General features: G+C 35.1%; 2 protein-coding genes across 3 annotated transcripts; one reads left to right on the top strand and one right to left on the bottom strand.

The window, feature by feature from the left end:
- Window positions 1-25,632: 25,632 nt before the first annotated feature.
- LOC134687339 (glutathione S-transferase 3, mitochondrial-like) lies at window positions 25,633-32,314 on the bottom strand. Of its 2 annotated transcripts, none has more exons than XM_063547553.1 (5): window positions 32,133-32,314; window positions 30,029-30,090; window positions 28,859-28,916; window positions 27,740-27,812; window positions 25,633-26,611 (listed from the first exon to the last, which is right to left on the bottom strand). In XM_063547553.1, the coding sequence occupies exons 1-5, from the start codon at window positions 32,250-32,252 to the stop codon at window positions 26,502-26,504; spliced, it is 423 nt and encodes a 140-aa protein (XP_063403623.1). In that variant the 5' UTR covers window positions 32,253-32,314; the 3' UTR covers window positions 25,633-26,501. The 2 variants fall into 2 exon arrangements, with proteins under 2 accessions (XP_063403623.1, XP_063403622.1); XM_063547552.1 differs by lacking the exon at window positions 32,133-32,314 and adding an exon at window positions 31,902-32,119.
- A 5,781-nt stretch (window positions 32,315-38,095) lies between these two features.
- On the top strand, window positions 38,096-52,456 carry LOC134687338 (protein downstream neighbor of son homolog). Its single transcript, XM_063547550.1, has 10 exons — window positions 38,096-38,472; window positions 40,767-40,904; window positions 41,693-41,881; window positions 43,302-43,411; window positions 43,763-43,819; window positions 44,819-44,997; window positions 46,051-46,147; window positions 47,654-47,797; window positions 49,634-49,829; window positions 50,746-52,456. The coding sequence occupies exons 1-10, from the start codon at window positions 38,188-38,190 to the stop codon at window positions 51,094-51,096; spliced, it is 1,746 nt and encodes a 581-aa protein (XP_063403620.1). The 5' UTR covers window positions 38,096-38,187; the 3' UTR covers window positions 51,097-52,456.
- Window positions 52,457-54,957: the final 2,501 nt, after the last annotated feature.

Genomic DNA, 54,957 nt, shown 5'->3' with positions numbered 1-54,957 from the left:
GGTCAATGATACCAGAGGAAGAAGAACTTATTGCCTTTGAAATGGCCCATAGCACTTGTACCCTAGACCCGTACGAGTTTGTCAGTAGAGGGTTAAAAGGGGGGATAAGGTATTCCGGTATACAACGAATTCGAACTGAACTATTGCCGGCTGGCCAAACTAAGAGATTCTCCACATCAAACATCATACCAGAGTTAAAGGTTGGTATTGCCTATAAAATGGTTCAGAGCACTTATGCCCTCGACCTGTACGAGTTAGTCAGGAAAGGATAAGGGGGGTACCCTGGTATATCACAAATTCGAAAAAGAACTATTGCCGGCTGGCCAAACGAAGAGATTCTCCACGTGGGCAATGATACCAGAGGAAGAGGTACTTATTGCCTTTAAAATGGCACATAGCAATTGTACCCTACACCCGTACGAGTTTGTCAGTAGAAGGTTAAAAGGGGGGATATGGTATTCTGGTTTACAACGAATTCGAACTGAACTATTGCCGGCTGGCCAAACTAAGAGATTCTCCACATTGAACATCATGCCAGAGGAAGAGGTTGGTATTGCCTATAAAATGGCACAGAGCACTTATGCCCTATACCCGTACGAGATAGTCTAGAAAGGATAAAGGGGGTACCCTGGTATATCACAAATTCTAAAATGAACTATTGCCGGCTGACCAAACTAAGATATTCTCCACATCGACCATCATACCAGAGGTAGAAGTTGGTATTGCCTATAAAATGGCTCAGAGCACTTATGCCCTAGACCCGTACGAGTAAGTCTGGAAAGAATAAGGGGGGTACCCTGGTATATCACAAATTCTAAAATGAACTATTGCCGGCTGGCCAAACGAAGTGATTCTCCACGTGGGCAATGATACCAGAGGAAGAGGTACTTATTGCCTTTAAAATGGCCCATAGCACTTGTACCCTAGACCCGTACGAGTTTGTCAGTAGAGGGTTAAAAGGGAGGATATGGTATTCCGGTTTACAACGAATTCGAACTGAACTGTTGCCGGCTGGCCAAACTAAGAGATTCTCCACATCAAACATCATACCAGAGGTAGAGGTTGGTATTGCCTATAAAATGGCTGATAGCACTTATGCCCTAGACCCGTACGAGTTAGTCAGATAATGATAAGGGGGGAACCATGGTATATCACAAATTCGAAAATGAACTATTACCGGCTGGCCAAACTAAGAGATTCTCCACGTGGGCAATGATACCAGAGGAAGAGGTACTTATTGCCTTTAAAATGGCACATAGCACTTATACCCTAGACCCGTACGAGTTTTTCAGTAGAGGGTTAAAAGGTGGGATATGGTATTCCGGTTTACAACGAATTCGAACTGAACTATTGCCGGCTGGCCAAACTAAGAGATTCTCCAAATCGACCATCATACTAGAGGTAGGGGTTGGTATTGCCTATAAAATGGCCCATAGCACTTATGCCCTAGACCCGTACGAGTAAAATAAGTAGAGGGTTAAAAGTGGGGATATGGGATACCGGTTTACAACAAATTCGAACTGAACTATTGCCGGCTGGCCAAACGAAGAGATTCTCCACGAGGGCAATGATACCAGAGGAAGAGGTACTTATTGCCTTTAAAATGGCCCATAGCACTTGTACCCTAGACCCGTACGAGTTAGTCAGGAAAGGATAAGGAGGGGGTACCCAAGTATATCACAAATTCGAAATGAATTATTGCCGGCTGGCCAAACGAAGAGATTGTCCCCGTAGGCAAAGATACCAGAGGAAGAGGTACGTATTGACTTTAAAATGACCCATAGCACTTATACCCTAGACCCGTATGAGTAAGTAAGTAGAGGGTTAAAAGTGGGGATATGGGATACCGGTTTACAACAAATTCGAACTGAACTATTGCCGGCTGGCCAAGCTAAGAGATTCTCCACATCGACAATTATACCAGAGGTAGAAGTTGATATTGACTCTAAAATGACCCATAACACTTATGCCCTAGACCCGTACGAGTCAGTCAGCAAAGGGAAAGGGTTTTATTGAACTGTTGCCGACTAGCAAAACTAAAAGATTCTCAATTAGGGCCACGATAACAGGGACAAAGGTAGTTATTACCTTTAAAATGGATAACAGCACTGATGCCTTAGACCCGTAAGATTTTTCAGATGAGGGTTAAAATGGAAATTAACTATTGTTGACTGGCCATACTAAGAGATTCTCCACATTAGCCATTATTGGTTAACCTATCGCGGGAGCATAACGTCCGATTTATTGTACTTGTCCATTGTCGACGTCGTACTGTCAGTGACTTCGCCTTGGAATACGAATATGTATATTTAATGTACTGGCTGAACAGTTGTTGTAGTACATATTGCCTTAACTATCATCTTTATTTATGATACCGTGACCCGGATCTCGAAAAAATGAAATCAGTCAGATCGGAGAACAGAAGACAGAAGCGCTGTTACCAGACTATTCCGAAATAGAATTACCGGAGAAATTATATCTCGGAAATACGTTGTGTGTCGCTTTCTCAAAGTCGCTTGCTCCAGTAATCCTTAGAGTTTTCCGAAACGTGTTTATCCCAATTCAATCCACTTTTCCATAGATCCTGTATGAGCTTCTTTGTTCGTATTGTGACGGGCTAAGTATTCTAAGTGGATCGTATTTTTTCGAAGAATTTTCAAAATCTCACTTTTTGTTACAATGTCTAGTATTGAAATATCACATTTAGTCCGGCGGCCACAAGTATATTTCAGACGAGTTGTGCACATCCTGATATAAGCATGAACATTGGCATAGACCTTCCTGAAATATTACTCTTTTATTTCAGATAAGAAGGCATTTGAAAAAAATGTCTCACTGCCGGTTAAATAAAAATGGCGGACATCATACTTTAATCGGCCCAATATAGAAGGCTAGTACTGTGAATTCATTTATTTTCGTGGGTACCAATTTTCGTGGATTCAGGGAAACTTACATAGTCGTGGATATTTAATTTCGTGGTTTTACCGAAGTCTGCATACTAGTACAAGCCTTTGTAAAATTTGTCATTCGTTGAACATCAAATTTCGTGGTTTGCCTGTACCAACGAAATCCACGAAAAATTGGTATCCCACGAATAATAATGAATCCACAGTATGTGAAAAGGATCTATCAGCATGCTGCTATAATAATATTTGGTACAAACCTTTGTTATGTAATGCATTTGGATATATTATATAGATAAAATGTCTCTAAAAACCCTACTTTCGGTAGAATCCAATATGGCGGATATTGACTAAAATAAGCTTATTTTTTAGGGAGGGGGATTGAAATGTGTTTTAACGTATTGTTACTATCATTAAATTGTACAGGAACATTTCTTTGATGCTTCCAAGGGATAAAATGTATAAGATATATCTCTTAAAAATCCTTTCTTCCGGTAATATTCAAAATGGAGGACATAAACATGTACAAATTTTTTTATTTTGATATTTATCTTTTTTTCAAAATGTGAAGAAAGTGTTTTTTTTGTGGTGGTCATCAACTTTAGGCTTTAATTTATCCTCTAAACCACTTATCATATTCTGTAGTTAATATTTAAATACAAAGTTAACACTTCCGGTAAAAAAAAACAATATGGCGTAAATGTCAAAGATGAGTCCTCACTCCATATGTTCGATGTAGAGCTTTGGATAGATTGATTTAATCAAAATAAAATCACTTAAGTACTAAACCTTTTAAAAATTACCACTATTTGGCAAAAAAACCTTGTAAATTCCCAGTTACCACCACATGCACACGACGCAGGGCACAGGAGACTTGATTTTCCTCATAAAAACAACCGCGACAACCTTTCTTACATCCACAATGTGCAAGCTTCTGACAACATGATGAGCCCTCAGAAAGAGTTTTTTAAAAGTGATCCTCTTTGTCCCGTCGTCATCCATTAGCGCCTGGACTTGGTAGCATACGAGCCAATTTCAGGCTCGTCCCCTAAACACGTGTCTTAGTATATTGCACATTTTGCATGCTGGAAAAGACTAGACTAAGTTGATAACCTCAATTAACCTACCCTTTTGCGTAAATAGATATTTCTTGCTTTGTTAACCATGCTTACCCCATATGATTAATGTTTGCTATCTTACAGTAAACACCGGTGATTAAGGCGGATCAATTATCATTCTTTAAGTTAAAGTCACATCTTCAAATGCTATCAATGTCTCCCAAACAGTCTTTTCCCCCCTTTTCAAGAAAACAGAGAACCGTATCACAACCGGAAAATGGATCACAATATTTGTGTGTGATCCCTAATCGCGAGTGCATTTGGAAAGTCATTTATATATATTTATCCAAAGCTTTTCCTCCTCTTAAACACAATCCATAGTTCGTCTACCCCTATGTCACGGAATAGCGAAACAGTAATGACAGCATCATCAGTAACGACTGTTCGAATAATGACTTGTTTAATTTCGTGTTTCACTGCATCAGAAACATGCACCATGATTCTAGTTTCAGCCTTTTAATACATATGTATTAATATGGTGTTTAACTTGAAGCGCATCACGGCGGTAAAGCTAAAATATCCTGAACATGTGTTGCTACAACTGTCATATGCATCCAAGACTTTATCATAATAGTTTCATGCTTTTAAAGATAAGGGCATAATACCCTATCAGCATACTCGTTATGAAACAACTTGAAACTGTAACAGTGGATGAATGCATATATAAACAATACCGGTAGTTTGAATGCTGCCAAAAGAAAAAAGAAATACACTTAGGGGTAAGAGAATACAAAGAAGATTCCAGAGTCGAAACAAATCTCAAAATTGGTAAAGTGTTCTGAGAGATGACGACATTAAGAAAGAACTTTTTAGTTTTTATTCAAAGGCGCTTGCTCAATAGATTTTGAGGAAGAGTCAGTTGTAGCAACAAATGCTCAGGGTGTTTTGTGTTATTCACCACATGATGGTGTTTCAAGTTTAGCCCCATGTTAAAATGAATAGGCTTATACTATAGAATCAATATACAAAAAAAAATGTGTCTGATGCAGTGATTCACAGACTTAACTGACTCATGACTTGAACAGTCGATACTGATGTTGCTGTCATTGCTGTGTCATTATTCCGTGACATGGGGGCAGATGAACTTTGGCTTGTATTTGGAAGTGGAAAAAGCCTTAGATATAATATATCCGTGACCTTTCAAGTGCACGTTTACTTGAAAGGGAACTTCGTTGTTGACATGGATGGCGTTTGAAGATGTGACTTAATGATTTAGAATGATGATTGATCAGCCAACATCACCAGATATGGATTTGATAACGCCATTGATAAAACGATACGTGGTTTTGTAGTAAGATCGAACAAACTTATCAGATGGGGTTTACGAAGCAAGAAAACATGTTTTTGAAAGTGGAAAGACTTATTGATGATATTTGAACTACTCGGTCTAATGTTTTTCATCATGTAAAACGTGCAATATACCATGGCGGGTGTGGATGAGTAACAAGCTTGAGATTTGTTTTCTATGCTTACTATTCCAGACGCTTATAATGGCGGGGAAAATATGAAACATTGGAACCCCTTTGGACAACTCTTTGTGAGGCCTCTTCACCTTATCAGGAGCTTGTACATTATTGATGTAAAAACCAATACCGCCGCTGTCTTAGTAAATGAGGAAAATCAGCTTTCCGATTGTGAATATTTGCGGCCATAAATGATCTGTACTTTTAAAGATGTTTTAGTACTACAGTGATTTTATCTTATTTTCATCACTCTATCCAAATAAAAGCTCTATTTCGAAGATATGGACTGAGGACTCATCTTTGAAATTTACTCCAAATTGGTTTTATATACCGGAAGTGTTAGCTTTGTATGTAATCATTATCTATAGAATGCAATAGGTGGTTTAGAAGATAACTTAAAGCCAAAACCAAATGGTAACTGACCAGCACAAAAAAAACCCAGTTTCTTTACATTTGGAAATAAAGTTGAATATTAAAGTAAAATAATGATGTTTCATGTCCGCCAGTTTGACTATAACCGGAAGTAATGCTCTTAAAGACATATGTCTTATGTTTTGTATCCATTAGCAGCATCAAAGAAAGGTTCCTTAACAATGTAATGAAAGTAGCAATACCCTCCTTTAAAAATAAGCTTATTTTAGTACAATGTCCGCCATGTCGGTTTTTACCGAAAGTAGGGTTTTAAAAGACATCTAATCTATATAAAATATCCAAAAGTAGTACATAACAAAGGTTTGTTCCAAATATTATTATATCAGCATGATAAAAAACGCTTTTCACACACTTACACTAGCCTCTGATATTTGGATGATTTAAGTATGATGTCGGCCATTTAAGATTTTTACCGGATGTGAGACATTTTTTTCAAATGCCTCCTTATCTTGAATAAAAGAGTAACAGCTGAGCTGAGTCTATGCCAAATTTTATTCCTGTAGCATGATTTGCACAATTTTTCACAAAGCGGCCGTATTAATTTCTGGTACATCAGATCATCGAATCAGCTATTCCATAACATACCAAGTACTTTTGTGTTTTGTCCGCATATAGTACTAATAGTACTTTTTCCGTTTTAGCTAGCTTACGTATATCCACACGGTTTGACGTCCAGGATCGTAGATAGAATCCAGTTTCCTCCATCATTGATCTCCCTTCCTGATAGTCAGCCCACCCTCGTTCTGTAAACTTAACAGAATGTTGTCCACATACAAATCAGTCATTCAAACTGTGCGAATTATGCGACGTCGACAAATGCAGTCGTAAACAATTTTGATAGACATAGTGCTTGATTCCTTCTGTACATGATGATAAGGAATGTAGTGATACTTTTCTCAAGTTCATCTGTTTCATCTACCTTCTCTATGAATTCTCTTCGTTCCAGTTCTTGTATAATGTTCCCGTACTTCTTTAACATATCTGAGTTTTGAGTAAGTCTTTGAAGGACGTTTTCTGTCCTTCTGTTCGTGACTGCTTAATTTATAGGCAATTCATCACGTTTTCAAGGTAACATAGCGGAATATTTGTTTTCTCAGAACTCAATTGATCTGTCCTGATAGACTTAAATATATGCATTGTCGTCTTCGTCTACCTCCCTACTATTTATTCCTATTGAATCTAAATTCCAAAATCTCTCCAGATTGAATTCTTTAACTTTGTGTGATACTAGAACATTACACATACTAGTCTTCGACGTGTTTGTTTTCTTACCGTATGTAAGTACTGAAAGCATTTATCCGATATTGGATTTCACGGCGGTCGGATCGTTTACACGGACTATATAATCTTTAACAATGTCCCCGTAGTGATATGCGCATACCAGCAAAGATATCTGGAATGAATCGTGCTTTGTCACCGTGTGCGCTATCTTTAAACCACGCAAATAACCCTTCTGTGTATCAATATTACGTATGTGATTCTGTATAGGCATGCCGATCATCTGTACTATCAGTACTTTGATTGACAATACGTATCCTATATCGGTTTTCAGATAGATTGTTGACTTTTCTATGTGTCTCACGTTTTTCTCTGCACCTCCAAATGCCGATTAATATATTATTTATGTTCCCGCTATCTGTAAATTTAGTTAAGTTTTGCGTTTCAAAAGATGATTGCCCACCTTCGTCAAAAAGAATATCCGTATCGATAAAGAACTGATTTGAGCCTACTTGTGCCACGGCAGTTTTCAAAAGTACATTCGATTGCAATTCTGTCCGTTGAGAATACAAAATAGTAGTATTATGTTCCGTATCATCAATGTCATTCACGAGTTGAACGTTGGGCGAATTCGAAGATAGTGGGTTTAACGTGCATTACATTAGTTTGTGTGGTGTTTCTCATTACAATGTGCGTTTAGATTTACATTCGTTTAGTCTGTGTATACCAAGGTAGTTAAAGATAACAAATTTGTTCATACGGCATTATGTGTCGGCTGTTTTACTGCAATGAGTTGGTGGATGTATTTCGTACATTAAACGCTAGGTCTAGTCTCAATATTCTTGTAAGATTTAGATTTCACCAATTTCGGATGTCGACTCTTTTGTCCTGTATAACGATATCGTCTAATATGCTTTCAGGGAGGTCCGTTATACCAACGTTTTTGTTCTATGTTCTCGCGCGAGATATTTTCTGACTTCAACGGGTAATTTGTTGACAATAATGGGAAGAAGTAGTGTGCCGTATGTTTCATGTGTCTTACCCAAAATTTCTAGACCTTGGCGCTACCTTCAATTTGATCGTAAAAAACTTCGTAAGCTTGTTTACTGATTTATAGGCGAAGGAATTTCTAAATCTAGTGCTTCGTGTTCTACTTCATGAGCTTTCAAGCAGTTACACTTTTGTATATTTGTAAGTAACTAGTTAAGATGTACGGACGACTCACATGAGTTTAGAAGGTTTGCCATTCTGAAATCGTGCCTTCGAAAGTTGGAAGCGTAAGTTTTGGTACGTAACTCTGATTAAAAGTTGCAATAAATGTACTTTATTGCGTGTTGATTGTGAGAATGGCTTGGGCAAACTGGTTTTCAAACGACAGTGCGTTGTGTAGGTTTGCTATGTTTTGCGTTGAAACAAACGGTATAGTTTTTGGATTTAAAGTGTGCGTTCTAGTACTTTAGTATTTGATTCAATGTGACGGGACTTTGGACATTTGTATGAACTTACGTACGTGTCAAATCAAGGTTATCATATTAACCGAAAATTCATCTGAATGAAATAATCTTATTTACCACATCGTCCGGTTCCGTTAACTTTAGAATTTGTTCATTCAAGTCCTAAAACAATGTTTGTGTTTTCACAAGTTTTCCTAGTGTTGTAATGACTTCTACTTTATCGAATTTTGTAGTCTCCTTTGTTTCATCTAATCTTCAGTATACCTTGAACTTCACGTATTTTGCGACTGACTATCTGAACAACGGAACCGAAATTACGTTAGTGATTGCGAAAAGCAGATTAGCGCAAGTGAAAACCCTTACATAACCGCAACTAGAACTTATGGCCGCAGTTATTGGAACTAGACTAGCTTTTCATGTAAAATCGACCTTCTAATGTAAAAACGTGGCTTTCTGGTCGGATAGCTGTATAGTACTGCACTGGTTAAATCATCGAAACTGTTTAAACGATTTATTGTGAATCGAGCACGAGGAATAACAAAATCTACAAAATCAACATTAATGGAGATATTGCCCAAAAGAATGCAACCCAACCAATCTCTTAACACGAGGAATTGACGTCGATCAATACATCGATAGTGTCCTTTAAAAAAAGACAGAATTAGTTAACGGTATTGACAATTACAGAAAAAAACGAAGAGTAATTTCTAAACAATGAAGTTCATACTGATCACTATGATATCAGTAACGTTATAGACAATTGGAAATATTGAAATTTTCAGGAAAGTGATTTGAGTAACTGCTTACGTTCAGCGGTTCATATTTAACTACCAATATACCGATATACCAAACATCTGAGATAAAAACACAAGGCAATATCCTAGCACTAGACAATTGTGACTCTTCATAGATGACGGTAGCTTTTTGAGATGCAATGGAAGGATTCACAGCGGAATCATTTTAGAGAATACCAAATTTCCGTATTTATTACCTGCGAATCATTTACTTACCAAACTGATAGTGACAGACGCACACGAGCGTTCACTTAATTCGGACTCAATGCTACGTTTACTTACGTATTACAATCGTATTGGGTACCGATACTTAGACAATATGTTAAGGAGTAATTGATCAAGTTTTCGCTGTTGTTAATCATTGTAATGTTACGTAAGTGTCACGTGTTGACATTAGGGTCAAAATAGATATACATACATTCTATTCGCTTTTGTTATTGTTAGCTATATAGTTGTCCGATGTAACCTCTTAACGATATTGGTGTCAAGTGAACTTTTAACGATATGGTGTCAAGTGACCAGGATGAATTTACAGCTGAAATCGATACTAGCAGGACATAGTAGTGCCGTCTCCGGAATATTCCAGAAATTCGACGAAAAATGGGGAGAGCGGCACAAAACTGCATAATGAATGCATAATTTTACACACCTTCATACAAGAGCTTACGTTATTTTTTATGACAAAATTGAAACATATGTACGTGGTTTAGAATCCCTTGGTCAGACAGAGAATACATATGACCCATTATTGGTCCCTATCATATTGAAAAAGTTACCGGGGACGTACGCATAAATCTTACAAGACACCATGAATCAAATATATATAGTTGGCAATTAAATGAACTACTACATATACTATCTCAAGAACTCAACATTATGGAGAGAGGCAATTCCTCTGATCATACGTAAACTTAAACCACTACAGCAGCATTTCACACCAATGCAAAGGTACGTACAAAATAAATCAACACAAATAAACGTAAAATCATGTGTACTTTTGTAACGAATCACATGTTCCCGTTAATTGCACTAAGATAATTGATCAGACAGCAAATATTTCTGTTGTTAAACAGCATCGTTTATGTTTTAACTGTCTTTGACCCCCAATATAGCTGATTGCAAATCACACAAAAGTTGCAGGACATGTAAAATAAAGCAGCATACTAGTTTATGCAAAGACGAGGTTAAAATGATGAAAAACAGAGTAACACTAATGAATATATTACTAGTAACACAATTCAGTAAACACAACACAACGCGAAGAAAACGGGTACAGTTCTTCACTCACAGACACAGACTAAAAACTGTCGTAGCGCAAGTTAGTACGGGCATTCAATGTACTTACACAAACACATTATTTGAAAAGGGCGCACAGATGCCCTCATCACAGAAAAATAAGCTAAAGAGCTTGATTTGACAATTACCAGACAGAAGACCATAAACTTGTCAGGATTTTGTGACACAAGTGATGGCACAGACAACGGCAAATTACCTATCAATGTTTTGATTGTACCAGAAATAGCTGTACCAATGAAGACTTATGTACGTAATATAACAAATTTAAAGTATTTGTTTGGCTTGAAATTAGACCATCCGGTCTCACATGACCCAATGGTTGAAGATTCTCTATTGAATTATATCTAATTCGATTATTACTGGTCAATTGTCGATGATAGAATAGTATGAGGAACAGGACCTTCTACCTTCAAGTCGGAAATCCGTAACCTTCTGTCCGGCACAATCAATTGAATACCTGCAAATCCAGATCACACACTTACGTCAATGATGAACATATTAGTAGGTCACAAAGTTGAAGAGTAGAACTTTTATAATGGAGAAATTTATGGAAGTTGAAGCTGCTAGTATAAATAATAGTGACAACAAATCTGAAAACAGACAATTCCAAGATATATATAAATCAAATGGTAGAGGTTACCATATGGAAACATAAAGATATGTTGATAAGTTACCTTGTAAGGAGGAACACCACACCTTACTAGACAACAGAAGTATTGAATAACGGAGAACAGAAAATGTCATTAAGCGTCTTAATCGTGAATTTACACTTTTACAGAAAAACGGAAAAATTATTAATGAACAAGAAAAACGTAGATTTATCGAGAGAGTTGATGAACGATCAACCAAAACAATTGTTCATTCCATACCGCACCATCATTTCCGTAAAAAGTCGTCAACCACGCCAATCAGAATTGTATTTGACTGTAGCTGCAAACCTTCACCTATCAATCTAAGCTTAAATGATTGTTTGATGGATCTTTGGCCAAACTTTAATGATTTAACCGGAATTTTTCTCCGATTTAGAATGCACAAATACGCCGTCTCGACAGGTATAGAAAAAAGCCTTACTTATTATGGGCTGGATGAAGAGGATCGTGATGTTACCAGATTCTCTTATGCGTAGTAACCCGGATGACCCAAATAGTCAACTAACCGCAAACAGATTCAAGTCAGTATAATTTGGAGCAACTTTCTCTCCGTTTATCCTACATGCTGTTATACGTAAACATTTGACTGCAATTCAACAGACTGCACAGCAATGTTAAAGAAATACTTTTATGTTGACAATATTATATCGAGCTTTAATTAACAAAGAGCTTTGTTAGACTTCTTCCATGCATCACGTTTAGTATTTGTAAATGATTTGTATGATGCGAGAGCATAAGAAATTGAACATTTATCAAAATCATCATGTAACCGAGAAGCTTAATCCTTATGGAACAATTTTGTTCGGTGGATGGTGGGAGAGATTGAGAGGAGTAACGAAAAACTGCATTAAACGAGCACATATGGACAATAAAACACTCAACACGATAATGACTGAAGTAGAACGTTTACTCAGTGATCGCCCACTTACATACGTTTCATCGAATCAAACGCGGACGACGAACCCCTTACTCCGTCACATTTATTATATTGAAAACGGACCAAGACGCTACCGTATAACGGCCTTAAAGACTGTAGTTTACAACCAGGAACCAAAGACACAACGCATGAACCAGTAACTGGCTAGACAATCGAAGTTTCTTTCATTAATTCTTAAAAACTACATAAAAAGATGGAAGCAGGAATACATAAATTCGCTTAGGAAATATTACCGATACACAGATCGAAACACATAGAACATTAACGTCGGAAATATGTAGTTCAGATTCAGGACTATGTATCTAGAGTAAATTGGACTTTGTTGATCATTGACAAATTATTTTACGGCAAAGATGGACTTACACGATCAGCCATAATTCGAACAAAAACTGGTTTGATATCTAGACCAATCATCAAACTTGAATTCTTTGGAACTTGAAAATATAGCAGCTCAGAGTGAGGAAAAAACGAAAATAAAAACATAGACTAACATGTGTTAAATATAAATCGTGAAAAGTAAAATGATAACGTGTGATTAGCATATGGACATTAAAATGAATTTAAACCGTGGGCTGTTAAATATTTTACATATAAACTTTAAAATTTTACTAGTAATTTATTTTATTAGAACTTTAATGATTAATGTTGTGATCACTTTCATTTATTTTAAAGTAATTCATGTGCGGCCCAAGTATGTTAAGAGCAAAATCACAAACGCAACGTTCTCGCTGCCCATATTCATTGTAACATGTGTGACATGTTGACATTAGAGCTTGAATAGAAGGAATATTTCACACGAGTCATTATATCAGAGGGAGAGGTATCCATTGCCTCAAAAATTACAAAAATCTTTAATGCCCTAGACTCGTCCGACTTAGCCAGGAAAGGATAAGGTTGGTACCTTTATATATCACAAAGTCGAAATGAACTATTGCCAGCTGGCCAAACCAAGACATTTTCCACATGGGTCATGACACAAGAGGTATATGTAGTAGTTGTATAATGGCCCATAGTACTTATGTCCTAGACCCGTACGAGTTTGTCAGGAGGGGATAACAAGGGTTGTGGTACTCCGATTCATCACGAAGTCGAAAAAAACTATTGCCGGATGGCCAAATTAAGAAATTCTCCACGTGGGTCATTATATCAGAGGAAGAAATAGGAATTGCCTCTGAAATGACCTATACTACTATACCCTAGACCGTACGACCTAGTCAGCAAAGAGAAAGATGGGCACCTTTATATATCTCAAAGTCGAATTGAACTATTGACGACTTGTCAAACTAAAAGATTCTCCTCGTGGACCATGATACAGAGGTTAAGGTACTAATTACCTTTAAAATGACAAGCAAGTAAAAGTATGTTTGAATATTTTGATATACAAGAGTACTTCCCTTACCCTTTTCCTACCAATACGTACGGATCTATGATATACGATACATGGGCCTTTTTAGAGAAAACACCTACGCTAATCTTTTTGTAAGCCCACAAGGAGAAACTCTTAGTTTGGTCTTTGTGATATACAAGAGTACTTCCCTTTGCTGTTCAACAGGTACGGGTCTGGGACATAAGAACCATGGGTAAATTTCGAGGCAACATTATTCCATACATCTGATATGTTTTACGACGCAATCAGGGTTAGTGCTATGGCCCATCTTAAAGGCAATGGCTACCTCTACCTCTACTAATATGGTCCACGTTTAGATTATCTTAGTCGGTCAGCTGGCAATATTTCATTTTGACTTCGTTGTACACTGGGATACTATATCCCCCTTTAAACCGTCTGCTGACAAATTTGCACAGGTCTAGGACATGATTGTTATGGGCCATTTTAGAGGCAATACCAACCTCTACCTCTGGTATAATGGTCGATGTGGAGAATCTCTTAGTTTGGCCAGCCGGCAATAGTTCAGTTCGAATTCGTTGTATCCGGGATACCATATCCCCCCTTTGAACCCTCTACTGACAAACTCGTACGGGTCTAGGGTATAAGTGCTATGGGCCATTTTAAAGGCAATAAGTACCTCTTCCTCTGGTATCATTGCCCACGTGGATAATCTCTTCGTTTGGCCAGCCGGCAATAGTTCATTTTCGAATTTGTGATATACCAGGGTACCCCCTTTATCCTTTTCTGACTAACTCGTACGGGTCTAGGGCATAAGTGCTATGGGCCATTTTAGAGGCAATACCAACCTCTACCTCTGGTATAATGGTCGATGTGGAGAATCTCTTAGTTTGGCCAGCCGGCAATAGTTCAGTTCGAATTCGTTGTATCCGGGATACCATATCCCTCCTTTGAACCCTCTACTGACAAACTCGTACGGGTCTAGGGTATAAGTGCTATAGGCCATTTTAAAGGCAATAAGTACCTCTTCCTCTGGTATCATTGCCCACGTGGAGAATCTCTTCGTTTGGCCAGCCGGCAATAGTTCATTTTCGAATTTGTGATATACCAGGGTACCCCCTTTATCCTTTTCTGACTAACTCGTACGGGTCTAGGGCATAAGTGCTATGGGCCATTTTAGAGGCAATACCAACCTCTACCTCTGGTATAATGGTCGATGTGGAGAATCTCTTAGTTTGGCCAGCCGGCAATAGTTCAGTTCGAATTCGTTGTATCCGGGATACCATATCCCTCCTTTGAACCCTCTACTGACAAACTCGTACGGGTCTAGGGTATAAGTGCTATAGGCCATTTTAAAGGCAATAAGTACCTCTTCCTCTGGTATCATTGCCCACGTGGAGAATCTCTTCGTTTGGCCAGCCGGCAATAGTTCATTTTCGAATTTGTGATATACCAGGGTACCCCCTTTATCCTTTTCTGACTAACTCGTACGGGTCTAGGGCATAAGTGCTATGGGCCATTTTAGAGGCAATACCAACCTCTACCTCTGGTATAATGGTCGATGTGGAGAATCTCTTAGTTTGGCCAGCCGGCAATAGTTCAGTTCGAATTCGTTGTATCCGGGATACCATATCCCTCCTTTGAACCCTCTACTGACAAACTCGTACGGGTCTAGGGTATAAGTGCTATAGGCCATTTTAAAGGCAATAAGTACCTCTTCCTCTGGTATCATTGCCCACGTGGAGAATCTCTTCGTTTGGCCAGCCGGCAATAGTTCATTTTCGAATTTGTGATATACCAGGGTACCCCCTTTATCCTTTTCTGACTAACTCGTACGGGTCTAGGGCATAAGTGCTATGGGCCATTTTAGAGGCAATACCAACCTCTACCTCTGGTATAATGGTCGATGTGGAGAATCTCTTAGTTTGGCCAGCCGGCAATAGTTCAGTTCGAATTCGTTGTATCCGGGATACCATATCCCTCCTTTGAACCCTCTACTGACAAACTCGTACGGGTCTAGGGTATAAGTGCTATAGGCCATTTTAAAGGCAATAAGTACCTCTTCCTCTGGTATCATTGCCCACGTGGAGAATCTCTTCGTTTGGCCAGCCGGCAATAGTTCATTTTCGAATTTGTGATATACCAGGGTACCCCCTTTATCCTTTTCTGACTAACTCGTACGGGTCTAGGGCATAAGTGCTATGGGCCATTTTAGAGGCAATACCAACCTCTACCTCTGGTATAATGGTCGATGTGGAGAATCTCTTAGTTTGGCCAGCCGGCAATAGTTCAGTTCGAATTCGTTGTATCCGGGATACCATATCCCTCCTTTGAACCCTCTACTGACAAACTCGTACGGGTCTAGGGTATAAGTGCTATAGGCCATTTTAAAGGCAATAAGTACCTCTTCCTCTGGTATCATTGCCCACGTGGAGAATCTCTTCGTTTGGCCAGCCGGCAATAGTTCATTTTCGAATTTGTGATATACCAGGGTACCCCCTTTATCCTTTTCTGACTAACTCGTACGGGTCTAGGGCATAAGTGCTATGGGCCATTTTAGAGGCAATACCAACCTCTACCTCTGGTATAATGGTCGATGTGGAGAATCTCTTAGTTTGGCCAGCCGGCAATAGTTCAGTTCGAATTCGTTGTATCCGGGATACCATATCCCTCCTTTGAACCCTCTACTGACAAACTCGTACGGGTCTAGGGTATAAGTGCTATAGGCCATTTTAAAGGCAATAAGTACCTCTTCCTCTGGTATCATTGCCCACGTGGAGAATCTCTTCGTTTGGCCAGCCGGCAATAGTTCATTTTCGAATTTGTGATATACCAGGGTACCCCCTTTATCCTTTTCTGACTAACTCGTACGGGTCTAGGGCATAAGTGCTATGGGCCATTTTAGAGGCAATACCAACCTCTACCTCTGGTATAATGGTCGATGTGGAGAATCTCTTAGTTTGGCCAGCCGGCAATAGTTCAGTTCGAATTCGTTGTATCCGGGATACCATATCCCTCCTTTGAACCCTCTACTGACAAACTCGTACGGGTCTAGGGTATAAGTGCTATAGGCCATTTTAAAGGCAATAAGTACCTCTTCCTCTGGTATCATTGCCCACGTGGAGAATCTCTTCGTTTGGCCAGCCGGCAATAGTTCATTTTCGAATTTGTGATATACCAGGGTACCCCCTTTATCCTTTTCTGACTAACTCGTACGGGTCTAGGGCATAAGTGCTATGGGCCATTTTAGAGGCAATACCAACCTCTACCTCTGGTATAATGGTCGATGTGGAGAATCTCTTAGTTTGGCCAGCCGGCAATAGTTCAGTTCGAATTCGTTGTATCCGGGATACCATATCCCTCCTTTGAACCCTCTACTGACAAACTCGTACGGGTCTAGGGTATAAGTGCTATAGGCCATTTTAAAGGCAATAAGTACCTCTTCCTCTGGTATCATTGCCCACGTGGAGAATCTCTTCGTTTGGCCAGCCGGCAATAGTTCATTTTCGAATTTGTGATATACCAGGGTACCCCCTTTATCCTTTTCTGACTAACTCGTACGGGTCTAGGGCATAAGTGCTATGGGCCATTTTAGAGGCAATACCAACCTCTACCTCTGGTATAATGGTCGATGTGGAGAATCTCTTAGTTTGGCCAGCCGGCAATAGTTCAGTTCGAATTCGTTGTATCCGGGATACCATATCCCTCCTTTGAACCCTCTACTGACAAACTCGTACGGGTCTAGGGTATAAGTGCTATAGGCCATTTTAAAGGCAATAAGTACCTCTTCCTCTGGTATCATTGCCCACGTGGAGAATCTCTTCGTTTGGCCAGCCGGCAATAGTTCATTTTCGAATTTGTGATATACCAGGGTACCCCCTTTATCCTTTTCTGACTAACTCGTACGGGTCTAGGGCATAAGTGCTATGGGCCATTTTAGAGGCAATACCAACCTCTACCTCTGGTATAATGGTCGATGTGGAGAATCTCTTAGTTTGGCCAGCCGGCAATAGTTCAGTTCGAATTCGTTGTATCCGGGATACCATATCCCTCCTTTGAACCCTCTACTGACAAACTCGTACGGGTCTAGGGTATAAGTGCTATAGGCCATTTTAAAGGCAATAAGTACCTCTTCCTCTGGTATCATTGCCCACGTGGAGAATCTCTTCGTTTGGCCAGCCGGCAATAGTTCATTTTCGAATTTGTGATATACCAGGGTACCCCCTTTATCCTTTTCTGACTAACTCGTACGGGTCTAGGGCATAAGTGCTATGGGCCATTTTAGAGGCAATACCAACCTCTACCTCTGGTATAATGGTCGATGTGGAGAATCTCTTAGTTTGGCCAGCCGGCAATAGTTCAGTTCGAATTCGTTGTATCCGGGATACCATATCCCTCCTTTGAACCCTCTACTGACAAACTCGTACGGGTCTAGGGTATAAGTGCTATAGGCCATTTTAAAGGCAATAAGTACCTCTTCCTCTGGTATCATTGCCCACGTGGAGAATCTCTTCGTTTGGCCAGCCGGCAATAGTTCATTTTCGAATTTGTGATATACCAGGGTACCCCCTTTATCCTTTTCTGACTAACTCGTACGGGTCTAGGGCATAAGTGCTATGGGCCATTTTAGAGGCAATACCAACCTCTACCTCTGGTATAATGGTCGATGTGGAGAATCTCTTAGTTTGGCCAGCCGGCAATAGTTCAGTTCGAATTCGTTGTATCCGGGATACCATATCCCTCCTTTGAACCCTCTACTGACAAACTCGTACGGGTCTAGGGTATAAGTGCTATAGGCCATTTTAAAGGCAATAAGTACCTCTTCCTCTGGTATCATTGCCCACGTGGAGAATCTCTTCGTTTGGCCAGCCGGCAATAGTTCATTTTCGAATTTGTGATATACCAGGGTACCCCCTTTATCCTTTTCTGACTAACTCGTACGGGTCTAGGGCATAAGTGCTATGGGCCATTTTAGAGGCAATACCAACCTCTACCTCTGGTATAATGGTCGATGTGGAGAATCTCTTAGTTTGGCCAGCCGGCAATAGTTCAGTTCGAATTCGTTGTATCCGGGATACCATATCCCTCCTTTGAACCCTCTACTGACAAACTCGTACGGGTCTAGGGTATAAGTGCTATAGGCCATTTTAAAGGCAATAAGTACCTCTTCCTCTGGTATCATTGCCCACGTGGAGAATCTCTTCGTTTGGCCAGCCGGCAATAGTTCATTTTCGAATTTGTGATATACCAGGGTACCCCCTTTATCCTTTTCTGACTAACTCGTACGGGTCTAGGGCATAAGTGCTATGGGCCATTTTAGAGGCAATACCAACCTCTACCTCTGGTATAATGGTCGATGTGGAGAATCTCTTAGTTTGGCCAGCCGGCAATAGTTCAGTTCGAATTCGTTGTATCCGGGATACCATATCCCTCCTTTGAACCCTCTACTGACAAACTCGTACGGGTCTAGGGTATAAGTGCTATAGGCCATTTTAAAGGCAATAAGTACCTCTTCCTCTGGTATCATTGCCCACGTGGAGAATCTCTTCGTTTGGCCAGCCGGCAATAGTTCATTTTCGAATTTGTGATATACCAGGGTACCCCCTTTATCCTTTTCTGACTAACTCGTACGGGTCTAGGGCATAAGTGCTATGGGCCATTTTAGAGGCAATACCAACCTCTACCTCTGGTATAATGGTCGATGTGGAGAATCTCTTAGTTTGGCCAGCCGGCAATAGTTCAGTTCGAATTCGTTGTATCCGGGATACCATATCCCTCCTTTGAACCCTCTACTGACAAACTCGTACGGGTCTAGGGTATAAGTGCTATAGGCCATTTTAAAGGCAATAAGTACCTCTTCCTCTGGTATCATTGCCCACGTGGAGAATCTCTTCGTTTGGCCAGCCGGCAATAGTTCATTTTCGAATTTGTGATATACCAGGGTACCCCCTTTATCCTTTTCTGACTAACTCGTACGGGTCTAGGGCATAAGTGCTATGGGCCATTTTAGAGGCAATACCAACCTCTACCTCTGGTATAATGGTCGATGTGGAGAATCTCTTAGTTTGGCCAGCCGGCAATAGTTCAGTTCGAATTCGTTGTATCCGGGATACCATATCCCTCCTTTGAACCCTCTACTGACAAACTCGTACGGGTCTAGGGTATAAGTGCTATAGGCCATTTTAAAGGCAATAAGTACCTCTTCCTCTGGTATCATTGCCCACGTGGAGAATCTCTTCGTTTGGCCAGCCGGCAATAGTTCATTTTCGAATTTGTGATATACCAGGGTACCCCCTTTATCCTTTTCTGACTAACTCGTACGGGTCTAGGGCATAAGTGCTATGGGCCATTTTAGAGGCAATACCAACCTCTACCTCTGGTATAATGGTCGATGTGGAGAATCTCTTAGTTTGGCCAGCCGGCAATAGTTCAGTTCGAATTCGTTGTATCCGGGATACCATATCCCTCCTTTGAACCCTCTACTGACAAACTCGTACGGGTCTAGGGTATAAGTGCTATAGGCCATTTTAAAGGCAATAAGTACCTCTTCCTCTGGTATCATTGCCCACGTGGAGAATCTCTTCGTTTGGCCAGCCGGCAATAGTTCATTTTCGAATTTGTGATATACCAGGGTACCCCCTTTATCCTTTTCTGACTAACTCGTACGGGTCTAGGGCATAAGTGCTATGGGCCATTTTAGAGGCAATACCAACCTCTACCTCTGGTATAATGGTCGATGTGGAGAATCTCTTAGTTTGGCCAGCCGGCAATAGTTCAGTTCGAATTCGTTGTATCCGGGATACCATATCCCTCCTTTGAACCCTCTACTGACAAACTCGTACGGGTCTAGGGTATAAGTGCTATAGGCCATTTTAAAGGCAATAAGTACCTCTTCCTCTGGTATCATTGCCCACGTGGAGAATCTCTTCGTTTGGCCAGCCGGCAATAGTTCATTTTCGAATTTGTGATATACCAGGGTACCCCCTTTATCCTTTTCTGACTAACTCGTACGGGTCTAGGGCATAAGTGCTATGGGCCATTTTAGAGGCAATACCAACCTCTACCTCTGGTATAATGGTCGATGTGGAGAATCTCTTAGTTTGGCCAGCCGGCAATAGTTCAGTTCGAATTCGTTGTATCCGGGATACCATATCCCTCCTTTGAACCCTCTACTGACAAACTCGTACGGGTCTAGGGTATAAGTGCTATAGGCCATTTTAAAGGCAATAAGTACCTCTTCCTCTGGTATCATTGCCCACGTGGAGAATCTCTTCGTTTGGCCAGCCGGCAATAGTTCATTTTCGAATTTGTGATATACCAGGGTACCCCCTTTATCCTTTTCTGACTAACTCGTACGGGTCTAGGGCATAAGTGCTATGGGCCATTTTAGAGGCAATACCAACCTCTACCTCTGGTATAATGGTCGATGTGGAGAATCTCTTAGTTTGGCCAGCCGGCAATAGTTCAGTTCGAATTCGTTGTATCCGGGATACCATATCCCTCCTTTGAACCCTCTACTGACAAACTCGTACGGGTCTAGGGTATAAGTGCTATAGGCCATTTTAAAGGCAATAAGTACCTCTTCCTCTGGTATCATTGCCCACGTGGAGAATCTCTTCGTTTGGCCAGCCGGCAATAGTTCATTTTCGAATTTGTGATATACCAGGGTACCCCCTTTATCCTTTTCTGACTAACTCGTACGGGTCTAGGGCATAAGTGCTATGGGCCATTTTAGAGGCAATACCAACCTCTACCTCTGGTATAATGGTCGATGTGGAGAATCTCTTAGTTTGGCCAGCCGGCAATAGTTCAGTTCGAATTCGTTGTATCCGGGATACCATATCCCTCCTTTGAACCCTCTACTGACAAACTCGTACGGGTCTAGGGTATAAGTGCTATAGGCCATTTTAAAGGCAATAAGTACCTCTTCCTCTGGTATCATTGCCCACGTGGAGAATCTCTTCGTTTGGCCAGCCGGCAATAGTTCATTTTCGAATTTGTGATATACCAGGGTACCCCCTTTATCCTTTTCTGACTAACTCGTACGGGTCTAGGGCATAAGTGCTATGGGCCATTTTAGAGGCAATACCAACCTCTACCTCTGGTATAATGGTCGATGTGGAGAATCTCTTAGTTTGGCCAGCCGGCAATAGTTCAGTTCGAATTCGTTGTATCCGGGATACCATATCCCTCCTTTGAACCCTCTACTGACAAACTCGTACGGGTCTAGGGTATAAGTGCTATAGGCCATTTTAAAGGCAATAAGTACCTCTTCCTCTGGTATCATTGCCCACGTGGAGAATCTCTTCGTTTGGCCAGCCGGCAATAGTTCATTTTCGAATTTGTGATATACCAGGGTACCCCCTTTATCCTTTTCTGACTAACTCGTACGGGTCTAGGGCATAAGTGCTATGGGCCATTTTAGAGGCAATACCAACCTCTAGCTACCTCTGGTATAATGGTCGATGTGGAGAATCTCTTAGTTTGGCCAGCCGGCAATAGTTCAGTTCGAATTCGTTGTATCCGGGATACCATATCCCTCCTTTGAACCCTCTACTGACAAACTCGTACGGGTCTAGGGTATAAGTGCTATAGGCCATTTTAAAGGCAATAAGTACCTCTTCCTCTGGTATCATTGCCCACGTGGAGAATCTCTTCGTTTGGCCAGCCGGCAATAGTTCATTTTCGAATTTGTGATATACCAGGGTACCCCCTTTATCCTTTTCTGACTAACTCGTACGGGTCTAGGGCATAAGTGCTATGGGCCATTTTAGAGGCAATACCAACCTCTACCTCTGGTATAATGGTCGATGTGGAGAATCTCTTAGTTTGGCCAGCCGGCAATAGTTCAGTTCGAATTCGTTGTATCCGGGATACCATATCCCTCCTTTGAACCCTCTACTGACAAACTCGTACGGGTCTAGGGTATAAGTGCTATAGGCCATTTTAAAGGCAATAAGTACCTCTTCCTCTGGTATCATTGCCCACGTGGAGAATCTCTTCGTTTGGCCAGCCGGCAATAGTTCATTTTCGAATTTGTGATATACCAGGGTACCCCCTTTATCCTTTTCTGACTAACTCGTACGGGTCTAGGGCATAAGTGCTATGGGCCATTTTAGAGGCAATACCAACCTCTACCTCTGGTATAATGGTCGATGTGGAGAATCTCTTAGTTTGGCCAGCCGGCAATAGTTCAGTTCGAATTCGTTGTATCCGGGATACCATATCCCTCCTTTGAACCCTCTACTGACAAACTCGTACGGGTCTAGGGTATAAGTGCTATAGGCCATTTTAAAGGCAATAAGTACCTCTTCCTCTGGTATCATTGCCCACGTGGAGAATCTCTTCGTTTGGCCAGCCGGCAATAGTTCATTTTCGAATTTGTGATATACCAGGGTACCCCCTTTATCCTTTTCTGACTAACTCGTACGGGTCTAGGGCATAAGTGCTATGGGCCATTTTAGAGGCAATTAAATGGACTGGTAATGTTGAGATTAAAGACTCTTATTGATCTCCGTAATTTTGAAGAATTATGTCATTGAAATAGTAATTGACAGTTTCTATTTTTCTGTTTATTATATTCCTTCAATAAACTATGTTTCTTGTTTTTCTGATCTTTTTAATTTTAATTTACATCGTATGTATTGTATATTTTAGTTTTAAAATTGGACAGATTATGGAATGCCCATATGACAATTAATTCCATTTAATAACCCTATATTTAATCATCTTGTTTACTATAGTTTACATTGATTCAATAATAACAACATTTTAATGTTCATAATTTTTTTGTGTTGTGTGAGGCAATGCAATTAAACTTTTCATTTACTTTCATTTTAAATGACGCGGACCTTGCAGAAGACACCTATTGGCTTACTATTTCCTAATTACTTTATATTGCTATAAATAGCATAACCATAATGGATTTTAACAGCAAAAGTTATTTTATTGTCACAATCTAATAACTACCCAAAACATTTCATCGAACGCGGTTTTGATCTCATGAATATTATTGACGGCTAGCCTCATGAATATTAACGCCGGCTAGATCCACACTAGTGAATTTTTCTAACAGTTTTGACGTATATATGGACAATTGATAGAGTTCATTATTATCAACGTATATTTTTATAATTTTCAAGATAATTACCAAAAATGTTAATTTTCCTTAACATTACCAATTCTGAGACAGCAACCCATCAACGAGTTGTATGATGCGTCTGAAAACTTCAGGGTGGATAGATCTTGACCTGATGAATAATTTTATCCCTGGTCAGATTTAAATGCGTTAATTTCAAAGCTATAAGCCAAAAATCTGCATTTTACCCCAATGCTCTACTTTTTTTTTTTTTAATCAGATCCCCTTTTTAGCTTACCTGGCCCGAAGGGCCAAGTGAGCTTTTCTCATCACTTGGTGTCCGTCGTCCGTCGTCGTCCGTCGTCGTTAACTTTTACAAAAATCTTCTCCTCTGAAACTACTGGGCCAAATCAAACCAAACTTGGCCACAATCATCATTGGGGTATCTAGTTTAAAAAAATGTGTGGCGTGACCCGGTCAACCATCCAAGATGGCCGCCACGGCTAAAAATAGAACATAGGGGTAAAATGCAGTTTTTGGCTTATAACTCAAAAACCAAAGCATTTAGAGCAAATCTGACATGGGTAAAAATGTTTATCAGGTCAAGATCTATCTGCCCTGAAATTTTCAGATGAATCGGTCAATCGGTTGTTGGGTTGCTGCCCCTGAATTGGTAATTTTGAAGACATTTTGCTGTTTTTGGTTATTATCTTGAATATTATTATAGTTAGAGATAAACTGTAAACAGCAATAATGTTCAGCAAAGTAAGATCTACAAATAAGTCAACTTGACCAAAATGGTCAGTTGACCCGTTTAGGAGTTATTGCCCTTTATAGTCAATTTTTAACCATTTTTCGTAAATTAAAGTAATCGTTTACAAAAATCTTCTCCTCTGAAACTACTTGGCCAAATTAATCCAAACTTGGCCACAATCATCTTTGGGGTATCTAGTTTAAAAGGCTTATAACTCAAAAACCAAAGCATTTTGAGGAAATCTGACATGGGATAAAAATGTTTATCAGGTCAAGAACTATCTGCCCTGAAATTTTCAGATGAATCGGTCAATTGGTTGTTGGGTTGCTGCCCCTGCATTGGTAATTTTGAGGAAATTTTGCTGTTTTTGGTTATTATCTTGAATATTATTATAGATAGAGATAAATTGTAAACAGCAATAATGTTCAGCAAAGTAAGATCTACAAATAAATCAACATGACCAAAATGGTCAGTTGACCCCTTTAGGAGTTATTGCCCTTTATAGTCAATCTTTAACCATTTTTCATAAATCTAAGTAATCTTTTACAAAATCTCCACTGAAACTACTAGGCCACAATCATTTTTGGGGTATCTATTTTGAAAAATGTGTCCGATGACCTGGCCATTCAACCAAGATGGCCGCCACGGCTAAAAATAGAACATAGGGGTAAAATGCAGTTTTTTGCTTATAACTAAGAAACCAAAGCATCTAGAGCAAATCTGACAAGAAGTTAAATTGTTAATCAAGTCAATATCTATCTGCCCTGAATTTTTCAGATGAATTGGACAACTGGTTGTTGGGTTGCTGCCCTCCAATTGGTAATTTTTAAAGAAATTTTGCCGTTTTTGGTTATCTTGAATACTATTATAGATAGCGATAAACTGTAAACAGCAATAATGTTCAGCAAAGTAAGATCTACAAATAAGTCAACATGACCTAAATGGTCAATTGACCCCTTAAGGAGTTATTGCCCTTTATAGTCAATTTTTAACAATTTTCATTAATTTGGTAAATTTATGGGAGGTTTGGCAGGCTGCTAAAATGTTTAACTCTACCATATTCTGTATGTGCCTGTCCCAGGTCAGGAGCCTTTAATTCAGTTGTTGTTGATTTTTGCTGTGTATCATACATGTATTTGTTTTTCATTTGTTATTTGTTTTCATTAATCAGGTCTTTCAATCAAAGCAACTTTTTAAATATATTAATTATTTTTTTATTGTTTAAAATGTTAGACATACATATATATATATATACATATTCACAACAAATGTATATTTAAAAACACATAAATTGTAAACATGAAAATTTATTACTTTTATAAAAAAAAAGTTACATCACTTTGTGCTGTCATGATACATAAAAAGTAAATAAGTCTAAATTGTTTCTTAGTAATGTTACACATATATAAATCATGGCCTCTTTAAGTGTACTGTAATATGTATGGGACTTATGTTTATAAATGTATCGAATTAAATGTATAACATATGCATAGAATTTAATGTATTACAAATGTACAGGATTCAATGGATTACAAATGTATAGAAATGTAATGAATTCAATGTCTTACAAATGTATAACAAATGTATAGAATTCAATGTATTGCAGATGTATTACAAATGTATAGAATTAAATGCATTGCAAATGTATAGAATTCAATGTATAACAAATGTATGGAATTAAATGTATTACAAATGTATAGAATTTAAATGTATTACAAATGTATAGAATTCAATGTATTACAAATGTATAGAATTCAATGTACAATAGTATTACAAATGAATAGAATTCAATGTATTACAAATGTATAGAATTCAATGTATTACAAATGTATAGAATTCAATGTACAATAGTATTACAAATGAATAGAATTCAATGTATTACAAATGTATAGAATTCAAAGTAATACAAATGTAAAGAAGTCAAAGTACATGTATTACAAATGTATAGAATTCAATGTTTATAAATGTATAGGATTCATAGTATTATAAAATGTATAACAAATATCAGTCTATAGTATTCAATGTATAACAAAATCAGAGTACTCTTTGTTCATGTTGTTTAAACAAAATTAACATATCCGAGCATTTTCAATGCTGTAATGATGGAACAGACCAGGAGAGTCAGGAGACCTATATATGCAAAAACTCCTCTCATCCTTTTTTTGGGATCTGAAAATAAACCCAAGAAAATCAATAAAATATTAACATTTATGTACATGTATACATGTCTATACACCACTGTGAGTTCATGAAAATTTGTCGTTTAAGTTCAACAAGTAGGAAACACAACTAAATTCTTATATGACATGCTTTTTTCACCTTGTAAATAAACCCATGCTTGAAATCCAATAAAAAATTTTGCACATGCTTATGTTGAATAATGCAGATTTTTTTTATCGAATTGACACGCATTTGATATATTTCATTATCTTAAAACACTTTCGAACTCTTAAATGTTGCACATATTGTTACAAATACTCATATAATGACTACAATGTGTTACAATTTCAAATTCACATATTTGACCTAAATATAAAGGTGTCTTCCCATTTATCCAACTTTTTGAAATAAGGTATTTTCATTTAGCCAACTTTTAATTTTTTATTAATTATTGGGTTGTTTGTTTAGTAATAATAAGGTGTCTTTTTAAAATTTGACAGTAAATTTGTTCCTGCATGTTTTTATATCTTTTAAAAATATATATAAAATAGGAGATAGTAAACTTTTTACATTTACGACAACATTCATGCTGGCCATTTAAAACCCCTCCCTCTAAAAAAAACACATTGCCAGTCCTATGCTTGTTTACAAACCAAAGATGGGAGGTTCATGGAAGAGCCTACACAAACACTCCACACATCAGACATAAAAATTATCTTAATTGTCCGAAACAGAATCAAAATTATTGATGCAAGCTGTACTTTTATTGTAGTTTTTTCATGAGTAGGCATTATATTCATGTTATTTTAGCCCTCACTATCACTCGGACAAAAAACATCACGAAGATAATGTCTACCTATATTAATAGTACAATAAAGTATTGCTTGCATGATGCATCAATTATTTCTTAAATGAAAACATGGTTGTCCAGTTGCTATGCCAAAAGAAAATGAGGAGAAAATACAAAGGGCTATAAAGATCACATCTTCATGATCTTAGAGAAAGACATGGTACAACAAATTATATCATATCTGCTGTTTACTTTGTTCAAGGTTACTCTGACACAAATTTTCAAAAGAACTTAAAACACATAAAATGATAAAAGTAATAGTGGACTTAATTATGTCATTTTGTTACCTCCGCTGTAATATCCCAATGCGTAGAAAACACGTCCAACAATCCAAACCATTCCTGCTGCAGCTGATAATTTCTGAAAGTATATATTAATCATTGTAAATTGTGAATTTAGCAAATATTAAACAAGAACATTTATTTTTAGAATCTAAAATACACTTAGTCAAATGTCATTTTGGCACAGTTTCCATGGTTTACATCCACTGTTTTGCATAGATTTCCCTTATCCAAAATTAATAGTTATGATATCTTGAAAGGCTATTTCCTTTTTTTACTACCTGGGGAGGTGTCACTGAGAAGTAGTGAGAAGGCTCCCAGAAAAATATTGAAATAGCCTTTAAAGACGTCATAATTATTTAATCCAAGTTTTTTCTTGAATATCCGAAGAAATAGACAATGTAGAAGAAACCCTATGATCTCTGATCTAGCTTACCTGTACAGATATAATTGTTTGGGTAGAATACTAGTCCTATAATATATGCCTTCGCATTATATATTCACTATTTAACGTTTTCATGCTGATATTTTCATTTTTTATTTTTTGGCACATTGATAGTAAAAAAAAAATATCAGAACAGCAAATGTAAATAGTGAATAAAGCCTCCGAGGTCATATGTTATAGGACTAGGTAGAATACCATTTGGGTAAAACCTGACACTGCTGTAGAATTGCAATAGAAAAGGGGAGACAACTCAAATTTAAAAAATTGTTGCATGTAAACCAAATTTCATAAATTAATATCAAAGGTTTTATTTATTCATTCAGATCTTCAAAAGTCAAATGAAATTAAACAATTAAAAAGAGATATATATAAACAACTTCCAACTTTTAAAGCTTTGAGAAATCTTTGGACAATCACTTAACCAAGAAATAATATATGATTATCTTAAAAGATAAGTACAGAATGTACAAATAGTCGTGTATATTATTATGTCTTTGCAGCAACTTCCATAGTATTCTTAAGATGGAAAGCATGACAAAACCATTGGATAATAAGTTTGAAGAATTTCAATTAAATATCTTGTATAATTTAATAATCAGAATTAATTTATTGCATGGCAATTAACTTTTATTGTCAAAACTTTTAATATTTTGTAGCAATTTGTGATCTATTTTACTTACTGGAAATGTCAAACCAGCAAACACCAACAAGATCAGAAACTGTGGATAGTTTTCAAGCCTGTAATGAAAAGAATTCTTTTAGAAGTGAATGAAACACAAATTAGTAAACAAAATGTACCTTTACAAATAAAACTTTGAATAACAATTTACACAGTTGGTATTTAAAGGTTTAAATGTTGTGTATAGCAAACTTTAGCAAATTTTACAATATGAATATGGTTCTTCACAAAAACACTTAAGTTCAATAAAAACAGGCAGTAGATTCAACATATTTTACACCAGGGCTGTTTTATAAAAGTTTCTACAACTCCACTTTGATCTTCAGAAAAATTATAAAAAATAAAAAATAAAATTATGTTAGAATATATTATTTAAATTCTTTGCACATGTTGATAATTCGTATCCAAGTGGATTTAAAAAACTCTATTACAATATATTTTGCTTTGCTATTTCAACTGATCTGTGATGAGTTAGACAAATACTTCAGAAATGGCCACTTACCTCATTGACAGTGACTGCCTGGTTTATACTAAACTATAGAGCAGTATATTTACAATATTAATATTTAAGGGGGTTCGCGGGTCTAAATCATTTATATAGGATTTCTCTATATTTTTCTATAAATGAACTTTATCTTAAAATTAATAGAAATATAAAAGAGTGGGGTCACCGTTCTTTTGCGCTCACAATCTGCCTTCGAAAGAAGCATACATTTTTGTAAAAGTGTTTTTTTTCTGTTGAAGTAATAGGAGAAATAAAGTTAATATCGAAATAAAAAAAGAAATTTATTACAGAAATCGCTAAAATTTTACAATAATTTAGTTTAAGTACAGCTTATATGGAAATTATATTAAAAAATATAGGTCACCAACGAGTTGAAAAGATATTTTAATTTTAAAGCCTAAAAATGGCATTTTTCCACCAAAGGGAGATAATTTGGAACTTTTTCAATGATGTATACATTTTAAAAGTCATCTGGGGCCAACACGAATTGATTGTTTTGAATGATTTTTGTACCATATGATAAAGTAACAACTATAAATGGTGCAAATAAAATATGTAAAGAAAAACAAATGTTCAATTTTTTTCTGAAATTTTTATACCCTCAAAGGCTTAAAGTACTGATATTATCAAAATGTACTGATTTTTTTTAAATTTTTGCTGACTTACGTATTTTGATGAGCTCTCTGTACACAGTTAAATCTATCATCATCGCTGTACATCTTTGGATACTGTAAAATAAATTATTTCAATTTGAAAAACAAGATATCTTACATAAACATATGCAATATTATGAAGGATGTGATGTTATTACTTCAGTGGGAAAGCAAAATGTAATAATGTATGATATTCAACATAGACAAATATGAATATATATATTATAAATTCACGACATTGGTGTATGCTTCTTTACCCTTAGTAAATACTTTGTAAGCTTTTCCATCCTAATTCATTTCATAAAATATCACTGATTGATTGACTGATTATTGGTTGCTTTTCGTCCAGGGTGAGGTCTGGAATCCCCGCTTTTTTTATGACAATTTAAAAATGCTTTTGAATGGGGACATACATGACATATGGTTAGAAGTTCAACTTGGAACTGTCCCTTTATCCGGGGTTGGAACCCCTTTTTGAAATGACTAAATATGTCCCTGTTTACATGTACCATGTTGCTGACACTAAATGCACATGTGTATTTCTGTAATTACTTTTTTTACTAAGTTGCATGTTACTGTAGTCCTATAACATATGACCTCGGGGGCATTATTTATCATTTCTATTTACTGTTCTGATTATTTTTTTTTACTATCAATGTGCCACCCGAGCGCATTCAAAAAAAATAACAAATGAAAATATCAGTATAAAAACGTTAAAAATTGAATAAAAATGCGAAGTCATATGTTATAGGACTACATGTTACTGTACATGTGTACAAATGAACTGAAGCCAAATTATCATGATTATATGTATGTTTCATGTATGACATAATATCTTGGACTATACTACTTAATTAATAATAATATTAGTATAACAGTTCCAGATGATATGTTTAATTTATAATTCGTACTTTACAGCAGATGCATGTTTCCATCAAATAAATCAATAATTTGTTCATTCATGTTTTTGTTTATATATTATCAATTAAGGACAATGAAAACAATGCAAACCGGTTTTTTACCTGAGGGAGCATCTCATAGTTGTTCCACAACTTAGTCAATTTTCACACCTTTTGCATGAAGGAAAAAAAATGCCCATCAAAATCCAAAAGAGATTTTAACTTTCTGTAACACAAAATGCATTTAACTTTATTATATCTAGTGAATGCTAGGCATTAAAACTTTTCCACCTTTACAGGTAAGTCTGTACTCAGAGTAATTTTTGGCATGTAAATACAGCCATATTTAAACGTTTGTTATGATGAACCTTAACAGTAATAACTTTGCGTAAAAATAAGCAGAGGCGGATTAAGGTGGAGGACGTATTTTTGATATTGACTAATAGACCACTTTTGAGTTCATCCTTCACCGGAAAAAACTTGTCAATTATACACGCGTTATCGCCGTCATTTGTGCGTTTGCGTTTAGGGCGTTGTCACTTCCCTTCCAATGTTGAGCGAGTGGTTGGAAAACTATAATTCTATATTGTACAAATTATTCGGCAAATTGAATTCTCAAAATTGACAATCAACACTTCTGTTATTAGGGAATTGTCAGTAAGTACCTACAGAGCAACCATTATTTCTAGTTTATCCTGCACAAAGACGATCACTTAGACGCTTGATGAACGTAAATAGTGCAGGGATACAGGCGACCCCCTCTATCTGGTAAATGACGTCATAAAGGCGTGCATAATTGACGAGTTTTTGCCGGTGACGGATGAACTCGTTAGTGGTCTATTGTCTCATTGCAATGCAGCAACATCAGCAAAGCAAGATTATTTATCATATAAAATGAATGGGCGGGTTTCTATAAAGTATTATAAGGAGTATCAGGGATTTGTAAAGTCTTACTATACAAATCCTTATGAGTTTCAATTAACTTACCGGGACTTCATACTTTTTCCTTGCTTCACCGACCTTAAAACCCTTCCACATCAAAACAAAAATAGATGCAATAGATGTAAGGATAACATATCCAAAATCTGCAGGAAGAGCGAACGTAACTGCCATGATTTTCTTGTATCAAGTTATGCTGACTCGACGTTCTAAATCTTGAACGAGGATAGGATTATTGTAAACAACATATAGGTCAAAGTTGAAAGGGCATATACTAACCGGAACTCCATATTCGGAGCGAGCTAAAAGAGTCCTCATTTCTAACCAATTCATTAAAAACCATGTTGATGATGCGACTAAAATAACATATCCAAAATCTGGCGAAATGTCAAATAACATAATTTACCTGTTCAGGTATTAAAAAAACCATTGGCAGAGTATAAGTTTCAGAACAAATAGTCCGCGTAATCATGAAATTTTCCCGGAATTTATACATGAGTGACAAATACAAATAATTTCATATAAAGATGTTTGCTCCTCTACTTTTCAGATTTTTGCCAGATTTTCGAAATCCTCTGGTTTTATCCTTATATTAACATTAAATAAAATTTGCCCACTAACCACAGGCACTTGTCTCAGAAAAAAAAACTTCCTATAGGATATACCTTAATAATTAAGTATATAACTTGCAACTGAGTCCTAGTTATGCCTTTTGGCACATAGGGAAAGGACAAGTTGCCGCCACTCCTCTCTGTTTTCTGCTTTTTTATCAATAGTTCCCCAGGTGTAACCTCTCTCTTTCATCTCTGTTTCTATTGTTCTACATGTCTACGCCATGTCATTTTTGGTCGTCCTCTCTTCCTTTTTCCCTCTGGTGTCCATCTTAATGCAACTTTGGTCATATCTCCTTGTGGTTTTCTTAGGACATGACCAAGCCATATCCATCTTTTCTGTAGCAGAGTGGTTTCAATATCTTGACTTTTTGTTTTCTTATGAAGATCTTCATTAGTTATTTTGTTTGGCCAGTATATCTTCATGATTCTACCATGTCTACGTAGGAAGGTGTTATGAAAGCTGCATAACCTTTTAATGTCTTTTTCGGTCATTCTCCATCATTCAGCTCCATAAAGTAAAACTGAGTGATGTTACACAGCTGTTATAGATTTTCAGTTTGGTCTTTTTTCTGATTGATAGTGTTTTCCAGATGTTTCTTAGTCTGTGAAAGGCTGATCTTGCCTTGCCAATTCTAGTTTTGATGTCTTGTTCAGCTCCAATGTAAACAACGATGCATTTAATTAACGACTCAAACTTGTTTCTTTTACAATTTTTGGGAAAAAATATTTCACTAATTATATTTTTTGTTTGCAACCTATAAAACCTTATGTTTTATGTTCTAATATTGTTGAGATTTTAGTCTGTAAACAAACGAATTCGTTCACCATTGATCGAGGTTTTCAACAGGTAATGATGTACATTTCATCGTGTTGTATATTTCTCCGCCTGTGTGATATGAGGCCTTTTAAAGGGTGATTTTTCCAAATATTTAAATCAAATAAATAACATTAACACACTAAACAACAATTGAAAATGTTTTTTAGATTGCAGTATAAAGACAATAATAGTGCATTGACTTGACATATCAACGATGTCAAGTCAATGCATTCTATGTAAGATGCTTAACGAACTTTTATGCTGCATGTTTATTTAATTATAAGAATTGAATGCTCTTTTTTGTAAATTATTGGGATGTAAAAGCGTTGACCGATGTACATTTTGTATGGAGCGCGGAAGCGCTTCATACTAAAATTGTGCGCACGGTTAACGCTTTTACAACCCTATAAAGTTACAAAAAAAAGCATTCAATACTTATAATTACATTTTTACCCATAGGATCATGAAAACACGCCTTTTATCAAGTTTTTATTTCATATACATGTGCACTTTATTGTGGGACCTCGTGTCATCATGAATGGAACGTTGCATTGTGTAATGCAATTGATTAAGGAATGTCACGAGATTGCTAGTTCGCCAATCAGAATAACGTATTACAAGTACTATATATACCATGATTTTTACGAGTTAACATATTTAAACAAACGAATCCGAAGGATGAGTTAGTTTAAATATGTAAATGAGTAAGACACATGGTATATAAAATGTGTAATATAAATAAATTGATTGACAGCTTCAAGACCTTCAACTAATATTGGAAATTGATCACGTTGCAGTTTTATCCAATGAAATAAAAGCTCGCGCAAGTCACTTTTGCACTTCACGTATGATCGTCTGTGTATTTCATGTAATAAAACCCCTGAATTTGCAGAAAGTAAAGAAAATGGGTTTTTTTAATTTTGCGGCCCGTGTATGATTGTATGCGCAGGTAATTTCATAATGTCATAAGACGGAGGTAAACAAAAATGTCGGATTCCAGCGACAAGGATTAAATAGTTATTCTAATGACGGTAAGAATTGTATTTTTTTTTTCAATGTATCATTCAAATTCATCATATTTTACAGAATTTTCATCGAATTGAAAAATGCTTTTCTTCCGTTATTCTATAAATTCGATTATAAGTTTATTTATTAAAACACAATTTTAATGACAAAACAATGTATTTAAACAGTGGCAGACCCAGGGGGCGTAGATAGTGTACGTCCTCCTAATTGATAAAAAAAAAATCATGTTTTTTTTCACAGATATTTGTAGCCGATATTTATTCCTTTTTCTATAGGTACCCCCTTTTTTAAATCGAAATTTAATATTGAATTTTGGTAAAGGAAATGATCACTGGTGATAGGTTTACCTTTTCTATTTTTCAAAATTGAAAGCAGAATCATTTAGTAATTGTTTCCAAAATTAAGGGAATTCGTAACAATCCGATATAGTTTGAACAAGGTTTCTTAAAATGTGGTACACATAATTTATTTCTTTTTCTAATAAAATGAAAACAAATGAAGATCTTGACCTTTTAGTACGTTTTACAGTTCCCTTAATATTTTAGAGGCGGATACCTTTCAAAAAGAAGGTAGAGCTTCAGCCATGGAATAACATGAACATGAATATGTTATACCATGGCTGAAGCTCCGCCTTTTTCCTTAGGATTCTAGTTGAGTTGCATATTTAATTAGCAAAGTATGGTACAACATCAATTTGCATATAATATACCATGGTTTTCCCTCACCACACTTTTTAAGCAAATTGTTTCATAAAAACATCAAAGGAAAAAATGAAACATACATCTAATGTAATTATATACTGATATGAACTCTTGCTTTATACATGTTATATGTTTAATGTTGTGTGCATGACTCGATATGTATGTTTTGTTTTACTTGTTGTTATGATGGTTTGAAAAGTTTTTCGATCAGAGCTTATGTTTGTAAATGCTATGCTTATACCGACTCTAAATAAAGCTTTATGTCTTATGTCTTATAATGTCTTTACTACATGAACTAAGTACATATAAAAAGTTCTCACCACAAAAAAAGTTCATTTTTAGTTTAAATAGATATAGGAAGATGTGGTGTGAGTGCCAATGAGACAACTCTCCATCCAAATAACAATTTAAAAATTAAACCATTATAGGTTAAAGTACGGCCTTCAACACGGAGCCTTAGACTATACGAGGTCAAACACGTGACTGGCAATTCCACGGTGACATTACTGAAACATCCAATTTGATACGTGTAGCCTGAACCAATCAGAAGAGTGGCATGTTTATATTAAATTAAGTCCAACCACTCGAAACCGCAAAGAAACAAAAAGGACAATTATAAATTACCGGTAGCAACTTGAAGATTCTCATAAAATTTGCAAACATTTTAAAAAGTAAATAAGAAATTAATAATTAATCATATAGGTCTATTCAGTTACTTCAACTTAGTGTATTCACATCTTCGCTAGCCAAGGGTTACGATCCACTCCCGTTCTCTTCAACTCCTTGACTAGTGAAGATGGTGTATTTAGTACCGCCTCTGAACATTTGAAGACCCATTCAATTTATTGGTTACACAAGTTACATAACCACCAAAAAAAAAATCAACAACGCAAAATAGCACATGTGGCATTTCAGCCTTTTTTACTAGTTAGACTTAGTGTTAGGTTGCTTAAAAATTGATCAGCTCCCTTACTAGTCATAACACTATATATACATATCACTAAAAAAACTTATTAACTTTTGTAATATATAATTAAGGTATATATGCTATAAAACTTATAGTTTTAAGAAATCTCTATTTATTTTAACAGATTAATAACTTGTGACGATTCTTTCAATTATGTTGTTATACCTTATTTTTTCGACTAACAACACTACACTACCAATCCATGTATAGTAAATTATATTTTGTCTTTTATTGAACGCAAGCTTAACTGGCGGAAGGGAAACATAATGAGGCAAAGTTTTTACGCTATCAATAGCTTTGTCAAACATTCATTACATGTAAAATGTTCAATAAATTTGAAAAACGGATGGTCCACTTCCACTCTCATTTTCATTTTCAGTGGACCGTAAAATTGGGGTAAACATCTAATTTGGCATTAAAATTAGGAGGATCATGATATCATAGAGAACATATGTGTACTAAGTATCAAGTTGATTGGACTGCAACTTCATCAAAAACTATTTGAGTAAATATTTGCCTCTAAGTGGGGTATACAATTTTTTTTCTAATTTTCTTGAATTCTACAAGTTCTTCTTTTACATGGACTAAGTTTAACACGTAAAGTGAAATTCTAGTAATATAGCTAAGGCATAAATTTCATAAATTTATAAGTTCTAAATTTAAGTTTCTGGTGAGTATTTTTATGTTATGAAACTTTGACAAAACCTTTTTACTGTTAAGATATCCTGTAATCAAGGAAATGTCAAAAGCGGTAAAAACAAATACAGTTTTATTTTGACTTCAACGTTGCAAGCAGTATATAGTGCTTTTACAATGCGTACAACTGTGTGTTTGTTAATCGTGTACACGTTTGCACCTGTCACAAGGGAGGAACCTCTCAGTGGCCTTTGTCATTCTCCAGTTGTATGTGGGTTTTTTTAAATTTTGGTTCGTGTATATGGTTTTGTGTTTATTATGCCGTCCATCTTTGCTAAGCTAGTACGCATTTTAGTCATGTTAGGGGTCTGATGAACCCAGTCTCCGTGTGCGGGGTTTTCTCGCTAATTTAAAGAACCATTGAATGCCTTCGTACGGCTGGTTTCTTTGGTCGGGTTGGTGTATGTGTCTCTTTGACAAATTCCCCGTTTCCATTCTCATTTTTTTTTTAAATTTTCTTTGATTTCCTTTCTCTTTATAATTTATCCTTTTCCTTTTCCCAACACTGTTCAGCCTTCACCATATTCATGATATTCCCCCCGTTGCGATGCGAATTTTTTTTTAAAGATATAAGTGTAAAGTAGTTCTCAGAGGGGAGGAAATTCCATAGAAGTAAGTAAAAACAGTCTTTTTAAAAAGCTCATGAAAATCCGATCGGAGTATTCAGACGGGAAATCTCGTAAATTATACACATCATCACCTGCCAACACAGAGGCGAATCAGTTTAGGGGGCTAAGTGTGACCATCCTTCCTCCATTTTTGGGGGATAACTCATATGATTATTTAATGATGAGTGGTCACTAGTGCTCAATGTGAAGCGAACCGCCCCTCTTTAAGCACCCTAAGCCACCACCGATTTTATAAATTTTCTGGATCAGCAACTGTACCATCTACGTACTCAAATAGTTTCTGGTGTCCATAGTTGTTCATTAAAATTATCTTCATATTTTATACATTAAGATCGAAACTGGGACTACTATTCCGAGGGCAGATCAAAATTAGTAAAAATTCTCGGCTCAGTATAGTACATGTATGTGCGATAGTCGCAATTTTATTTAAGTTTTTGGTGAGAAAATAAAATTGATATGGAAATGTGAAAATGAAAATTCTTGTTTAAGTGATCCAGAGACATATATTACATACATATGCTCATTATACTCATACATATGTCTCCTAGTGAACTTGTGACTATAACTGTCTTATTATCAGTGATGAGTTAACTGGTGCATAACATCCAATGCCAATTGATCTACCGACAAAATAATTGTATCTTTAATCAACTGATAGAAATAAAAAGTAGAGTAAAATGAGCATCAGTTTGCAAAAAAATGGGAACAAAAACAAATTTAAGTGCGTGCATATCAACCTGCACACGGAAAATTGCGTAACTTACCCGTCATTGGTTTCAGTTAAAAATTTTATTCAATGTCCGGTTTGAAAGCGCCAAATACAATATTGTTACTGATTTTTTGTTGAATATAGAGCTTTCTTTGTTGCTCTTTTTATTCATAGAATGGCAGAATCTCCACAATGGAAGAAACCTTCAGATATAATGAAAAATATGAGAAAGAAGAAAAGAATTTCCTTGCAAAGAGTTCCATCAAATGATTCATTTTCGAATCCAGTTTTCGGGGACATGACAAACACTTCTTCACAACCAAAAAGACGTAACCCCTTTTCAAAAGACACATCAGATGATACACAACCATCCTCTAAACGGCCAAGGAAGTCAGTCGATGACGATCAACATAATGATTCAGTTGATCAGATTTCTTTCTTTAAAATGTTTAATGAATCGGTATGAACCTCACGCTATGTCATGTAAATCATAATTTACAGGGCACCACGATTTCCTGAGAAATACAAGAACAATGAATATCCGAGAAAACATACTGATATATCCCGTTTAAGGCATTCATAATTAATAAAAAGTACATGTAATCTTCAGAAAATAGATTGGTTTATATTGTATGCAAATTCCTTGTTGATAATAATATAGCGGATGTTATATTTTGTATAGAAGACATACAAATCAAATACTTGAGGTGAAATTGCACTTTTATTGAGTAAACATGATTAATATCTTTAATTAATATTCTTCTTAAAAGTATCATACCTCGAATGACCGAATAACACTGTTATTATTCGAATAACACTTATATTTTTAATATTGGCACACATTGGTGACTTTTAAACTTTGATTATTAATTTATTATATGTTATCTATGTATTCTATAACTTATTTACAGAAAGCAGATAAGTTCATAAAAAACTTTTTAAATTTGTGTGCACATCAAAAATGACGCGAACAGACCTGAAACCGGAAATCACAACAGCTGCCATGTTAGATGTACACACTAAATAATAGATTTAAAATGATCTTTATGAAATGATCTGCTATCTGTAAATCATTTTTAAGTTATAAAATACATCGATTATATATTATTATTAAATAATTAATGTTTTAACAGTCTGCACGGTTAGCCACTAGTCCGATGCCCCAGACTAGTAAAATTTGATTCGGACTAGTGAGTTTTTGCAAAATTTTGTTTGGACCAATAAGAAAAATGTCAGAATATTTGTCTTCGGACTAGTAGTTGAAATTTTTTTTGGTGCAGACTGTTTTAAAGTCATCAACATGATCAATATGTGCTAATAATAAAATTTCAAGTTTTATTTGGTCATTACAAGTGTTATTTGGATAATAACAGTTTTATTTGGTCATTCATGTTACCTGCATAACACTATAAAAAAGTATTATAATACCATAAAAAATGTTGTTATTGGGATATATGTCAGTTTTTTTATGGGATATTATAAAGGTTCTTGTATTTCTTGGGAAATCGTGGTACCGCAATTCACATAATACATTGTATCTCATTGCAATCCCGATAACAGACATACTATTACAACTCCACAGGCAGTCGTAGAACATGCACACTCACACACTAATACCAAATTCCTTCCTGCAGAACACAAACGTGCCAACAATTTGTTTTCCGCAAAAAAAAAACCAATTAAAAACTTGAACAGCCTTCCTATTAGAGTCATTCAAAGCAGCTGTTTCAATATACACCTTACCTATAGTCAGTATATTTATCATGAGTAAATAATTTTATCTTATATATTAATATTAAAATATAAATAATATAAGAATAGGCACTGCCACAACATGCACTATGCATGCTATGTAAACATGTTATAATCAATTTTATTTACATGTATATTATAAAATTGTTAATTTTCACTTTTATATACATGTACAATTCTAAATCGCAATGCACACTGGTACCATGTCTACAGGTGACATAAATTCAAAGTGTTGATGCAATCACTACAAATAGAACATGCATGGAAGAAGTACATGAAGTATGAAATACATTACATTCTTTTAGTTTTACTTTTCAACTAAAATGCAAAGCTTGTTATATAATGGTAAAATGTTTTGTGAGTTCAATTCATATCAGACTATAAGGAGAATCATACAGTAAATTCAGAAATTATTGCAAGGTTTTTATTATTGCGAAAAATGCTACAGAGTTGTAAACGCAATAATTAAAACTCGCATTTTGTAATATTTTAACTGAATTAAGCATGACTTCTCAAAATGGTAAAAATTAAAATCGCTGACAAGTGTAAAATGGTGAAAGATGTGGTTTGAGTGCCAATGAGACAATTCTCCATCCAAGACACGATGTGTAAAAAATGAACAATTAAAAGTCTAAGTGTGGTCTTGGCTCACACCTTACATCAAGCTAAAAAGGACTTTAAAATGAATAGCGTAAAACCCCAAAACCAAGGTTCAATAAATCTATATAAAAAACAAGAAAACACTTATGAACCACATCAACAAACAACAACAACTGAACAACAAATGCAGCAGGTTTAAACATTTTAACAGTCTCTAACATTCACCCTAACCTGAAATAGTAGCTTAACATTACAACATAGAAAGACGCAATATATTAAACATATCAATTGAAATGGCTTTAAAACTCAATCAAAAAGACATATAGCATGTATTGATAAAAACAAGTTTTTAACATTAGTGCATGGCCATGTGAATCAACAAATATATCATTTTATTTCTAGAATAATACGAGCACATTGTCAGCAGAGAAAGGTATTGAAATAGAGAAGACACCAACTCCAGTTTTTCTACGAGAGGAAGAAGACAGTCAGTCTCAGTTTGCCTTCATTGAAAAGATTTTCAGTGCAAACAAAAATAAGGTACCTATAACTGATAGCAGGAATTAGTAATTTTCTTTTGACAAGGTTCATCTTTCAACCTGGACACTATTTTCATTGTTAATTTTAGTCTAACAGGGTTCATTTGACTGTGACCACATAATTTTACATGGATCATTGATAATGTAATTTTATGAAATATTTGAAATACATTAAAATGTCACACCTGCTTTTTTCTTCACCAATTATTTTTCTAAAGTCTTATAAACCCAAAAATAAGGTTTAAGAAAAAAAGTTAAATTCTAGAAATGTTTGGCTCCTCAGAGGTGTACATCCTTAAATACTTATTGATCAATCAGAATGGTATGCAAATGTAGATTGACACAAACTCCTGGAGGTGCTTGAGTCAAGTAGGGTCACCCAAGCCATGAGGTATAACATATGTATATAATTACATACATATATGCCTTTTTGATTGTTAGATACATAAATGTATTACTTTTAAGTATACAAAGACATTTCAAAAAAATAGATTCTTCAGCATTCACTGAAAATTTGCCAACTTGATGAACTTTTATTTTAGATTATGTATATACTTAACACAGGATGACTACATCTAGTTTCTATCAAATGATTTTAGTCTGAGACAAGTAATTTATATAGGGTGACCAAACTGTTGAATTACGAGGCAGAATTTGAGAATTATTAACCAGCATTCACTGAAAATTCACCACCTTGAATAAATTTTATTAAACTACAGAAGTATCCAAGAATCACTACATATATTCGAAACATTTATCAAAATCAAATGTGTTTTTTCTTCATTTAAGCAACCTGTCCCCGTCAGTAAGAAAGAAGTAAAGAAAGAAGAACCAGTCTGTACATCAACTTTTCCAGTAGACTGGAGTTTAAAGGTCAAAATGAGGGTGGTGTCATCAACCCCACTGACATGGTGTACACAGCTGAAGACCATGGAGGAGGCAGTTGGTGTAACACAGTTTACAACTGGTCAAAAACAGGTAAACATGCATTAATGTGATATACATGTAAATCATAATCCAAAAAAGGCATTTGGATTACAAATTACAATACTGACTGTTGTGCCCCAATTTTTGTCTTTTTTCCCTATATGCTTGATATTGTTTTGCTCTGACACACATTGTTGGCAATACAATAGAGTTATATGGGACAATCATACAAGTGAAAGGTAAAGCTAGCTATAAAACCAGGTTTAATTCACCATTTTCTTCATGTAAAAGAAATGCCTGTACCAAGTTGTGTATATGACAACTGTTTCCCATTCATAAGATGTGTTAGAGCTTTTGATTTTGCCATTTTATAAAGGAATTTCCATGTAAAATTCTTGGATTTATCTTAATTAGAATATGTTGTTGACATTAATACTTTTGTATATTTTTTCATGAATATTCCTAAATTAAATTATCTCCCCTTGCCAATTTAGTTTGATTTTAAGGGGAGATAATTTAATTTGTAAATTTACACAAAAATAGAGAAACACCAAAGTTAAATAAACAAATATTTTGAAAGACTGACAACACCATGGCAAATATTAATAAACAAGTCATCTATAAAAGACTTATCAGTGACGTGCTATGAACAAAAATTTAAGACCCCAAACATAGTCCTAATTTGAACCAAAAAAAGTACATGAAAAATATACAGAAAAAGATTAGTCAATATGAACCCTGCCACAAAAGACACAAAATAGGTAATTAACTGATATTTTGTTTGACTTGCATTTTTGATGATGTAACTTTTAAAACTTTTATTAGATTGACATGAAGCATAATATCACAATAATCATAATCATGATGAAATACCAACATAATTAATGAAGATTTATATCTCAAAGATATAAGTTTTATATTTGGTTTGTTTTGTGTCATACTGTGGATTCATTTATTGTTGTGGGTACCAATTTTTGTAGAGTGAAGAAACTTTGAATTTTGTGGATGTTAGATTTCCTGTTTTTGCCAATGCCTTTGAACTACAAGCTTTTGAAGAAAATATATTCTTTTTTGAACATTTAATTCATGATTCACCTGTTACCATAAAACCTGTGAAATTTGTATCCCACAAATAATAATTGAATCCACAGTACTTATTACCCACACTTTTAAAAAAGAGGGGGTATACTGTTTCACCTCTGTCTGTCCTTCCGTCCCTCCACACACCATGAATAGTTTTCGTCTCATCTTCCTCAGACTAGAACTAGATTACAAGGATTTCTAAAATTTGGTTTCAGGGTATATATAAGTTAGCTATACTGTCAAATACCTTTTCAGATTCATCAATCAGCAACCTTTTGTTTACCTTATACTTTTCATGCTTTTAGCAGGGCAGGGGTATCATTAGTGAGCAGTAGCTCACAGATAACTGCTCACAAATTCACGTGTTTAATATTGGGTTTATTTTCAGGTTACAGGCAATGATAAGTCAGAGTTCCAGAGCTGTTGTCTTTACTGGATCTATCCAAGCTTTCCATGGATGAAAATGTTCCCAAGAATAGTACCAGATAATAATATAAAGTAAATACAATCTGAAATACAAAGTTATCATACATAAACCAGTATGGAATACAAATACATTTAAAAAAAAACTTTTGATAAAATCAGTTCAAATCTGTCACATAAACTTATTGAATCGACTGAAGAAGTCACATTTAAAAGCGTTTAAAAAATAACCAAAATCATTCATGAAAGGAATAGGAAATGAGGCCAAAATCAGCCCTTACCAGACCTACTCCTATAATTTCAGACTGAGTATATGAATTTTGCAATATAAGAATTTTCATACATTCTAAAATTTATGTTTTTATGGTTTTTTCGTAAAAGTCTATTAATGAAAAGTTCACCGTCTTTCATATTTTTTATTTTCAGAAGATCATCAATAGATTTGTTACAAGATGATGTTCAGAAATCACTTCAGAATGAATGGTAGGTATATTGTGTATTGGATCTGTATTTGAAATTTGAATGTATAGGAGGTCAGATAAATTGAAATACATGTATATTGTGAATACATTTTTGATTTTCATGACATTGTAAATATGATGTGTCACATTGTTAAAATTTATTTCTCTATCCATTTAGCTAGTAATCAACCATGTATATGATGTAATCAAGCTAAAATTTTGATACCTTACAATGAATTTTATATGGGTATTTCAAATCACAAGTAATTCATTTTTCACATTTAATTTGAAGACCTTGCTCATAGACAAAATAGGACATAAAGATTTACCCTTGTCTGTCTGTACTTATATAACTGTTATAAAACTTTGCCTCAACCAATTATATGAATCTCAAACACAATGCTTATTATGTCTAAACACAGAACAAGTTCGAATTTGTGCTGCATTGCATCACTTTCACAGTTTATGAGTTATGTCCCTTTATAAATGGATAACTGCTAAATTTCCCTTTTGTGCCCTTTAAATTAAGTTTGCCTCAACCAAATGTTTTCAAACTTATCATAGCACCAAACGGAGATCAACTTCAAAGTTTTAACTGTTCTAGTGTTACATCCCTTTATAATTGAAAAATTGATCAATTTCCTGTACATCTTCAAGTGTCTTTGTCACTTGGAAACAGGAAATTTGTAAGAATCAATCATATGACTTTTCTACTAATATCTCGAAATTAGAATTCATGGTTTAAACTATTTTCGCTGTAGATTCATTGTATTGCTTTATCAACAAAGGACTGAGAGATTATCTAAATTGTTTCAGATGATAGAGATTTGCTGTAAATGAATTATTGCTATATGAAATGTTCTTGTTTACATCAAGATGTAAAGAATAAATCAACAGATAGGCTTCAATAACTGTCAGAGTCCTTGATACATTATTATTTATCATAATATCCCCAGATGTTGCTGCCAAATAACCATGAAATACTTTACAGATTATCTTCATTATATTCTTTTGATTTCAGGACTGAGAGTTTTTCTTCAGCGTTTCACCAAATGAGAGCACAACAATGTCCGTATTTTTATGTGTGCACACATCAATTTTCAGTATTGTTTAGAGCTAAGGGAGTAGCAGGTAGTTCTTCTATGTGTGCTTTTCTCACACCAACTACAAGGGGATTGAGAGAATCACTAAAGAATGAAGGTATGTGAATTATATTTAAGACAAAACAAATACTTTGGATGCATTATCATATATTTTGTGGCAGGAATTATTCAACAAAATCTTATTTTGAATAGATTCACCTTGTTTTAATATAATAGGGGATTTTCTTTTGAACAAGTAATGTTTAAATGTAGTAGATATAAATTAAGGTAGCTTATTTAAATATCTCACCAGCATATAAAACAGCACTTTTAATTCTCTTCTTTGTTTTTATTATATTTAAGAAATAATTCCTTCATGTCATGCTCTATGCTCATTTTAACATGGGTAGGCATTATATTTGTCGATATTTTACACTGAGCGTTAGCGAGGTGTAAAATGTGGTCAAATATAATGCCTAGCCATGTTAAAATGAGCATAGAGCATGACATGAAGGAATTATTTCGATTCTAATATGACAAATACAATATATTTATAGGTCGAAGCGTACGAAAATACCGTAAGAATGTTTGACTGTTCCCATTTCCTCCCCGATGAGTCTGTATATTACATTTCACATTTGATAAGTTTAAAAACTATAAGCAGGGCAAATATATGTTGTTTGATAAAAATATATAATAAAAGTTTATGTTAGCTGCTTGAATGTAAATATTTAAAAGGATAACAATGGAAATAACGTTGGTATAAACAGTAAGTCTGTACACATGTGTCAAACATATTTTTTGTGCTCATTAGAACACGGCTTTGTTAACAAAGCGTAATAAGGACGTCATATTAGAATAATATTTATGAATTCTTTAACAGACCTTCTTGCTGAAATAAAAAAAAACCAACATTAACTTTGTACTAACATTAAATGTTTCACAAATAATATGTGACTACAAAGTAAAATCATTTTTTTAAACACTGCAAAAAATTTCATTCTGATTGATATAGTGGTATTGTCATTAAAATCCTTGAAATGAACAGTGGTATAGCAAACATTGAACTACCTCACAAAATGTTATCACACACTATAGGGGATAAAACTTACAATTTTCCACTAACTCTCAGAAACATTTGATTGAATTTTTGTCCTTTTGTATGTTTCAGATATTGAGTTTTCCATGCCAGTTTTAGATAATAAAAAGAGAAAATCTGCAGAAAGTTTGTTAGAACTTGAGAAAGAAAATCAAGAAATAGCTGAAAAGTATGTAATAAAAAACTGTAATGTTAGCATGTACAACATTGTTGTAAATAAATTCAACCACTGCAACAATTGTATTACAAAAATTCCCCACTCAAAACAGATAAATTTAAATATTTACAGCAAGAGGCCTGCTGTGCCGTTTAGATCATTAAGACTGAACAGTTGATTGTTCAGAAATATTGAAGTACACAAGTTGTGTTCTTTAAATTTGACATAGTCAGTCTTGGTAACTTTTTATAGGACGTTACTTTAGGAAATTCAGATCTGCAAAGAAAATTTGAGCTCATTATTATGAATTATCAGGAATATTGAAAATAGAGGAAAAATTAATTAAAATAAGTTTGAAAACTTACTTATACATGATGTAGTTGATAAAAGTATTCCATTGGATAATCAATCAAGGTAGTTAGACTATTTTATTGTTGTAAATTTATAGGAATATACCCACAATCCTTTAAATTTTGAGAGAAAAAAATCTGATTTTAATGGAAATGGATAAGAATAGAAGATAAGAAATAAAAATTGTAGAAATTATGAGTGGGGATAGGAGGAGTCATGATCCCGAAATCCCAGACTTAAAATAACAAAATCCAGAGGTCCCGAATTTAAATAAAGTAAATCCCAACGTCCCGAAATCTAAAAAAAAAGGATTCCTGGATCCCGAAAGGGTCAATCCTGAAATCACCTTAAAAACACCCGATCCCGGAGTCTCGATAAAGGTCCTATCCCCCCTCAATTATGAAACAGTAAAAAATGCTTCTTATAGATATTCTCATTTTAGCAATTTTACCAAAAGCATGGGATGTACATGTAAGGATTCATCACAAGCCTTACAGTACCAAGGACCAAATATTGGTTACTTTCATCTCCATGTCAAGCTGAAAGCATTTTTTTTAATTTAAGAGAAAAGACATAGTTTAAATGGTATTTAGCCCAAAACAGGAAAATTTATACAATTTTAAAAACAATAAAACTAATGAAAAAAATGAATAAACATTTTTATGCTGTTTGATGTGATACATAACTGTACATTAAAAAAATATTGCTTTTATTATTGCAAAAAAGTATGGAACAAAAAATGAAAAAAATAATAATGGTGATACGCTGCATACAGAAAGATGAGATTTAAAGATTATCGTTGATTATCTCAACGAGATTGCTTTTCTCGCTTGAGCTTGTACAGCGAAAGTAAGGAAAGCAATCGAGTTGAGATGACCAATGATAATCTGTTTATCGCTATTTTACCTATGATGACGTTGTCAATTTCAATGTCAATTTCGTTAGCAATGCCACGTAGCCTCCTTAGTTTCCAGCGATAATTTTTCCATCTCAAGCAAGAAGCATGATATGAAAATTCTCACAAAAAAGGATCAAAGGAAAAATGCACAAAATAGCGATAAATATATATATATCAGATATTAAGATTTGAGTTGTTATTATGGTAATACTTAGCAAGTGGCATAAATAAATTTTCTTTTCTGAATTTGAAACATTTTATTGATTCAGATCTAAAAGTACATCTAACCTTAAAGATGAGGAAGAAGAAGATGAAGACTTAATAGATACAGATGAAGGGGCCCATGTTTGGCTAGAAAGTATAGGCTTGGACAAGAAATCTTTTCCATCACTCGATCCAAACAAAGTTAAAATGTATCCTTTTGTCTAAATGAAATTCAAAATAAGAATAATTATGAGTTGTAATGTACTGTGGATTCATTTATTTTCGTGGGTACCAATTTTCGTGGTTTGAAGAAAACTTACACATTCGTGGATATTTAATTTCGTGGTTTTGGCAAAGTCTACACTCATTCCTTTACAAAATTTGTATTTCGTTGAACATTTGAATTCGTGGTTCTCCTGTACCCACGAAATCCACGAAAATTGGTATCCAACGAATATAACTGAATCCACAGTAACTAAGGTTGAGAGACATGAGCCGGTATTGATTTAGGCAAAAGTAGATACTGATGATCAAATCTCATAGAAGGATTTGGAAGACAACTCAATGTAACAAATAAAAAAAGACGGAAGGTCCTCAACTCCAAATAGAGTGACGGCAGGTGCTTTGACAGGTTACATGTCTCTTGTTATTCATGATTCACCGCCATGCAAATCCACACTCAGTCAAAATGTCACAATTGGTAAAACTACAGATTAAACTATTGTTCTGTTATCTGAAAATATAAAATGTCACAAGTGATTTAAGACACAAACAATATTATTATTAATATCATGAAAAAGAATAAGCAGTTTTGAAGTATATATTAAGGAAAAGCATATGAGAAAACAAGAACTATCTTTAAAAAAGATATCTGATGTATTTTAATTTGAGTATATAAAAAAGAAGATGTGGTGCGATTGCCAATGAGACAACTATCCACAAAAGACAGATATGAGGACCAAGAATACTGAAAACATATGTTTTAAACTATCATTTCGATAACCTTTAGAAGCACAATCAATGTTTGTGTTCAGTATTCTTGGTACTCGTATCTTTCTGCTTACATTCACCAAAACCCCGCGGAAAATCGCTCATGCCGCAGGTGCGTTCTAAAAGTCATGTACGTTCGTACAACAAAGTTTACATTAAAAATTATATAATTGTCCCGAATAAACAGCTGTCATGGATGCAAAGAGCTATTGGAAAAACAATTATTTTAATAAAAATATTAATCTTTCTAAGATCTAGTTCAAATATTTATAGTTTTTCACTTGCTTTCCATCACAATATAATTAACAAGACGTTTTTTCAAAACACAACCAAAGCACCCACCGTGACAGCATTTTGTCCAATCACAGAAAGGATTTTCGAGCATGCGTATTCTGTTTCCATAGTTAAGCGTCCTTAAGTTCAAAAGGCACAAACCAAAACTATATTGACTAAGTCGGAAAAAACTACCGAAGGACATTCAAAGGTCAAAATTTAGTCCCAATATAGCAAGTGTTTTAACTGTGTTTAAAGCTACAAATTGGATCATGTCAAGTATTATAGATCTGATGTTGACAGTGCATATGATTCAATAAGCACACTAATTTTGTTAGCTGTCCATTAAATACTTTGACAGATATAATGAGAACTCTTCAGCAGCAAAGATTTAATTATATTTCACCCAATTTTATTTTAATGATTTGTTTTTTTTATGAAAAATAAAATACATGTACTGTTTGTTGCATATTGAGTTAAAAAAAATTCTGTGAATTTACATTTTATTTTTATTTTAACCACACTTAAAAATATTTTGGCTTGCCCAAACCCTACCCAAAGGTTGAGACAGTGGGTAGGTAGGTAGGCATTTTCTTTTCTTTTTTTTCAAAAAAAGAAATTGAAGTATCAGATGTTTATTAGTCTTCATGCCTATTTGATTATAAAAAAACTTCTTCAAATCAGGACAATAAAAGAATTTGAGTAGGTATCGTTTGGGCAAACAAACCTATTTTTTATTATGGCCTAATATGTATTGAAATTATTCTTTAACTGAGTATCAGACAAAGAGAAGGTTTTAGGGTGATAGATAATCGTCCGGAATCCTTAGTTTATGTTGAAGGAACCAGTGTGCATGGACTATTTAATTTTCTGCTGAACTGTCGTAGCTGCATAGCAACAAGTGGTCCACAAGCAGGAGTACCACCATCTATATTGTCACCATCATCATTTAAAGGAGCTGCTCTAAAGTCTCATAAGGTGAGATAGGTCTTATACTAATACTAAATCTGTTATCAAGGCTTATATTCCTTTGAAGATGAAAGTTTAGGTAGTTTTTGTCTTGTATAGAAAGTAAAATAAAGTATTAAAATGGCAAATTTGCTTAGTCATGCAACACAAATTTAATAATTTTTATAGGTATTTCTAGTCAAAATACATCCATGAATTAAAATGTTCAACAATATAATCATATTTAATAGACTTCAAGAAATCAAATATCAACCAAAGATATAATTTTTCCTCAACATGCTCAATCCAGGAAATGTGGTAGCCGCACAAAAATTGATGATTCTACAGTTTATAAATTTCACGACGGTCTATAAGTCAAGATATTCATCTTTGTTTATATATATATACACACATTTGTATACGTCAATATGAAATAAGGAGAGAGGTATGATTGTAACCAAGACAACAATCCATCAAAGACCAAATGACATAGATGTAAAACATTGTCCATATCAAATTAAAATTTTAATGATTAAAACGATGAAGACAACTGAAATTTTAAATCAACCCATTTGTTACAAAAGGAATGTGTGAAATTTATTGCAACTTCAATATCATGATTTTTGAAGAAAGGACAAAAAATGTGAGATTAATTATTGTAATTTCAGGAAAAACCTGCATACACTTTTGGGTAATAGATAACCAAATGCAAATTTATATTCATGCAATTATCAAACAGTTGCATTTTTTGCATAATAAAAACCTTGTAATTTTTCTGTATTTACAGTATCTGTCATTTCCCAAAGCATGCAAAGCTGAACATTTGATTTGTAAAATTAACCTCTCTCAAAATATATTACGATTTTTTTATTTCTATGCACAGTTTTACGATACATATAAATTATTTTCGTTGTATAATCAATTCATGAAAATTTATATCTTTCAGGTTAAACATTCCATAGCCAGACAACCAGATGTTGATGGCAATATACGACAAGTCCACATTTTAGAGGTGGCCGGGCCAGTTCTTCCACACCACGTACAAACCATATCATCTCTCTTACATCGGACTCAAAACCAGGACTTTAGTTTGACTTTCAATACACATGAACCTTCTCAGCCATTTAATGTCAAATGTCCACCTGGTGATGAAAATATTGTGGAAAATTGCAGACAGTCATTCTTAATGGAGGATAAAACATATGATTCATTTTTCAGTAAACAATGTATAGCAGACAGACTTACCTGTATACATGAATTAACTTGTGAAAAAGAAGGTTATACATGGATATCTTGATATCTAATTTAATCTGTAGGATTACTTCCGGATTATGTATGTACTAGCCTATTTAAGGTGTTGCCTTTCATTATTAGGGGCTTCTTGTTACGAAAGTCACAGTTACCGAGACAAGTTTATTACTAATTTACATCTACTATAAATTATGTTTGAGCTAGCCTATGCAAGGTGTTGCCTTTCATTATTAGGGGCTCCTTATTATGGAAGGCAGTTAGCGAGACATATTTATTACTATCCTGTAGCTGTGGCAATTTAAACTTCTTCTTAAAAGCTTTATATTCCAAAAGGAAGAAAACCTGGATGCTTCATACCTTGAATGCAGATACCTGATGTCACGAAAGTGTGTTTATAAAATATTCATTGTCCTTGACCTCATTTTCATAGTTCAGTGACTGCTTAAAAAATAAAAAATGTTTGTCATTTGAATTTCTTCCTTATAATGAGTAATAGTATATCTATATTTGGTATATTAGTTCCTTGGTAGGAATACATTTTGATCAGATAGGGTTCAACTTTTTGGTTTATAAGCTCTTCATTTTTGTAATATATTTTGTCTTTTAAATATTTTGGCCTCAAGATTCAATGAGAAGACATTCTGGTGCACAAACATTAAAACCTTTATTGTTTTTTTCCTGCTTCAGAAGTTAGGAAGTGTTTTAAATCCTATGTCATATATACATGATATATGTATACGATATGATGAGAGGTAAACACATCTGAAATATTTCTCATCTTTGATCTCATTTTCATACAAATTATTAATCACCTGATAATTATTTTAGTATTGTTGATTAGTATTTTTGTTATTTTACAATCATTATACCATTTACTGTTCCTCATCAACTATACTTGGTGTAAAGAATCATAGTAGATACATGTGTCTGTCTCACTGGGTCCATCTGACTTTCACCTCATTTTCATGGTACTTTTTGTCAACATTGAATTTTTGTAGTTATGACTGTTACTCTGATACTATAATAAATAGGTCAATTATATTTTGAGTAAAAATGACTTTAGTTTATAATGTGTCCATCCGACAGCATTTTTGTGACCCATGACCTTATTTTCATGTATCATTTATAATGTTAAGTTTGTGTTTTAAATGAAATAAGGTATGGTACCTGAAGACTAACAACACAAAATTTAATTATGATTACTTATACTGGCAAGATATTTCAGCATGTGCACTATTTATTTCTCATATTGATAAGATTTCAGTATTTATATAAATTGTAAAACCTTATTTTGTTTTTAGTTATTGATAATATATGTATTTTTTCCTTATTTATTAACATATTTTTAGGCTTATTTGCCAGCTGTAATATGCTGTTGTTTTATTTAAATAAATTCATCAAATTTATACATTGATGCTTTATTATATTTATTTTACCATACCTCTTGCAACTTTAATCTGGTGTGCGCTTCTTCCAATTTAACTTTCAAGCTTTCCTATTTTGTTCTGTATTCTGGGAGAACAACACAAATGTTTCTTTCAGTTTACTTAGTTAGCCTGAATTATTGTAGTACCCTTCACCTCCATTTTCTATTGGAAAGATCCGTTGCAACAACTCTTTTAGCAGTCCAGAGGTGGCCTGTTGCTAGATGTACCTTCAGTCCCTCTCTAAAACACACGTCACAAGTAAAATCCCTAACAATAGAACCTAAATCAGAAACGTTACGGTATATGTAGTTACAAAACAAATAATTCATACAGACTTCATCCCCATTCACAGATAATGCCTGCCTCATATGTGTCATTTTAAAAATATGATATGATTTAAGTGCATAAAACAGATGCTTCTGTGATTACATTCAAGAAATAAGTACATTTGTACTAGTATGTCAAATTTCTGTGGAGCAAAAAGTATTTAACTTTGAAGATCACAAATGCTAACCATATATTAAAAATTTGTAAGAGTTCTGAGGAACACAGTGTCTCGCCTACTTTTGCTGTTAATCACACACTCAACAAAAAAGATGAAAAAAATCAATAAAATTATTCCTCTCGATACTATCTTTTGATTGTCAAAAGCTTCTGTCCAAGTTTTGTAAAAATCCAGGCTAGTTTAAGAATGGTGTTCACCATCACGCCTAGAGGCGGGATTGTGGGTTAAAGGGTTAAAGAATTTCATAATTTTTTTAAAATTTGACTTCTGTTAGTTTTGAGGGTCGTTTTGGGTTATAAAACTGACCAAAACATTCTTTTAGAGGTTGAAAATCGGGAAAAAAATATTTTTGGTTTAACTCATTCGCCCCAAAGAGGTGTTTGGAAAATCAGGCATTTTCGAAAATTTGCAATCATATGCAAATTATATGCAAATTAGCAGACTCTTAATGCTGTATTTGATGCTCATCTATTAAACTATATATTGAGATTTGGGGCGGATGGCATGGATGGGGGGTGGGGTGGGAGGTGGAACATTTCTCGTGGGTTTGAACCCACCCCCACTGAAAAATAGTTATTTTCGTCTATTTTTCGATTTTAAAACGACCTTGAGAGGTGAACATTGACCAGACTGTGTTTCTCTGTCAATCAAGTCATACCCTATAGTTATTGCAATCCATTCATGCTTACTGGGAGTAAATGGGACTTAAGTGTTTTGCTGGCGAATTATTATTGTCAAGTCAGGTCTGACTAAATGTGTGTTTTTACGGATTTTTGACAAAACGGTGACCTAGATTTTACAGACTTGTTTCCAACTGGTCATATTATGCCTATTTGTGTTTACTATACCACCTATACATGCATTTACGATCATAGTGTATACATACAGTGACTACCAGTCACGTAGTGGCAATCAAAAGATGCACACACCCCACTTGATTTTGGCTTCTTTTCACGTTTTCCGACTTTTAACTCTTAAACAGCTTTCAAAGTGCCATATTTTCATAAACAGACGTCTGAGAAGAGTTCTTGGACCATGCACTAATTGGTTGAAGTCCCTGCTATCATGACAGTTCAGGTGGGGCAGTTCCAAAAAGGTAACCCTAAGGAACTTACTTTAAATAAATCAAATTTAAACGGTAATAACGTTCCTTTCCTGGATTTAGATATTTCGGTTTTAAACGGGAAACTCCACATTAAAATTTACGACAAAAGGTACGATTTTTCGTTCCCTATTGTTAATTTTCCATTTTTAGATGGTGATTTTCCTTTGGTACCATCTTACGGTGTTTATATTTCACAGGCTATGCCCGTGTCTGTTGTGACGTTTTTGATTTTAACGAACGCAATATATGTATTACTGGTATTACTGGTAAATTATTAAACCAGAGATAGCATTACCATAAATTACTTGAAACCTTTACTAAATTTTTCCATAGAAATAAAGATTTGGTTTTAAAGTTTGGTTGTACCTTGAAAATTTTATGTCTCTGCGGTTTATTATGACGTCACAAGTTGTAGGCTCATATTGATTTTTCACGAAAAAATCAATGAAAATGTGTAAATTTCCAAAGATTATTTGACAGGAAACATAGAGCGCATACGTCGACAACAAAGATCTTTTAAAATAATGTTTGTGAAGACATTTACCATGTCTTAATTGATTATTAAGCTTGTCGACGCCTGTGCTCTATGTTTCCTGGTCCTTTATTTGGTTGAAATCCAGCTGATTTTGTCAAATTTCACCAAAATCCTTTTTCTTGACCCTTGGTATGCAGTTGTATTCGCATTCGTACATCTCACACCCATGGAGATTGTTTAGCCCTCTACCTTCAGTCATGATTCGCTGTCTTAGAATATTTACATAGCTTACAAAATATTGCTATTTCAATTCCATCATTGCATCATCTCTGTGTTAACAGTTTATTGTGCTTATAAACCTTGCATGGGTTCAATCTTTTGTATCCTCTGTCATT

The sequence above is a fragment of the Mytilus trossulus genome, chromosome 10, assembly GCF_036588685.1.
Source record: "Mytilus trossulus isolate FHL-02 chromosome 10, PNRI_Mtr1.1.1.hap1, whole genome shotgun sequence".
In the NCBI taxonomy this organism is placed as follows: Eukaryota; Metazoa; Mollusca; class Bivalvia; order Mytilida; family Mytilidae; genus Mytilus; species Mytilus trossulus.
Note: the sequence above shows the minus strand (reverse complement) of the source record. Positions and strands in the feature narration are given on the sequence as shown.

Excerpts from the sequence above, each read along its gene's own strand:
- LOC134687339 (XM_063547552.1), bottom strand. The coding sequence starts at position 32,027 with ATGGCAGTTACGTTCGCTCTTCCTGCAGATTTTGGATATGTTATCCTT. Across the intron at positions 27,813-28,858 it reads TTGCTGGTTTGACATTTCCA|AAATTATCAGCTGCAGCAGG; the intron begins GTAAGTAAAATA and ends ATATACTTTCAG. Across the intron at positions 26,612-27,739 it reads ATTGGGATATTACAGCGGAG|ATCCCAAAAAAAGGATGAGA; the intron begins GTAACAAAATGA and ends GTTTATTTTCAG.
- LOC134687338 (XM_063547550.1), top strand. The coding sequence starts at position 38,188 with ATGGCAGAATCTCCACAATGGAAGAAACCTTCAGATATAATGAAAAAT. Across the intron at positions 38,473-40,766 it reads TTAAAATGTTTAATGAATCG|AATAATACGAGCACATTGTC; the intron begins GTATGAACCTCA and ends TTTTATTTCTAG. Across the intron at positions 47,798-49,633 it reads GATCCAAACAAAGTTAAAAT|ACAAAGAGAAGGTTTTAGGG; the intron begins GTATCCTTTTGT and ends ACTGAGTATCAG.